The sequence below is a fragment of the Microtus oregoni genome, unplaced genomic scaffold (genome assembly GCF_018167655.1).
Source record: "Microtus oregoni isolate MIOR12 unplaced genomic scaffold, Mior012 000007F_ref0000211, whole genome shotgun sequence".
In the NCBI taxonomy this organism is placed as follows: Eukaryota; Metazoa; Chordata; class Mammalia; order Rodentia; family Cricetidae; genus Microtus; species Microtus oregoni.
The window spans coordinates 50,132,958-50,205,046 of NW_024543066.1; the positions used below are offsets into that span (position 1 = coordinate 50,132,958).

Genomic DNA, 72,089 nt, shown 5'->3' on the forward strand with positions numbered 1-72,089 from the left:
AATACTGCCGACTCAAGCATCTAGCACATCGCAAAGAAGGGAGACACACAAACTCTACTACCAAAAACAATGAGAATAATCGGAGTAAACAACCACTGGTCATTAATATCACTTAATATTAATGGGCTCAATTCACCTATAAAAAGGCAGAGGCTAAGAGATTGGATACGAAAACAGGATCCAACATTCTGCTGTTTGCAAGAAACACATCTCAACCACAAAGACAGGCAGCTACTGAGAGTAAAGGGTTGGGAAAAGCTGTTTCAAGCAAATGGTCCTAAGAAAAAAGCAGGTGTGGCCATACTAATTTCTAACAAAACTGACTTCAAACTAATATCAATCAGAAGAGATTGAGATGGACACTTTATACTCATAACAGGAACAATTCATCAGGATGACGTCTCAATCCTGAATATCTATGACCCTAATATAAAAGCAACCACTTATGTAAAAGAAATATTACTAGAACTCAAGGCAGACATCAAACCACACACACTAGTAGTAGGAGACTTCAACACACCTCTCTCTCCAAGGGACAGGTCAATCAGACAGAAACCTAATAGAGAACTAAGAGAATTAATGGAGGTAATGAAGCAAATGGACTTAACAGACATCTGTAGAACACTCCACCCAAAAAGGAAAGAATATACCTTCTTCTCTGCAGCTCATGGAACCTTCTCAAAAATTGACCACATACTTGGAAACAAAGGAAACCTCCACAGATACCAAAAAATATCAGTGTCTACCTGTGTCTTATCTGATCACCACGGATTAAAGTTAGAAGGCAACAACAATACTACCCAAAGAAAGCCGACAAACACATGGAAACTGAACAGTCAACTACTGAACCACACCTGGGTCAAGGAAGAAATTAAGAAAGAAATTACGGTCTTCCTTGAATTTAATGAAAATAAAGAGACAACATACTCAAAACTATGGGACACGATGAAAGCAGTGCTAAGAGGAAAGTTCATAGCACTAAGTGCCCACTTAAAGAAAACAGAGAATGCATACATTGGGGACTTAACAACACACCTGAAAGCTCTAAAAAAAAAAAAGAAGAAGAAGAAGCAGATGCACCCAGGAGAAGTAGAAGACTGGAAATAATCAAACTGAGGGAGAAAATCAACAAAATAGAAACACAGAAAACAGTCCAAAGAATCAACGAAACAAAAAGTTGGTTCTTGGAGAAAGTCAACAAGATCGACAAACCCCTATCCAAACTAATTAAACAACAGAGAGAGAAATTGAAGAGGACACCAGAAAATGGAAGGACCTCCTTTGCTCTTGGATTGGGAGGATCAACACAGTAAAAATGGCAATTCTACCAAAAGCAATCTATAGATTCAATGCAATCCCCATCAAAATCCCATCAAAATTCTTCACAGATCTGGAGAAGACAATAATCAAATTTATATGGAAAAACAAAAAAACCCAGGATAGCCAAAACAATCTTATACAATGAAGGATTGTCTGGAGGCATTACCATCCCTGACTTCAAACTCTATTACAGAGCTATGGTATTGAAAACAGCTTGGTATTGGCATAAAAACAGAGAAGTCAACCAATGGAATCGAATAGAAGACCCTGACTTTAACCCACAAACCTATGAACACCTGATTTTCGATAAAGGAGCTACAAGTATACAATGGAAAAAAGAGAGCATCTTCAACAAATTGTGCTGGCAAAACTGGATGTCAATCTGTAGAAGAATGAAAATAGATCCATATCTATTGCCATGCACAAAACTCAAGTCCAAATGGATTAAAGACCTCAATATCAGTCTGAACACACTGAACCTGATAGAAGAGAAAGTGGGAAGTGCTCTACAACACATGGGCACAGGAGACCACTTCCTACGTATAACTCCAGCAGCACAGACTTTAAGGGCCTCATTGAATAAATGGGACCTCCTGAGACTGAGAAGCTTCTGTAAAGCAAAGGACACTGTCACTAAGACAAAAAGGCAACCCACTTACTGGGAGAAGATCTTCACCAACCCCGTAACAGACAAAGGTCTGATCTCCAAAATATATAAAGAACTCAAGAAACTAGATCGTAAAAGGCTAATCAACCCAATTATAAAATGGGGCACTGAGATGAACAGAGAATTCTCAACAGAAGAACTTCAATTGGCCAAAAGACACTTAAAGTCATGCTCAACTTCCATAGCAATCAGGGAAATGCAAATCAAGACAACTTTAAGATACCATCTTACACCTGTCAGAATGGCTAAAATAAAACACACCAATGATAGCCTTTGCTGGAGAGGTTGTGGAGAAAGGGGTACATCATCCATTGCTGGTGGGAATGCAAACTTGTGCAACCACTTTGGAAAGCAGTGTAGCGGTTTCTTCAGGAAATTCGGGATCAACCTACCCCTGGACCCAGCAATACCACTCTTGGGCATATACCCAAGAGAAGCCCTATCGTACAACAAAAGTATATGCTCAACTATGTTCATAGCAGCATTGTTTGTAATAGCCAGAACCTGGAAACAACCTAGATGCCCTTCAATGGAAGAATGGATGAAGAAAGTATGGAATATATACATATTAGAGTATTACTCAGCAGTAAAAAGCAAGGACTTCTTGAATTTTGCATACAAATGGATGGAAATAGAAAACACTATCCTGAGTGAGGTCAGCCAGACCCAAAAAGAGGAACATGGGATGTACTCACTCATATTTTGTTTCTAGCCATAAATAAAGGACATTGAGCTTATAATTCCTGATCCTAGAGAAGCTAAATAAGAAGGTGAATCCAAAGACAAACATATAGGTATCCTCCTGAATATTAACCTTCATCAGGCGATGAAAGGAGACAGAGACAGAGACCCACACTGGAGCACCGGACAGAAATCTCAAGGTCCAAATCAGGTCCAGAAGGAGAGGGAGCACGAGCAAGGAACTCAGGATGGCGAGGGGTACACCCACACACTGAGACAATGGGGATGTTCTATGGGGAACTCACCAAGGCCAGCTGGCCTGGGTCTGAAAAAGCATGGGATATAACCGGACTCACTGAACATAGCGGACAATGAGGACTACTGAGAACTCAAGAACAATGGCAATGGGTTTTTGATCCTACTGCATGTACTGGCTTTGGGGGAGCCTAGGCAGTTTGGATGCTCACCTTACTAAACCTGGATGGAGGTGGATGATCCTTGGACTTCCCACAGGTTAGTGAATCCTGGTTGCTCTTTGAGCTGATGAGGGAGGGGGATTTGATTGGGGGAGGGGGAGGGAAATGGGAGGCGGTGGAAGGGAGGAGGTAGAAATCCTTAATAAACAAATAAAATTTAAAAAAAAAAGAATGCCACTCTATAAATTTATCAGAGGTAATCTGAGATAGTCGAGGTAGATGAGTATATTAAAATAATTACAATGAAATCCCTCTTAAGAACTCATTGGACATACCAAACTGAGGAAAGGGTACAACTCCCTCACCAGAATACCATAAAGTAGTGGACACTCTGAATGTTGACAGCAATCACCCACCTTTCCTGTCATCAGATTGCCAATGCATTCAAAGACCAGCAGAAAAGCCCCAACATTCTCTGGGCCTTCAGCTCTGCCCAATCCTCCACTGTTAGCACAGCCCACATCCTGTTTGGATGCTGTCCTTTTGTCCACCTGCTCTCCATCTTGACCCAAGCCTACTACTGTTCTTTCTCCAGACCTGATTTTCTCTTTCATCTTGGTTCCTGACCACATCTTCACTCTCACCCTGTCTCTCTTGTGTCCTGATCTCTAAAGCGAGACCTTAAATGGTGCAGATGCTATACATGTACATGTTCCTACCATCCCACCTGAAGCCTTGAACTCTGCTGTAGCACACATATATGCATAGAGAGAGATTTTCTGGAATAAAAGAACCTGCATTTACCTCAGACAGATTACCAAAGTAGCTGTGACTTTCTAGCAAATTGCTGCAATTGAAACTTCTGTATTGTCAATTTATTGTCATTCAATAAATTGCAACATTATAGAAAGACACCAATAAGATTGTCTATGGTTCTGATATGGCATGCTCATGAAATCATACACGTAGCAACTGCTTCCTAAATGCTTGTTAAATTGAAGTAAGATGATCCCTGGTCATGAGAAACAGCTGCCTATTGTACAAATTGGAGAATGGAACCTGAGGGTGCACCTTTGCTTGCTATCAGGTAGGCAGGGTCAGGAGGCATCAGTAAGAACAAATTATTAACATTAAATATAAAGGGTGAACTCTTGCCTGAGGAAAAGAAAAGATTGCATATTACTTCTTGGTGACTTGGTGAGTTCAGGGTTATTTCTGGACTCTGGTCTTTGTGTTGTTATGCAAACAGAAAAATCCAACTTCCTTTCAAAATACCACAAAGTCATGGAAACACCTTATGCATTTCCCTTGAGTGTGAAGCTGGAATCTGTTCAGAAACAGATGTGAGGCTATAGCAAGACTCTATAGGACAAGGACTCAACATAGGCCCCAAGACAAATTAATTTCATTCCTCCATCTTCACTGGTATAAATCAAAATAATTTACTAAGTGTTTTTCATTTTATTCATTTATTTTATTATACTATCACAATATATTACATGCATTTCTTATACTCATCCCATGCTCATTTAATCATTACCCATTCAGTGGAGAACTACTATGGAATTAAGAAAGATTTTAAGAAAGAATGGCATTCAAGTCTTGAATGATTTCAGTAAACAAGCAAAGGGAAATGAACTCATAATAGATCATATGTGGTACAGCACAGAGGTAGGTGTGATTATAATACAAGGAACATTCTAGCTAAATCAACTCTATCTCAAGACAGTGTTGTAGATTTCCTGGGGAGGGCCATATTCTCCTAGTTGCCATGTTTTTCCACTTGTACCTTTCATTTGTTTTCCAAAGAGACAGCTTTGTTTGTTAATGTCAACCCATGCACATTTCTTCTTTGTTTGAAAATGTTAGTAGCGTCTCTGTAATAAATACAACAAAATCTGGACTCCTGCAACATAGTTTGAGTCAGGCTCATCTCCATCTTCATTTCTCACTGTTTTCCTCTTTGATTATACAGAGCCAGCATCCTTGTCTTAAAAGGCTGACCTTTTCTTTTCCACCCACTGTAGAGGTTTGAATAGGAATGGCCCACATAGGCTCATATATGTGAATGCTGTTACTTGAGAGGATTAGGAGGTGTGATCTTGTTGGAGGAAGTGTGTCACTTGGGTGGACATTGGGGTTTCAGGAGCACAAGTCTGATGTTCTCTCTCTCTCTCTCTCTCTCTCTCTCTCTCTCCTTCCCTCCCTCCCTCCCTCTCTCTCCCTCCCTCCTTTTCTCCCTCTCCCCCCTCCCTTTCTCTCTCTCTCTCTCTCTCCCTCTCTCTCCCTCCCTCCTTTTCTCCCTCTCCCCCCTCCCTTTCTCTCTCTCTCTCTCTCTCTCTCTCTCTCTCTCTCTCTCTCTCTCTCCCACTCTCTGTAGATCTCTCTGTAGATCCAAATGTAGAAACCTCAGATCTTTCTCCAGCACTATATCTGCCTGCATGCTGCCATGATTCCCACCATACTGATACTGGACTAGCCTTCAGAAACTGTAAGCAACCCCAGTAAAATGACTTCTTTTATAAAAACATCTCTCCACAGAAATAGAACACTGACTAAGACAGCCCTGTAACTAGTATCACCATCATTCACCAATTAGACAATGCCATGTGCAGTGGCACATGGAAATACTGCCAAGCCCAAGAAGAATCCTCTGTGCTAAGGCCTAGATAAGATCTGGCATGTAATAACTGCTCAAAAAAAGCATAATATGTCCAGACAGGATCCTCTGGTCATTAAAGCATCACCATGAGCAAGTCAGGAACAAAATTAAGGAAGCTATTACTGTAACAGATGAATGTTAGAGGTCAATTAGATACACAGAGAGTGGTATAGTGAAAATTATTAATATCCACCACACTATCCTAGAACTAAAGAGAAAACCCACCATGTAATGTGTGGACACAGCCTGAAATGGGGCTGTTAGTATTGACCACACCTGACTTCTCAGGATTGACTAATACTGCTGCCTTCTTCAGTAGCATTGCTTGCCAGTCTCCCTGAGAAATAAACCCAAAGTGTAATCTACACCTCAGGAGTTGACAGATCCACTCAATTTAACCGCTTCTACAATCTTCTCATAGCCATAAAAAAACACCTCTGGGAAGACTTTGTTTTAATGCTTTGCAAGAAACAGTGTAGCTGTCCATTTAAAGCCATTACATTCCTCCCATGTCACATTTGAGGAGGGTGACATGAGAGGAAATAGTCCTAACAGTATCGCTCAGCATTGCCATTGCCTGATACTTGTTTCTGAAAGTTCATTTCTTGCAGGAATACATTTTGTTGGTCATCTTAATAATTGTCCACGGAATAGGTAAAAGGTTATGAAACTATTGGAAGGGAAAGGCTTATCTCTGAATAAGTTTTACTCACAACCTTGCAAACTACTAAGTGATTTTTAAAGACAGCTCTCAGCTCTTTGAATTTATGTGACTGTAAAAGGAGTTGTTTAACCTAAATATTATAGGAAGTAATGACCAGTATACTTTTAGAAAACTATCTACTTATTTTTATTTTATGTGTACATTGAGTGACCACATGCATGTCTGTGTACCATATGTATGCCTGGTATTCATGGAGGCCAGAAGAAGGCATCCTAGAACTGGAATTACTGATATTGCTGTCAGCTGAATTTGTGTCCTGCAAAAGCAGGAAATGCTTTTAACAATTGAATCATCTCTCCAGTTCTGATATGCATCCCCCCACACATATTCATACTTCTTTTTGTTGTATTTTCATAACTTCTATTTTTTACATATGATCTGCTAGCCATGTCACCTCAGAAAACAAGGAAGAGGGGATCTTCAGACCTTCATTCTCCCTCCTTGCCTCCAAATCCAACCCCGGTCTTATTCCCAGCTCTTATCAAACTATCTACTGTAGTCTTTTCTTCTTCTCTGCCCCATTTCCTTGAAGACCAAGAAGATCCTGGTAACACAAGAGACCCTTTTGGAACCCCTCAGACACCTTTGCCTTCTTTTTTCTAGCTCACTCTTAAGTATCAGCTCCCAATAAAAGGAAGTACATTCTGCCACAGACCGGCTCAGTGGAGCCACTCAGACCATGGGAGAAGCAGGGTCTTTGTACTCAGGAAGGCACGAGGTCGGCGATGACACAGATACAACACACAAGAGAGTGATTTAAATCTGCTGCGATCTTACTTTAATTCATGTTTTCATTATATAGTATTCAAACCAGCAACAAATCAGAAGGTCATGATCATCAGTTGGCACAGTATGAAGGCTTCTTTTAGTTACATCAGCAATTTCTAAGAAGAGCATATTATCAGGAACAGGTGTTAGACATAAAACATCCTGGGAACGTAAACCTCAGACAAGTGGTTTCATCTTATCTAGAAATAGAAAGTTTCTGTTTCATTGTCGCTTTCATGGCCCTCCTGCAGGCTCCCTTTCTATCCATTTCTTTATCTCATCTAGTGACCAAATATGCCTAACAGCTCTCTGCACCTGCTGAAATAAACTTTTTTGTACCTTTTTATGCAGCAGACATCATGGGGGTTGGGATCTAGCAAGCCAGGATAGCCAAAACAATCCTATACAATAAAAGTACTTCCGGAGGCATTACCATCCCTGATTTCAAACTCTGTTACAGAGCTACAGTAATGAAAACAGCTTGGTATTGGCATAAAAAAAAACAGAGATGTTGACCAATGGAATCGAATCAAAGACGGATACTGATATTAACCCACAAACCTATGAACACCTGATTTTTGACAAAGAAACTAAAATTATACAATGGAAGAAAGAAAGCATCTTTAACAAATGGTGCTGGCATAACTGGTTGTCAACCTGTAAAAGAATGAAAATAGATCCATATCTATCACCATGCAAAAAAACTCAAGTCCAAATGCATTAAAGACCTCAATATAAATCTGAACACACTGAACCTGATAAAAGAGAAAGTGGGAAGTAGTCTGCAATACATGGGCACAGGAGACCACATCCTACATATAACCCCAGTAGCACAAACAATAAGAGCAACAATAAATAAATAAATAAATGGGACCTCCTGAAACTGAAAGCTTCTGTAAAGCAAAGGACACAGTCATTAAGACAAAAGGGCAACCTACTGAATGGGAGATCTTCACCAACCTCACATCAGACAAAGGTCTGATCTCCAAAATATATAAAGAACTCAAGAAACTAAACATTAGAATTCTAAATAACCCAATTAAAAATGGGGTACTCAACTGAACAGAAAATTGTCAACAGAAGAATTTCAAATGGCCAAAAGATACTGAAGGACTTGTTAAACTTTCTTAGCTATTCAGGAAATACAAATCAAAACAACTTTGAGATACCATCTTACACCTGTCAGAATGGCTAAAATCGAAAACACCAATGATGTGAGAGTCTTCTGTTTTGTATTGATTTCATTGGTTAAATAAAGAGACTGCCTTAGCCCCCTAATAGGACAGAAAATTAGGTAAGCAAAGTAGACAGAACAGAATTCTGGGAGAAAGAAGGTGAGTCGAGGAGTCGCCATGATTCTCCCACTCCAGACAGACACAAGTTAAGATCTTCCCTGGTAAGCCACCTCGTGGGCTACACAGATTATTAGAAATGGGTTAGATCAATATGTAAGAGCTAGCCAATAAGAGGCTAGAGCTAATGAGCCAAGCAGTGTTTAAAAGAATACAGTTCCCATGTAATTATTTTGGGGCATAAGCTACCCGTGTGGGCGGCCGGGTGCCAGGAACATAGCCCGCCACTCTTAATACAACACACCAATAATAACCTATGCTGGAGAGGATGTGGAATAAGGGGGACACTCATCCATTGCTGATGGGAATGCAAACTTGTGCAACCACTTTGGAAGTTAGTAGGCAGTTTCTTTGAAAATTGGGGGTCAACCTACCTCAGGATCCAGCAATACCACTCTTGGAAACATACCCAAGAGATGCTCAATCATACTACAAAAGCATTTGTTCAACTATGTTCATAGCAGCATTATTTGTAAAAGCAAGGACCTGGAAACAACCCAGATGCCCCTCAATGGAAGAATGGATAAAGAAAGTGTGGCACGTACAAACACTAGAGTACTACTCAGTGGTAAAAAAAAAACAATGACATCTTGAATTTTGCACGAAAATGGATGGAAATAGTAAACACTATCCTGAGTGAGATAGCCCAGACCCAAAAATACGAATATGGTATGTATTCATTCACTTAGTGGATTCTAGCCATAAACAGAGGACATTGAGCCTAGAGTGCGCCATCCTATGAAAGCTAAGTAATAAGGTAAACCCAAAGAAAAACATATATAGAAGCTCCTAGAAATTGGAAGCAGACAAGATAGCCAGGAAGAAGTTTGGAGCATGGGGGTGGGGTGGAATGGGGGGGAAGGGGAGATGGGGAGAGAGAAGGGAGAAGGGGAGGGTTGGGGAGATCTTGGGGAAGTGGGATGGTTGAGATGGAGGAAGGGTAGATATGAAAACAGGGAAGAAGACATCTTAATTGAGGGAGCCATTTTAGGGTTGGCAAGAGGCTTGGCACTGGAGGGGTTTCCAGGAGTCCACAGGGATGTCCCCAGCTAGGACCCTGGGCAGTGGAGGAGAGGGTGCCTGAACTGACCTTGTACCATAGTCAGACTGATGACTATCTTGAATATCACCATAGAACCTTTGTCTGGCGATAGATGGAGATAGAGACAGAGACCCACATTGGAGCACTGAACTGAGCTCCCAATGTCCAGTTGAAGAGGAGAAGGATGGAGAGAATATGAGCAAGGAACTCAGGACCATGAGGGGTTGGTCCACCCACTGATCTAATGGGAGCTCACCAAAGCCAGCTGGACCGTGACTAAAGGAGCATGGACTAAACTGGACTCTCTGAATGTGGCTGACAATGGGGAAGACTGAGAAGCCAATGATAATGGCACTGGGATTTGTCTCTACTGCATATAGTGGCTTTTGGGGATCCTATTCTATTTGGATGCACACCTTCCTAAGCCTGGATGGAGGGGGGGCGGCCTTGGACTTCCCACAGAACAGGGTACCCTGCCCTTTGTTAGGACTGGAGGAGAAGAGGGGAAAGGGAGAGGAAGTGGGAGGGAAATGGGAGGAGGGGAGGAAGTGGAGATTTTGAATGATATTATTTATAAAGCAATGAAAAACAAATAAAAATTAAGAATACATTTAAAAACACCAAAAAAATCTATTGTGTGAAAAAATATTTCTTCATAAAAAACAATAAAATTACATCATAGCACCATTATTTGTAATAGCCAGAAGCTGGAGACAACCTAGATGTTTGTCAACCAAAAAAAAATTGATAAAGAATATGTGGTACATTTACACACTGGAGTATTACCCAGCAATAAAAAACAATGACATCTTGAAATTATCAGGCAAAAGAATAGAACTAGAAAAAATCATCCTGAGTGAGATAACCCAAAACCAGAAAGACAAACACATTATGTACTCACTTATATGTAGATATTAGCAAAGGGTAACCAGTCTACAAACCACAACCCCAGAGAAGCTAGGTAAGAAAAGAGGACCCTAAGAGGGACTTACATGGAGGGCCCCAGAAAAGGGGAATAGTTAAGATCTCTTGGGTAAATTGGGAAGGAGAGCAAAGGGAGGGGATGGGGTAAGAACATGAGGACTCGAAATGGCCAAACTGGAGGAGCGGCAGAGAGGGAGAGCAAAGAAAGATATCTTGATAGTGGAAACCATTATGGGGGTAAGGAGAAACCAGGTGCTAGAGAACTTCCCAGGAATCCACAGGATGACTCCAACTAAGACTCTTAGCAATAGTGGAGAGGGTGCCTGAACTGGCCTTCCCGTATAATCAGATTAGTGACTACTCTAATTGTCGTCATAGAACCTCCATCCAATAACTAATGGACAGACGCAGATGAGCTGGGCACAGCACCTGAGCTGGGCTCCTGGAGCTTAGCTGAAGAGAGGGAAGAGGGATCATATGAGCAAAAAGGGTCAAGATCATGCAGGGGGGAGGGGACCACAGAGGCAGCTGACCTGAGCTAGTGGGAGCTAACAGACTATGGATTGTCAACTGGGGATCCTACATGGGACCGAACTGAATATGGATGACAGTTATGTGGTTTGATCTGTTGGGGGCTCTGGCGGTGGGACCAGGACTTATCCTGGGTGCATGAACTGGCTTTTTGGAGGCCATTCTCTGTGGTGGGATACCTTATTCAGTCTTGATACAGGAGGAAGGGTCTTGGTCTTGCCTCAACTTTGTATACCAGACATTGTTGACTCCCCACGGGAGGTCCTACTCCTTCTGAGGAGAGAATGGGGAGTGAGATGGGAGGAAGTAAAGATGAGAGAAGGGGAGGATGGGGTAACTGGGGCTGGTATGTAAAATGAAAAAAAAATAATTACATCATTTCCTCTTTCCTCTCCTCCCTTTAAAACCTTCTCAAATCCCCCTCCTTTCTGTCTTTTAAATACGTGGCCTCTGTTTCCATTAATTATAGTTACATGCAAATAATTATATACATATATATCCCCCAAATATAACCTTTTCAGTCTGTATAATGTCTACATTTAATGTATATGTTTTCAGAACTATTTGGTATTAGATAAACATTTGGTGTGTTCTTCCCTAGTAAGGACTATTTCTTCAGCTCCTATTAGTCCTTAGTTTCTGTGGTTCTTTGTGTAGCGAGAAAGACCACAGGGTCTGAGTAGCATTTTTATCCATTGCTGTGCAGCCAGCAATGCCATGAGAAAAAAATCTCTACAGAAGATTTTAGTTGTAAGCTCAAGAGAAGTTATTGGTAGCATGTAGAAGCGTCAGTACTGAAATGGGGTTGGAGGGAGAGTGAGGAAAATGCATAGAAAGCTCTTATTCTTCAAGAGACATGGTCTATAATGAAATTCCTTAGTCAGAGGTAAGTTCTGCAGTAAGCAGAAAAGCTAAAGTCAGCTGGATATCCTCTCCAGTCAGCAGAACTCAACCAACTTGGCCAAAAATATCTCCCATGTAACAGCAGTAGGGGCTGAAAGGGAAGGTCTGCTCCTCACACACACCAGACCTACCACTCCAGGAAAAGATGCTGTAGATGTCAGGCTTCCCAGAGACCTGCCAAAATAGTACCTACAATCACCACTTCTCTACAAACCAGACCCCAGACAACACAGAAACTAAGGCTCCATTCTCCCTGCTCCCACATGACACCACCTGGAGTCTGACAGAGCCAGATGGATCAAAAAACTTCATCTTTCAGTTCTCAGCTGTGTCAGCAATTCACTCCATAGTGCTCTTTTTAAAATGTGTTATATGTGTTCACATGTGTGTGGGTGCCTTTAGAGGCTATAAGAGGGTGAAGAATTCTCTGGAACTGGAGTTACAGGTGCTTGCAAGCCAGCTAATATGGGTGCTGGCAAAAAACTCAGATTCTCTAAAAGAGTAGTATTTGCTTCTAATTGCTGAGCTATCTTTCCAGTTGGCTTAGTTTATTTTTTAACTGGCTATATTCTTTCAGTTGAAGCATTTGCAATATTCATGTAGGGCTTGGATGTGGTGAAGTTGAGTATGTAGCTCATAAAATAGTCCCTCATTCTAGGAGTTGAAGGTACTTAGTATAAACTCTATATTATTCCCTGAGTAGAATATAAAGTTTTAGGGCACCCACAACTGCTGGATATTACAACTATGGCCAGCTAACAACAGGCCAGTTTGACTTAATTAATTAAACAACCAAAGATAGTACAGAAATAAATAACTAAACAAAGCAGTAAAATAACAACATATTTGTAATTCTAACACAATAACATAAAAAATATAAAGAAAAGAAAAAATCTCCACAATCAACAATAACAACAAGAACCCCAATAACAAAATATAACTCCTCCAAAAATTACTAACAGCATATACTGAGAGTGAATTAAGTGAAATCTGAGGGTAGTTATAGTGTTATTTTATTTTTATAATATTGTTCATGGCCCAGTACAAATGATTCCCTTTTTTCACTAAAAAAATATGAATCCTTTGAGAATTTCATATAATGTATTTTAAGCATATTCATCCACAACTCCTCACTCTAACTCCAGTGTCTATACCCCTAAAGAAATAATTGCTTCCCCTCTCCCAAGAAGAACCACTAATTTTTAAAGCTCTTCAACTGGGGGTAGAGGCCTCACAAGTGCCTCCCTCATCCATGGCGGAATGTGGAGGAGCCCATCTTGTGCAGGTAGCCACCACTGTTTGATGTGAGATTCTTCTCTGTATGCTGTGATTACCATTAATGAATAAAGAAACGGCTTTGGACCTATAGGAGGACATATCATAGATAGGCAAGGAAAACTAAACTGAATGCTGGGAGGAAGAAGGCAGAGTCATGGAGAAGTCATGGAGCCTCCACCAGAGACAAATTCGTTGAAACTTTTCTGGTAGGCCACAACCTAGCTGTAATGCACAGATTAATGGAGATGGATTGAATTAAGATGCAACAGTTAGCCAATAAGAAACTAGAGCTAATGGGCCAAGCAGTGATTTAGTTAATATGGTTTCTGTGTGATTATTTTGGGAGTCTGGGCAGCTGGGAACATCTGTTCTGCTCACATATGCAGTGGCCATGTCACTTCCAAAAGATAGTACTTCACCATGTCCTCCTTCTCAGATGTCTCCCACAGTCTCTCTGCCCAGAGATGGGGTGGGCTGCTTTTGTCTTGAGTTATTTTAAGTTTCCTGTGCTAGTTAACTTTTTTGTCAACCAGAGCAAGCCAAGGATATCAGGGAAGAGGAAACTTCAGTTGAGAAAAATGCCTTCATTAGACTAGCCTGTTGGCTAGCCTGTGGAGCAGTTTTTAAGTGATGTGGGAGGTCTTAAGCCACTGTGGGTGGTACCATCCCTGGCTGGGCAGGAGGTCTGGATGTCTAAGAAAGCAAGCTGAGCAAATCATGGAGCACAAGCCAGTAAACAGTGTTCTTCCATGGGCTGTTTCAGCTCCTGCTTCCAGATTCCTGCTTTGAGTTCCTGGCCTGGCCTCCCTGAATGGTAGACAACAATCTGTAAAGTGCAATAATCCCTTTCTTCTGAACTTGCTTTTGGTCATGGTGTTTTATAGCAGTAATAGGAAGCAAACTAGAACATTTCCCTTTTAATTTCTTCTTTGACTTGTTGGTTTTGTAAGAAAAGGAGTCTGATTTCTGCTTATGTGTGAATCTTTCAGTTTTCTTCCTGTTGTTGACATTTTTCATTCCATTGTATGTAGAAAAGATATTTACCATAAATTATTTGTCAGAGGGGTTAGACATAAATGTAACAGGATTTCACCATTTCTTTCTAGCTTTAAAATAGGATCAGTGGATGGAGACATGACTCAGCATTGAAAAGTGATTACTATTCCCACATAAGAAACAAATTCAGTTCCCAGGGCTCACATTGGGCAGCTCACCACTATCTCAAATTCCAGATCCAGGATTCAGTTTCTTCTGACTTCTGCAGGCAAACACATGCATACACACTCACAAACATACGTTCATAAATAAAACTAACTCTTTAAAATAGGAGCAATGAAAACATGTTTATGTAATAATATTCCAACAACATTGTTTAGAAGATTGATTTAGATGATTAAGGAACCAAATTAGCCTTTAATGCTTATGTATACATTTTAATGAATTAAATAAATAAAACTTCTAAACAGTAAGTTTATATGTATTTTGAAATATGGCTCAGTGATCAACAGCACTCATTCCTCTTGACAATTACCCTGGCTCAGTTTCTATCAATTGTCTCTAACTCCAGTGCCATGGGATCCAGTGCCCTGTTCCAGTCTCTGTGAGCACCAGGTATGAATGTGGTATATGCACACATGCAAGCAAACACTAATACACATTAATAGTTTTTGTAAATGTTCAATATGTACAGGCAAGGGAAATACAAAAATCATATAGTTGAAAATAGCTTTATATACCCTAGAGCCTACCAGTATTGAGTTTCTGTGGCACCAAGAAGCTACTGTTGCCAACAGTAAGGAAAACAACCATAAGAACCAGACCAAACCTGATACTGCTAATTTAATCCAATTTTGCACACTAGCTATTCAAAAGAATTCATCAGTTGAGAAAATGTAAAGTATGGTTCAGAGTTTATATTTGTTTTATAGTTACATTTAATTTTTTTAATCCATGACTATGTGCTAAAGGAATCTGGTAGTTAATGGTTCCTTTGGACTGAAAAGACTATTTATATAGTCTGCAGTTCTTCTGCCAGCTATTGTCACTCACACAATAGCAATGGCTTTTCTTGGCCAGGCTAGCCTTTCCAAAAATATAGAGGAAAGAATCTCCAGGAAAGTTGTCTGTGGAGTGATTATTGGATAGATAGCAGTATTATTGATCAGGAAAGCTAAGTTTGTTGTCATTGGTGACATGAATTGCCTTTTGAGAGATTCCACACAGGTGGCTTCTCCTGAATAGAATCACTCATCATGATTCCAACAATACAATTCTTCCACAGAAAGTCAACTCACACCCAGAAAGGAAATGAGAGAACAAACAAACCAGAAGAAACAGTGTGAGGTGAGAAAAACACTAGGGCCCAGGACTGGAAAAGTAGACAACCAAGATCAGAATGACCTTCTTCTCTCAACCAGCCCTCTCTGGAAAGATCCTCACAAGCAACCCTAGAGGATGCTGGACTCATCTCCTGGTCACTTTCTAATCCAGTCCATTGACAATCAGCATTGACCATAGCATTACCCATTGTAAGAAGGCTCTGTCTCAGTGACAATGCGGTATTAGCTGGTGGCTATCCACATCAGGGGAGGCTTGCTATTTTAAGATGCAATCAGTGGAAAGCTCTGGGATAAGGTTGATGATAAAAGGTGCATAGGTTCAAAATCTGGCTATCCTAGACTTGAACTGTTCTGTGAGTGTCAGAAAGCCAGTTAAACCACAGTTCCTTTGTGACAGCATTGATGATTGAGCTGCTACTCCAGATGGCTATGAATGTACCAAAGAAATGTCCTAGCATCAGGCAGCAAGGGTCAAAAACAAGTATCAGTGAACATTGTCACCTCTCATTTCAGGGATACATGTATCAAAATATACCATGTTGGCAATAATGTTCCTAGAGAGGCTCCCTCCCTCCCATAGTGCCTTCCAGAGAAAGCTGCTTAGTGCAGTGGGTAAAAATGCATGGTTTTGTTTCTTGTTAGTACAGTCAACCTCCAAGGCCCTGGGCCAGATGCCTCTGTAGAAGCCCAGTAAAGAACCTAGTTTTTACTAACAGTTACCCAGTTAGAGTTGGGGTCTACTAGCCTTTTGCCTTTACAGGATAATTTCTCTGTCATCTAGGTATTGTACATGCTGTAATGTTCTGGTCATATCTCCCTTCAAGAATAAAAGAATTGGTTTGGTCACCATGTAGAGAATAAGACTGTGGAGTGCTTGGCTCTAATGGGACATACGTAGTGTGCCCTTCCCCTCAAGGCTCAGGGATCTTTAAAGAAGAGGGAGCAGAGCGGCTGACAACATCAAAGAGACTCACTAAGCAGTGCTCTCCAGATACAACAAGGCTGCTGCACATATGAACTCACAGCAGTTAAGACTTGTACAAGCATCAGCCAAACGAAATCCTAGCATAGAAGAGTCAAGGATGGACATGGAACCCTATCACTAGTTGAGAACTTCTGGTATTTGGTAGCTATTGGACGAGGGGGAGTCAATTTTCCTTGACAGTGTGACCCCATCTCTGAAGCCTGACCAATAACAGCACAGACCCTATTCCCAATACTAGCTGGGACTTGATGGGAGTTAAAATTATTCAAAACACATCGTAATTAAATTCTCAAAGATTAATAAAATATTTTAAAATAAAAGAATAAAGATACTTCTATTGCAGTTTCAGAGAGTTCTCTGCTTCCAGGAACTTTGAGAATTCATGAATCTAAACCTAAGAAAAGTGATGAGCGGACTCAGGCTGGGAGTAGAAATGTCTTCTGTATTTCTAAAGATGGCTTCCTCCCTGGTGTGTCTGGATGCAGGTGCTGCTTTTGGTTCATACCTTGCCTGAGTGGGGTGATATGAACAACCATCTACAGTCTGCCCATTAGGCTCACTTTATCTAAAAATGCAAAGTCATAGAGTAATTGGACTTATTTCAGGGTGACTCAGGTGTTGACAGAGATTTCTGTCCCACCCTGTTCTGCAGCCATTCAGTCCCAAAGAAACACACAGAGGTTTACATTAATTATAAACTGATTGGCCCAGTAGCTCAAGCTTGTTATTAACTAATTCTTACATCTTAAATTGGCCCATTATTCTTGTCTATGTTAGCCACGTGGCTTGGTACCTTTATCAGTGAGGCATTCTTGTCTTGCTTCCTCTGTGTCTGGATGATGACTGCAAAACTAAGTCTTTCCTCTTCCCAGAATTCTCCTGTTCTCCTCGCCCTAGCTCTATTTCCTGCCTGGGTACTGGCCAATCAGCTTTTTATTAAAATACAAGTGACAAATCTTTACAAAGTACAAGATCATTATTCCACAGCATTCAGGCCTTAAATGTGTATTGTTGGCCTGATGGTGGTGATGCACACCTTTAATCCCAGCACTTGGGAAGCAGTGGCAGGAGAATCTTAGTGAGTTCGAGGCCAGCCTGGTCTCCAAAGTGAGGTCCAGGACAGCTAGGATTGTTAGACTGTTACACAGAGCAACTCTGAATAATCATGTCATGAAAAAAAAAATCATTTCACTGAACTTGTATGAGTGATGGGCATTTCACTGAACTCAGTGTCACTGTGCCTCTGTTCTTCAAAACAGGCACCTGTATACAAAAGGAAGGGCAAATGTGTGGCACTTCCTAAAAAGTGAGGTCAAAATTCAGAAGACTGTGAGCACTAGATGCTATGGCCGGAGGCATGGAAAGGAGTCACCTCTCTTTGCCTGTCATATGTCACCTGTGCTTTTATCAAGACGTCCCCTCTGGCAGAGGTGATGAGAGGGAGAATGGATTATAAATTGGCCAGATTTGTGAGTTAGGATTTGTGGAGGCTAATTACAAAATCCCAGTGTTCAACTCAAGTTAAAGAGAAATTCAATTTCCAAAACAAAAACAACAACAACAACAACAACAACAAACATAAAGTAGGACTGAATAAATGGTTTAGATAGTTTAGAGCTGCTCCTACAGAGGACCTGGGTTCTGTTCCCAAACCATCTGTAACTCCAGTTCCAGGAGATCCAGTGCCCTCTTTTGACCTCTACACACTTCAGGCACACACAGTGAACAGACATGCATGCAGCCAAAACACCATTCACATAAAAAAATAATATTACAGCAAGAAAACGTAAATAATACATAACAAAACAAAATCCAGGTGATAAAACAGAAAGCACTATTTTGATTGTATGGCATTTCTTATTTAGACACCAATTTGTGGAAAGGCAATATCAGTTATATCAAGAGACCCATTTATGCACCAGTGTTATATCTTTACTTTTGATTTTGGGCTTTACAGATAGAGTTTTCTCATGTCACTTGTGCTGGTCTGTAACTCACTGTATGGACCTGGAACTGGCAATTTCTTTTGCTTTGACTTCCTGAGTGCAGGGATCTTGGGTATGTGCCACTATATCTGACCTTAATGAGAATTTCTATAATGTAGTTCAAAAATACATTATAATTTTTATTTCTTCCAGAATATTAAAAATATTTAAGGACTGGCAAGATACTTCATTCATAGGGTAAAGGCCTGGCTGCCAAGCCTGATAACCTGAGTTCTCACAGGATCACACACGATGGAAGGAGAGAACAAACTAAACTCCTGCAAGCTGTCGGATGACTCCCATATTCATGCTGTGATAAGTGGCCCCTCCTGTAAATAAACAAGCAGGAAAATAAATGAATAAAATTAAGTCTTTGTCCTCAGTTTTTCTTGAATATCCCTCCTGCCATCATTTAGGAATGGATTCCCACAGAGGTTTTGACTACTTTCTGGCCTTCGTTTTGCTTTCTTGAGCCTCTGTTATTAAATCATTTCAAAGGTGCCACTGGATAGGGCTGTAACAACATCCTGATTGTAGTGAGAGCTGTGGGGCTGCATTCTGCCACCCAGCTCCCGCCACCGGCTAGCTTATGCCGAAATAACAACACACAAACTGTATTCATTTAAACACTGCTTGGCCCATTTCTATCTAGCCTCTTCTAGGCTAATTCTCACATATTAATTTAGCCCATTTCTAATCATCTGTGTTGCACCCCAAGGTGTGCTTACTGGGAAGATTCTATCCTACGTCCATCCTGGGTCAGAGCTTCATCACGTGTGTCTGCCCAGGAGAGGGGCATGGCGTCCCTGTCTGAGGCGTCTTACCTCACTTCCTCTTCCTCCCAGCATTCTGTTCTGTTTACTCCACCCACCTATGTTCTAAGCTATGAGCCCAAGCAGTTTGTTTATTACTTAACCAATGAAATCAATAGATTGATATATGACACTCCCACATCACCTGATGCTTTATAATGGATGGAGTTTGCATGATTCTGGAAGCAGTGTCTGTGGGCTTCTAAAAAGCAACTGAGGTATTTAAAACCGGTGTGCTTCATCTTCTTTCCTCTCCGTGGCAGCATTTCTGGGCTGGGAAGCCTTCATCAGCTATGTCTTACATTTAATCAACTCATGGCTTCCTAAATACACAGGGTTAGCAATGGCAAGGACAGGGAACTGTATATTGGGTTTTCCAGGTAGTAGATACAGAGGGATATTGGTATGAAGGATATATACTGCCCATGAAATTAACAATGTGGTAGAGACAGGGACAATGTGGATTTGTGGATGGAGAGATTCACCTATGGTAAAACTTCATGGGAACTTTATAAGAATGACCTTTGAACCTGCAGGAAGGGCTGGGCTTTTATACATTTGCTTCAATGTGGGCCACCCCCAGTGTGCAATGCAAAAAAAAAAAAAAACAAAAAAAAACCTTGCTTATGCCTTTATTTATACCAAAGTATTTAGAAGCATAATAAAACCATTATTTTATATCATTACGTTTGGGATAGTTTTCAACACAACAGCAAAGAAGCCAGATTTTACCAAATCGCTCTGAGACCTCGAGTTACCTGAGTCTAGAGACATAGTTCTAAATTATGCCACATAATGAACTGTATCAGAAGGCGGCTCTGAGGAATCCCCCTATCTAAATCCCAGGCTGCTGGTTGAGAGAACTCATTGGCTCTTAGCTTGTGAGTGATTCAGAAGCAGGGCTTGTCCACCTGGGTCTGTGTTAATCTGGAATCAGAATTTTTTCCAACCAAAGCCAGAACATTTCTCCGATCTGGAGAAGGTTTTGACAGCCAGGCCCATCTAATCTGGGAAGACCCAAGAGAGAGTCAAACTCTAAAGCCAACTTGAGTCAATTACCTTAGTGTTCCCTAAAGCAGGCTTTATTCAGCAGCTTTGGTTTGATTGCTTTTCAGGGAATTTTACACACACACACACACACACACACACACACACACTCAAGGGAGAGCAAATAAGGGGCATTGAAAGTATTCGTTGTGTTGAATAATTAATTGCTTCCTAAAATACAACTGACAGATCTGAACTGAGTTTCACCTGCTCCTGCTGGGACCCTAGAGCAGCAATTCTCCAACTTTCTTTCCTGCCTCCAGCAAAGAGAAATGTCTAGGCAATCGCCCTCTTACAGCCCCTTTGAAAGGAATGCTTAGAAATCACCCAATAAATGCAGAAGCTTTCTTGCAAGTGTTGTTTATTATTTCCGAGTGGTATGTTTTTGTAGCTGTAAAGAGCCAGGTCTCCATAACAGATGACAGAGTGTTAAAGGGATAGTCTTTGATTGCAAAACTCTGAAATTGTTGGGTTCATTAAAGAAGAGGTGCCAAAAGAATCCTTGGGGGGGGGGGGGGAATTCCCTTCTTTTTTTTCTTTAATTTGTTGATTTTTGCTCTAGAATGAAGTAAGTACTTTTCAGGCTCAGAGGAGAGCACCACTTGAAATGCCTCTTGTTTGGAAACAAGCATTTCTCTATGAGACAGGAGCCCAGTTTCCTTGTGAGCTGATGAAAGCCCAGTCTAGCTCCTTGTGGAATAAGTTACCCCGCAGCAATTAGTGATGGATTTAGGACATCAGCTCATTTCTAAACACTAAGCCCAGGTCACTTCTTCAGGGAGCATGTCCAGAAGCTTCTGCTATAGCTCACAACTGTGACTTCTTAGAAGGCTGATCTCAAGTGGAAGAATTTTAATAAGTGCCAGGGTATGAGGAAACTCATTTCCTGCAGAGAGAGAGAGAGTAACCAAAAGCTAGTCTTCACAGTGTTTCCAGCAACAGATGCTGTTGCAGATGCTGTCTGAATGCTGAGGTAGAACTCATACCTTAGCACCTGGGTTGTGCTGAATGATCAGTGTGTCCCTTGGCTTTCTGTTACTGTAACAAAAACCATGACCAAAAGTGACTTGAAGAGAAAAAGACTTCATTTGGCCTGTGTGTCCCAATTACAGTCCATCATTGAGGGAAATCAGGGCAGGAACTCAAGCAGGAAGCTGGAGGCAAGAACTGAAGCCAAGACTGTGAAGGAACACTGCGTACTGGATGGGCTCCATGCTTGTTCAGCCTGGTTTTGCATACACCCCATGATTACCACAGGGGGCTGAGCAACCTCACATCAATTATTAATCAAGAAAATGCCCCAAGATTGGCCTACAGGCCAATATAAAGGAACATTTTATCAACTAATATTTTTTTTCTTTCCAGGTGACTTTAAATTATGCCAAGTTGAAAAAATAATAAAAAAAAACAAAGCAAACAAATAAAAACATGATATCAAGTGACATTTTAGAATGTCACACACTTCTTCCTGTCTTGAGAAACTGTAAACTACCATAATCCTAATCCCCACTTGGTGCCTCATCCACCTCCTTCTCAGGCTGCCTTTGATTCTTCCATACTGATTTAAATACTCAAGTACTCAATAACTATCCCCTAAAAAAAAAAAGAAAAAAGAAAAAAAAAACAATGCTTTGATTTTCATAGCAGTGTGAATTATTGCTGTCTTTGGCAAGCTCAGTTGCTCTGACACTCACTCAGACCAGCAATTCTGTGCCTTGGTGCTCCTGCATATGACTCTGGGGAGGACTTCCATGACCCAGACCACAGCACTTTCTCATCCTTCATTCACCAGAGCCAGGGACTCTTAGTATAAAATCCCAAAAGGGGGCTGAAGAGAAGGCTCAGCAGTTAAGGGCACTTGCTTTCTTCCAGAGTACCTGAGTTCAATTCCCAGAACCCAACATGGCAGCTCACAAGTATCTACAACTCCAGTTAATGGAATCCTATGTCCTTTTCAGACCTCTGAGGGAACACATACAAACACAAATAGAAATCAAATATAAAGCATATTAAGTAGAAGAGTTTGGGTGAATATTATCTAAATACATTGCATGAATTTCTCAAAGAATTAAAAAAGTAAAATTTAAAAATAAGTCAAAATCTAAAAGAGAGAAAGGAAAAACAAAGGCACTAATGGAGGGAATGGTGACAGAGGAGCCCTTTAACAAAGAGCTTCTGGTGTATCTGTTTCCTTGGTTACAGGAAATAGAAAAAGGGAGCATGGAAGGCAAACACCTGCAGCATAAAAAGCTTCCATGAGAGACCAGACAAAGAATACCAGGCTCAGAGAAACTCCCCGAGCACCTACCAATCAAAGTGGGAAACTGAGCTGTTATTCTGATTGTCTAGGGCAAAAAGGACTCTTCTAGCCTAGAAACCCAATTGAAAGGAGTTTCTTTGATTGTCAGTTTCTGTTGAGCTGCGGTGATGATGGCTGTCACCCCTCACACACACACCCTCAAGTGTGACTGTGATGATACACATGAAACTCTTGGCCTTGCAGTAATAAACCATGGCTAGCTAGGAAAACCAGAGATCAGCATGCACAGAAATGCAGATGCCCTGGGGAGCCAAAGATTAACTTTCCTCTCCCTGAGAACCCTGCCTCGGCCTGCTTCCTATCTGGCTGACAATACAGGTTTAACAAGACAAGCAGAAGTGGACCCAGAAGGAGGTGGCCTCTGTGCACCACAGCAGCTCTGCCCATGTCAGTGCTTTCTATTTCATTAGTAGGTACTGGCAGAATGTGTTCTGACTAACCCTATGCTTCTCACTGTAGGTCAGTCCCATTACAATGTGGAAAACATGCATATGGATGCTCACATTCAAGAAAGAATCCCCAAAATATCCATTCATTAGATTAGAGAGGAGGAGAAATAAACCCAATAAAAAGCACACTCCAGCTGTTAGCTGGATGCTATACACTGGCCCCACTTGCTGATCCAGGAAATTCAAGGAGTTGCTATAGTATGTCATGTCACACTACCAGGCAGTCTCTTGAGATGAATTCACCTTTACACAAGGCAGGCAGCTGAGACTGCCTGCTCTCCTGCAGGTTAAAAGGCTTTTCACGTGGAGTAGGGCTCTCTGAGTGTACATTAGCTACAAAAGAATCCCCACACTGATTGCTGCAGCAATCGGATTTCCAGAAATAGATTCACCTTAATCCCTCTTTGTATTTTCCAGAGTTGAAGATGAACTTCCAAGGGACTTGACTTAGCTTTTATTTATTTATTTTTATCCTTCTTTTCACAAGTGATTGACTGCCCTAGTGTTGCTTTCAGATCAGTGTTATTTTGGGCACAACTTCAAGAAAGCCAACCGTATACATGGAGGAGCAGCGGATGGCAGCAAAGTTCAGCTCCTTTCCTGATGAAAAAAGAGACTTCTCGGGGAGTGAAAAGGATGGAAAGAACCCACACAGGCGCCAAGGTCACTGAAAGTTCAAGGATTTGACTACACAAGCTGATGCTGGCAGATGCAGAACATCTCGAAGACTTTAAAGGCAGACTTGCAGATTTTAAAATACTGGCCCCACTGCTCAGCTTGCAGACATCACAACTAATATAGTTAACCACTGCACCTCAAAACTCAAATGTTTAACAATAGAAGTAGTATGAAGCCAGAATACGAAAGCATCACTTATAACAAAGGGTCTTTGTTGATGAATTAACGTTCTCCTGTCAGGGGAGCTGCTTTCCAGTCCTAGCTTATAACCCACTTTCAAAGCTTCCTTTCTCTCCTGCCTCAGGCACCCCTCTTGGTTGCCACAAAGTATGTTGAGCTCCAGACCTCCTGAAAAGCTGATCACCTACTTGCCTCATTATCCTCATGACTCACAAGAGGCAGAACTCCCCTGAGAGTGGCTCATAACTGAACCCATCAGTCCCCTGCCACCACAAGAGGAAAGAGCATCTAATTTAACACCAGTGTTCGAAGGTTGTGATGTAAAATGTGAGCAGCAGAGTTTGGGAACATTAGGTGACACCCACATTTAGAGAACCCCAATCATTATTTTTTCTTCCCACTGGTTCCACGGTGTATTAGAGACACAATACAATTTTAATTTACCCCAGGAACTGAGTAACAAAACACGCTGAAGTCTTATCTTACTGAAATAGATCTGAGTTTTTTTTGAGATCCTTTCCGGGTTTCTAATTCTTCAGTGAGCACGCCCCACATCCCCACCCCAGCATTAGGGTTCAACTGTGCCCTCCTCCAACCCCAAATGCCTAACTTGGATCCAACAAAAGGAAACTTCTTTGTATGTGGAAGAAAAAAAAATAACTACTACAGGAACAACAAAAAACTAGCAACCTTCCCACACATCTATTTCATGGAACTAAATCAACTGAGGTAACTAGATGACTGCTTACTGCAATCAGAGGCCTGGGAGAGCTATTTCTTAACACATTTTCATCGTCATTGTACAAAGCAATGAAAGCATGCCAAGTCTCATGGAAGAAATCTAAAATGAAAATCAACTGAAGTACCCAAATTGAACTCTTGTACTGTAGTCCCCTAACTCAGTCTCCTGAGGAATGCAGAGGAAAGAAACATCTGCCTCACTCGATGATTATTTGTGGCAGAATGGTAGACTAAATATTAAAAGAAGACAATTCTCTTTATGTGAGCCATCTTTGTAAAAACAGAATATGACAGAAAATGATATTATCTGGTCTGGGAAATGGTGTTTGTTGATGACATTTATTGATATTTATTTTCTACTCTTTAATAATTATTCTTTATTCTTGAAAAATTCATACATTAATACAGTGAAATATGATCAGATTATTTCATTCCCCTTCTCCAGCTCCTTTTATATCCCTGTCTATTTGGTCCCTCTCCAATTTTATGTTGCCTTACATAGGGCTCCTATTGCGGTGAACACCATTACCAAAAGAAACTTTGGGAGAAAAAAGTGTATTTCTTCTTACAACTTTCACGTAATAATTCATCACTGAAGGAAGTCAGTACAAAAACCTGTCAGCAGGAGCTAATGCAGAAGTCATGGAGGAGTGCTGCTCACTGGCATGTTTTCAAGGTTTACTCAACTTTCTTTCTTACAGTACCCAGAACAACTTTCACATGGGTGCTGTGTGCCCACGCAGAGCATATCAGTGATCAATCCTGAAAATATTCCATGTGCCAAAGTGGTGGAGGCACTTTCTCAACTGAGGTTCCCTCCTCTAAAATTACTATAGCTGATAGCAACATATATGTCTTCTTCTTCTTCTTCTTCTTCTTCTTCTTCTTCTTCTTCTTCTTCTTCTTCTCCTTTCTCCTCCTCCTCCTACTCTCCCCCTTCTCCTCTTTCTTCACTCAATCCAATTAGTGCTGTTAAGAATGTGAGCCAAATCCTGGGGCAGGGGCAACCTACCAACAGCCAACTTTAAAAGGAATAAAAGGTTCTGCTTCATAGGTCCTGGTGCTTCCACACAGGCATGCTCCAGATATTTCATATGCTCCTACATCTGCACAGTGGCTGGCAGGTAGACTGAGACTTTTGAAGAAGAAGCATACAGTTGTCATTAATTTTCAACACCACTGGGAACCTACCTGCATGATGATGGACAAGGTGCTATACAGCATCCACAAAAAGAAATGGAAGATAGATCTTCCTCATCTTGTATGAGCCCTGCTTGGATATTTCTGGTTTTTTTTTTTAATCTCATATTTTTGGTTGTGAGCCTAGCCTTAAACAGCCTAGCCATCTCTCCAACCCCACTTTTTTTTTTTTAATCTTATAGGCATCTACCTTCCAACAATATGAACATCTACCATGCTCAGCCAGATGACCTGATGATCATGCAATGCTGTAACACCCATTGCCTCCCAGAGAATCACCAGATGAAATACTGTTTCTATCATGGCCTCCCTTGGTCACAGCTTATTGCTGAGGACAGAGATGAGAAGATTATTAGTTATGTCCTGGTCAATTCAATATAATTTAAGAGGTGATATAGATGTTCTCTTTGTGTTTTTTAATGTCATGCGGTTTCATTTGTTTGTTTCTTTTTTGTTTGTTTTTGCATGATGAGGTAAAGGATTACTAGTCTGTGCCACAACTTTAAGTATATATATGTTGGTGTTGACCATTCTATATTGTTTACTAGACCTCATATATTCCCAAACTTTATAAATTCAATATCTATCTATAAAGTTGCCTAGAGTTATATCTTTAAGTATTTGTTTTCATTTTATGACAACTTTAGTTTCTTTTAATTCAAGCATTACAAATATTCTCTCATACACATCCTTTCTGAAAGTCTACATCTAGAGGTGTTTACTCCTCGCTGTCTCCTGGTTTCTCCCTGAGTGTTATCAATTGTAGTCAGAGCTCTCACACACTGTAGAATCTGTTTCTGTGGTTTCCTAGGATCACTGCGAATGTCTATCCTTTTGCACTGAACTACCTGGAGTTTCTAGAATAGAGTCACCCTTGCTTATTTGGTTTAGCCAACCAGAGTACAGATAATTTGCTGAAGGAACTTATGATGAAAAATTGAGAATAAGTTAAAGAAATGGAAAAGAGTGTGGGAAACTCAAAGGTTGATGTGTTTGATTATAGTCCCAGCATGCAGAAGGCTGAAACAAGGGAATCGTGAGTTTACCCGCCTTCTATAAAGTGATACCCTTTTCTCAGAAAAGCAAGACTTTAAAAAAAATATGAACAACAACAACAACAAAATCTAAGTGTTTTTAACAGAAATAAATGCTGAGAACAACTGAGTAAAATGGAAAGAACACTGATGAGTTCAAAGAGAAAAACAGAATAATGAGGTACTGGATCTCAACCTTCCTCAGGGGCACAGGAGCTGTCCCAGGTGCATTCACAAATGGGTGGAGTTCAGTGAGGACTGTAGTACTTATGGAAACATGAGCAGGGCTTGTTATCTGACAAAGAGAAGGGGAATGATGGTGTAGTGAAAGAGAAGATACTGAAAACTGTCATCTTGGAAAAAAAGTGTGCTCCAGAGAAGTATTGCTGGAAGTATGAGGGAACAGAAGTTGCAAGGTTAGTCCCTATGTACTGTTTGGTTAAAAGCATCGCCTAAGCTCCCTAATACCCCTTTATACAAAGAGTCTGGAATAGTTAGTTGGGGTTTCACCCCAACCCCCTGGGATCCATATTGAAACGTTGAGCAGAAAACTCCATTCCAAGTCCCTTCCCCTGGGAGTGTCCACAGTCCAGACTCCACCTCCAAGAAAGCCTGCCAAATGGTGATCCCTCCCAGGGAGGATCAAGACCACACCCACAGGCTATTTAAACTGCCCCTGAGAGAATGAAGATGTGGTCTTCTAGTTTTCTGTCCTGTTGTCTTTTGGTTCTCTGTTCTCCTCTCCGTATTTTGCCAGGGAACCACCTGGGAGTGCTACCATCCATTAAACCTGGGCTCTTTCCTAATTTGGTCTGATCAGGTTTGATTTGGTGCATAGGTTTGCCGGCTAAAGAAAAAAAATACTTAACATGTACTTACCTGCTTTGTATTTTAAATGACTTTTCTTTTCTAACTTAAAAATGTATTTTCTTGCCCTCCTCCCCCAGCTCCTTCTGCAGGGTTGTCTTTCTTATACACGACCCCCCCCCCCAAGCCTGCCATTTCTGCAAGGTCCTTTGCTCAGGAACAGTTTTCTGCTCCTACACTAAGGCTACCCACCCAGAGCGGTGAGTCCCTGCCTACCAGGCAAGCCTCAAGGACCCCCAAAAGGGAGCACGTGCACCTTCAGCTTGTGTGGCAGAGTGTCCTGTGCTCTACTCGTCCCCACCCTGCCCACCAAGTTCCCCCTTTTGTCCGCGGGTCATTTGACTACCAGGCGTCCATGTTTTGGTGCTGAGGAGTTCCATCTGGATGGGATGGTTCCTGCTTCAACACTGAAGAGATACACCCAGAGAGTCAGTCACAGCAAAGAATGGACCAAGACACCAGGCCTCTCCTGGCTCCATTTGAAAGAAGAGATAGGAAGGCGCCAATGCAAGAATTCCTCCAACAACCTGAAAGGCAACATGACATCACCAGAATCCAGGGATCCCGAAATAAGAAGAATTGTACACCCTACTCAAGAAGAATTAGAAGAAATCGACTCAAAAGTGAATTATATGAAAATAATAGAAGACCTTAAACAGGAGGTGAAAAACTGCCATAAACAATTAGAGATTACAAACAAAAAGGTAGAGGAAATGAATAAATCGCTCAAAGATACCCAAGAAAACCAAGAGAAACAAGAAAAAGCAATCAAACAGGTAAGGGAAGTGGTGCAAGACTTGAAGAATGAAATGGAAGTAATGAAGAAAACACAAACCAAGGGAAGGATGGAGATGGAAAATATGGGTAAACGAACAGGAACTACAAAGACAAGTACTAACAACAGATTACAAGACATAGAAGAAAGATTGTCAGACATTGAAGATACCATAGAGAAAATAAACACACTGAACAAAGAAAACAGCAAAACCAACAAATTCTCATCACAAAACATTCAGGAAATATGGGACACAATAAAAGACCAAACCTAAGAATAATTGGGATAGAAGAAGGAGAAGAAGTACAGCTCAATGGTCCAGAAAATATATTTAATAAAATTATAGAAGAAAACTTTCCCAACCTAAAGAAAAGTATTCCAATGAAGGTTCAAGAAGCATACAGAACACCGAAAGACTGGACCAATAAAAAAAAAATCTCCTTGCCATATAATAATCAAAACACAAAATATACAGAATAAAGAAAGAATATTAAGAGCTGCAAAAGAAAAAGGGCAAGTGACTTATAAAGGTAAACCTATCAGACTTACACCTGACTTCTCCATGGAAACCATGAAAGCAAGAAGGTCCTGGATAGATGTACTGCAGAAACTGAGAGACCATGGATGCAAGCCCAGACTACTATACCCAGCCAAGCTTTCGTTCACTATAAATGGAGAAAACAAAATTTTCCAGGATAAAAACAAATTTAAACAATACGTAGCCACAAATCCAGCCTTACAGAAAGTAATAGAAGGAAAATCACAAACCAAGGAGTCCAACAATGACCACAATAACTCAAACATCTAGAGACCCTTCACCAGCACAACTCAAAGAAGGGAAACACACAAACTCTACTACTAAAAAAGTGACCGGAGTTAACAACCATTGGTCATTAATATCACTTAATGTCAATGGACTCAACTCACCTATAGAAGGCACAGGCTAAGAGATTGGATACAAAAACAGGATCCAACATTCTACTGTTTACAAGAAACACATCTCAACCACAAAGACAGGCACCTACTCAGAGTAAAGGGATGGGAAAAGAATTATCAAGCAAATGGACCTAAGAAACAAGCAGGTGTAGCCATACTAATTTCTAACAAAGTTGACTTCAAACGTAAATCAATCAGAAGAGATGGAGAGGGACATTTTATACTCATAACAGGAACAATTCATCAGGATGAAGTCTCAATCCTGAACATCTACGCCCCTAATATAAAAGCACCCACGTACATAAAAGAAACATTACTAAAACTCAAGGTTGCCATCAAACCACACACACTAATAGTAGGAGACTTCAACACTCCTCTCTCACCAATGGACAGGTCAATCAGACAGAAACCTAACAGAGAAATAAGAGAATTAATGGAGGTAATGAATCAAATGGACTTAACAGACATCTATAGAACATTCCACCCAAATAGGAAAGAATATACCTTCTTCTCTGCAGCTCATGGAACCTTCTCGAAAATTGACCACATACTCGGTAACAAAGCAAACTTACACAGTTACAAAAAAATATTCGTAAAAAAAAAATATTCGTAACCTCCTGTGTCTTATCACATCACCATGGATAAAAGTTAGAATTCAACAACAATGCTACCCCCAGAAAGCCTACAAACTCATGGAAACTGAACAGTCAACTACTGAACCACACCTGGATCAAGGAAGAAATAAAGAAAGAAATTAAAGTCTTCCTTGAATTCAATGAAAATAAAGAGACAACCTACTCAAACTTATGGGCCACTATGAAAGCAGTCCTAAGAGGAAAGTTCATAGCACTAAGTGCCCACTTAAAGAAAACAGAGAAAGCACACATTGGAGACTTAACAGTCCACCTGAAAGCTCTAAGAAAAAAAAGAAGCAGACTCACCTAGGGGGAGTAGAAGACTAGAAATAATCAAACTGAGGGTGAAAATCAACAAAATAGAAACACAGAAAACAATACAAAGAATCAATGAAACAAAAAGCTGGTTCCTGGAGAAAATCAACAAGATTGATAAACCCCTATCCAAACTAATCAAACGGCAGAGGGAGAATATGCAAATTAATAACATCAGAAATGAAAAGGGGAACATAACCACAGACACAGAGGAAATTCAGAGAATCATTAGATCTTCCTGCAAAAGCCTATATGCCACAAAACTGGAAAATGTAAAGGAAATGGACACTTTTTTAGATAAATACCATATACCAAAGTTAAACCAGGACCAGGTGAACAATCTAAATAGACCTGTTAGTCGCAAAGAATTAGAAGCTGTTATCAAAAACCTCCATACCAAAAAGGCCCAGGACCAGATGGTTTCAATGCGGAATTCTACCAGAACTTCCAAGAAGAGCTAATACCTATACTCCTTAATGTATTTCACAATATAGAAACAGAAGAGTCATTGTCAAAATTCCTTTTATGAAGCTACAGTCACTCTGATACAAAAACCACACAAAGACTCAACCAAGAAAGAGAATTACAGGCCAATCTCACTCATGAACATCGACGCAAAAATTCTCAACAAAATACTGGCAAACCGTATCCAAGAACACATTAGAAAAATTATCCATTATGATCAAGTAGGCTTCATCCCAGAGATACAGGGCTGGTTCAACATACCAAAATCTATCATTGTAATCCATCATTTAAATAAACTGAAAGAAAAAAAACATATGATCATTTCATTAGATGCTGAAAAAAGCTTTTGACAAAATTCAACATCCCTTTATGATAAAAGTCTTGGAGAGATTAGGGATACAAGGGTTATACCTAAATATAATAAAAGCTATTTACAGCAAACCGACAGCTAATATCAAACTAAACAGAGAGAAACTCAAAGCCATCCCACTAAAATCAGGAACTCGACAAGGCTGTCCACTCTCTCCATACCTCTTCAATATAGTGCTTGAAGTTTTAGCAATAGCAATAAGACAACATAAGGGGATCAAGGGGATTCATATTGGAAAGGAAGAGGTTAAACTTTCATTATTTGCAGATGATATGAGAGTGTACATAAGCGACCCCAAAAACTCCACCAAAGAACTCCTACAGCTGATAAACACCTTTAGTAATGTGGCAGGATACAAGATCAACTCCAAAAACTCAGTCGCCCTCCTATACACAAAGGATATGGAAGCAGAGAGGGAAATCAGAGAAGCATCATCTTTCATGATAGCCACAAACAGCATAAAATACCTTGGGGTAACTCTAACCAAGGAAGTGAAATATCTATATGACAAGAACTTGAAGGCATTGAAGAAAGAAATTGATGAGGATACCAGAAAATGGAAGGACCTCCCTTGCTCTTGGATTGGGAGGATCAACACAGTAAAAATGGCAATTCTATCCATGGCAATTTATAGATTCAATGCAATCCCCATCAAGGTCCCATCAAAATTCTTCACAGATCTTGAGAAGACAATAATCAACTTTATATGGAAAAACAAAAAACCAGGATAGCCAAAACAGTCTTATACAATAAAGGAACTTCTGGAGGCATTACCATCCCTGACTTCAAACTCTATTACAGAGCTACAGTAATAAAAACAGTGTGGTACTGGCATAAAAATAGAGAAGTCGACCAATGGAATCGTATAGAAGACCCGGATTTTAACCCACAAACCTATGAACACCTCATTTTCGATAAAGGAGCTAAAAGTATACAATGGAAGAAAGAAAGCATCTTCAACAAATGGTGCTGGCACAACTGGATGTCAACCTGTAGAAGAATGAAAATAGACCCGTATCTATCACCATGGACAAAACTCAAGTCCAAATGGATCAAAGACCTTACTATCAGTCAGAACACATTGAACCTGATAGAAGAGAAAGTGGGAAGTACCCTACAGCAGATGGGCACAGGAGATCGCTTCCTATGTGTAACCCCAACAGCACAGACATTAAGGGCAACATTGAATAAATGGGACCAACTAAAACTGAGAAGCTTCTGAAAAGCAAAGGACACTATCACCAAGACTAAAAGGCAACCTACTAACTGGGAGAAGATCTTCACCAACCCCGCAACAGACAAAGGTCTGATCTCCAAAATATATAGAGAACTCAGGAAACTAGACTTTAAAATTCTAATTAACCCAATTAAAAAATGGGGCACTGAACTGAACAGAGAATTCTCAACAGAAGAAGTTCAAATGGCCAAAAGACACTTAAAGTCATGCTCAACCTCCTTAGCAATCAGGGAAATGCAAATCAAAACAACTTTGAGATATCATCTTACACCTGTCAGAATGGCTAAAGTCAAAAACACCAAGGATAGCCTTTGCTGGAGAGGTTGTGGATGAAGACCACCCTCATCCATTGCTGGTGGGAATGCAAACTTGTGCAACCAATTTGGAAAGCAGTGTAGCGGTTTCTCAGGAAATTCGGGATCAACCTACCCCTGGACCCTGTAATATCACTCTTGGGAATATACCCAAGAGAGGCCTTATCATACAACAAAAGTATATGCTCTACGATGTTCATAGCAGCATTGTTCGTAATAGCCAGAACCTGGAAACAACCTAGATGCCCTTCAATAGAAGAATGGATGAAGAAAGTGTGGAATATATACACATTAGAGCACTACGCTGCAGTAAAAAACAATGACTTCTCGAATTTTGCATGCAAATGGATGGAAATAGAAAACACTATCCTGAGTGAGGTAACCCAGACCCAAAAAGATGAACATGGGATGTACTCACTCATAATTGGTTTCTAGCCATAAATAAAGGTCAGTGAGTCTATAATTTGATACCCTAAAGAAGCTAAATAAAAAGGTGAACCCAAAGAAAAACATATAGTTGTTATCCTGGGTATGGGAAGTAGACAAGATTGCCGGGCAAAAAATTGGGAACCTTGGGGTGGGGTGGGATGTGGGTAAGGGGAGATGGGGTGAGAAAAGTAAGAAGAGGAGTATTGGGGGAACTTGGGGAAACGGGATGATTGGGAGAAAGGAAGGTTGGATAGAGGAGCAGGGAATCACATAACTTAATTAAGGGAGCCATCTTAGGGTTGGCAAGAGACTTGAACCTAGAGGGGCTCCCAGGTGTCCAGGGTGATGTCCCCAATTAGCTCTTTGTGCAGCTGAGGATAGGGAACCTGAAATGACCCTATCCTATAGCCATACGGATGAATATCTTGCATATCACCATAGAACCTTCATCTGGCGATGGATGGAGATAGAGACAGAGACCCACACTGGAGCACTGAACTGAGCTCCCAATGTCCCAATGAGGAGCAGAAGGAGGGAGAACATGAGCAAAGAAGTCTGGACCACAAGGGGTGCACCCACCTACGGAGACAGTGGGGCTGATCTATTGGGAGCTCACCAAGGCCAGCTGGACTGTGACTGAAAACGCATGGGATAAAACCGAACTCTCTGAATATGGCGGACAATGAGGGCTGCTGAGAAGCCAAGGTCAATGGCACGGGGTTTTGATCCTACTTCATGTTCTGGCTTTGTGGGAGCCTAGCCAGTTTGGATGTTCACCTTCCTAGACCAGGATGGAGGGGGAGGACTTTGGACTTTCCACGAGGCAGGGAACCCTGACTGCTCTTCAGACTGGAGAGGGAGGGGGACAGGAGTGGGGGGAGGGGAGAGGTCTGGGAGGAGGGGGAGGGAAATGGGAGGTTGGGAGGAGGCGGAAATTTTTTTTTTCAATAAAAAAAATGTATTTTCTTTTTTTGTGTGTGTTTGGATGTTTTGCCTCCATGTATGCCTGTGTGCCACAAATGTGCAGTTTTTACAGAGACAAAAAAAAAGACATCAGATCCCCAGGAACTGAGGTTACAGATGCTTACAAGCAACTATGATCACGTAGGGAATGAAACCTCGTTCCTCTGGAAAAGCATCAAGTGCTCTTAACCGCTAAGCCATGTATCTCTCCAGCACTTTCTTTTGTAACTGTTAAAAGATGAAGTGCTTAAATAGGTAACCTACAAAGTAATGCTAATAAAGTTTTGAATGTCAAGAAAGATTTGCTACTGCAGAGGCATGAGATGGGAAGACTACAAGTGAAATCGAGTAACACAGAGACAAAAACAAGATATCGCCGGCTGTGGTGGTGATCGCCTCTAATCCCAGCACTTGGGAGGCAGAGGTAAGCGGATCTCTGGGAGTTTGAGGCCAGCCTGATCTACAAGAGCTAGTTCCCAGACAGGCACCAAAGCTACAGAGAAACCCTGTCTCGAAAAAACAAAACAAAAAAAAAAATCATGGAACATGAACAGATATCATAGAACATGATTTCAGTCACATTTTACATCCATGGTCTTTCCTCATTAAACACTCACTTCAAAGTTGAAGACATATCCACCCAATGAAATGAAATTAAATGTAATGAAAGTAGTGTTGCTATGTGTAGTACAAAGATACTTAGATTTTTCAAGGACTGTGTTTCACTGTACAGTGTTCGATTAATGGCACTTAAACACAGTATCCAAAATCTAATTTTATTTCTATTATTGTGATAAGGTCATGACCAAATGCAGCTTGGGAGGAAAGAGATTATTTGCCTTACACTTCTGGGTAACAGTCCATCACTGAGGGAAGTCATGGCAGGAACTCAAGAAAGTCATGTCCCTGGAGGCAGTAACAGAAGCAGAGGCCAAGGAATAATGCTGCCTATTGGCTTGCTCCCCTCTCCTTGCTCAGCTTACTTCCTGGTTCTTCCCACATCAATCATTAAACAAGAAAATTCCCCACAGGGAATGAAGAGATAGATCAGCAATTAAGAGCACTTGCTCTCCCAGAGAACTAAAATTTGATTTTCAACACCCAAATGGGGGATCACAACTATGTTTACCTCTAGTTCCAGGGGATGAACACCTTTTCTGTCCTTTGTGGATACTAGGCATTCACATTGTGCACAGACATGTGCATATAAAAAGGAACAAAAGAACAAGGAAAATGCCCCACAGATTTGTCTACAGGACAACCTGATAGAGTCATTCTCTCAAATGAAGTATCCTCCTCCTGGACCACTGAGTTCGTGTCAAGTTGACAAAAACTAACCAGTCCAGTTACCATCCATGATCATGATCCTGTGGGACCATCAGCTGACTTAGCATCTTCAACAATGAATTAAATAGCATGCTCTGATTATATAGATTTAATGTTTTCTTAAGGCTTTCTGTCATTTCCCATCAAGCAAGTTATATATGACTTATAAAATAATATGTCTGGATGTGGAGGTGCATACCTGTGATCCCAGCACTCAGAAGTAGAGGTAGTATAAACTCAGGCTCTGCCCAACCTAGGCTGCATAGCAAGGCCCTGCCCCATTCCCTCTATAAATAAAATACCAATATTAATAATGCCATGAATGTTATCTCATGAATAAAATAAGGAATTTCATTGATTAGATTATTCCTTTCTATGTTTAGAAACAAACAACAAAAAGAACTTTGCAATGATAGCTGTGACAATGTTAAAATGTGGCCCCAACTTTTCACATACCTCCCTCAAAAGTAGAGAATTTATTTTCCCACCTTAAGCCTGGGTAAATTTGTGGTTGTCTTGATGGTAACTTATGGCAGACCATCGGTAAGTGTTTAATATCTACATTTACATTTCATTTGAAAGCGTGTATAGTTGTTTTTTATTGGAGAAAAAGATAATCACTACCCTTGGCAGCAACCACGCTCCATTTACTCCTTTTAGAATGTGCAATTAGTCAGATGGCACAACAGCCATCCAGGGGAGAATTTCTTCCCCAGCATGTAAACTTAGATGGGCTATGAAAGTCCATGTTTGCTCCATTTGCTGAAACTCCTGAGTTCTGATAGCTGAGCCAGCGTGTAAGAGCCATGCAAGCTTGACAGCACCATGCAGCAAAGCCTCATGCTGTAATTCTCCTACACTGTGGGCAAAATTATAGGAATTTCATCTTTGATTTTGAAAAAGAATTTTAGAGACAACATTTCTGGAAAACAGATGTAACAATTATTAATATAAGCATCCATAAAGAGATTGTTTTTAGAATGGAATGTTCCAGTAACAAATGAAAGATTACTGTGTTAGTCATGGTTCTTTCGAGGAACAAAACTGATGGAGTGTCCCATCTATATGTTATGAACAGAGCTAGTAGAATGATCCAATGTGCACAAAGGGGATTTATTATGTTGACTTACAAGATTTGGTCCAGTCCAACAATGGCTCACACTGGAGACACAGAGAACATATTAGTTCCTCCTGTCCCAGAAGTCCCAGTCTGGCACTGAAGGCCTGGAGGATTCCTGGAGACATGCTGGCCTTTGCTCTACTTTGGAATCCTGAATAACTAAGTTCTAAACTTAGTAAAGGAATGCCACAGTGAAGGTTGCCAACCAAATAGCCCAACACACAAGAAAGAGTGAAACAAAAAGCAAAGCTTGATTCTTCCATGTCCTTCTATCTAGGCTGCCACCAGAAGGGGTCACCCAAATATAGCATGGGTCTTTTTGCTTCAAATGCTCTGTCCAAGAAATCTATTATGTCATCATTGTTACAAAATACCTGACAAAGGCAACATGGAAGGGCTTGTTTTGGCTTCACCATTGCATGGCACAGCCCAGCATGGAGAAGCCACAAGCTGTAGGCAGCTGTTGTTACTGCATCTACAGTTAGACAGCAGATAGAGGGACTGCTCACTCAGTTCAGGACCTCAGCCCAAAAAATGGTACCACCCACAGTTAAAATTGATCTTCCACCTTCAATTACTTTAACCTACATAATCCTTCATAGGCATGCCTGAAGGTTTGTCTCCTAGATGCCCTTAGATTGCTTACACCACTATTAACTGTCACAGATGGGATGACACTCTTACAGTAATGCTTTTTAAAAATGACTTATTTATGTTCGTTTAGTTTATGTGTATGAGGGTTTTGCTTGCATGTATGTATGTGCACCATATGTAGAAAGTGCCTGAATAGACTAGAAAAGGGAGTCAGTAGGCAGTTGTGAGCCACCATATGGGTGTTAGGAACCAACTCCCTCCAAATGTTTTTAACTGCTAAGCCATCTTTCTAGCCCCACAGTAACACATTTTAGTAGCTATATGCTTTAGAGATAAAATATTGGCAGATGAAATAATATGTCCCTGGGTGGGTATGTTCAGTAGAAGAAAATTTGTCCATGAGCAAATCCCCATATTCCACCTCCTGCACTGCAGAAAACAATTTCACGATTTTTAAAATTATTCTAATGCCATAATTTCAATTATGAGAGGAAGACTGAGAGACTAGAGCAGTAAATCATTCTGATAACTCTAGAAACCATGTAGAGATCATATAATTATTTCTAATTTCCTGTGTATGTGAAAACTTCCATGATAAAACCTAAACATAGAAACTACTCTTGTTATCAATGCAAAACACAATATTTAAAAAAGAAATAGTATAGTATTCCAATTAGTTAAATACAACCATAAATAATGCTGAGAAAAGACATTTTTGATCTTACATGATGTTGCTATGTTGTCAAGGAATAAAAGTCGGTTATAAAATCACATGCATACTTGAACATAGCTTATACATATTATGTGTGATGACATCAACCCAATTTAAACTCTACTATATAACAATAACTATACATGTGATCAATGTATAAAGGAAGAAACATGACTACAACAAAATAGACCAAAATGTTCCTATCTTTTGTTACTGGACTACAGTTAATTATTTTGGTTTTCTTTTGTAATAAAGAAAAAGAGAGCCAATACCTCCTCTCTCTTCCTATCCCATCCAGCTTACATCCAGATCCCCCCACCCCCTGTCTCCCTCCCTCCCTCCCTTCTTTGGCAGCATAGTGCATCTCTGCTCAGCCTGCTCGGGCGCTGGGACCCAACCCTAACCCCCTAACCGGGAGGACAAAGGGGTGGGCGGTAGCTCCTTTGTTCCCATAGACTGCCCGCAGCAAGCAGGGTGGGCCCTTTGTTTGCATTTCAATAGAAAAAAAACTTTATTATATTTACTCTTTTAACCAAACAATGGCATGTACTCATTCATAAGTAGATTCTAGCTATAAAGCAAAGGATAATGAGCCTATAGTTCATGATCCTAGAGAAGCTAAGTGACAAGGAGAGGCTGCTTGTTGGTTCCCTACTGCTTAGCCCTGAAATAATCACACAGAAACTGCATTAATTAAATCACTGCTTGGCCCATTAGCCCTAGCTTCTTATTGGCTAACTCTTATATTAATTTAACCCATTTCTAGTAATCTGTGTATTACCACAAGGCTGTGACTTACAGGCTAAAGTTCCCAACATCTGTCTCCAGAGGCTCCATGGCTTCTCGCTAACTCTGCCATTCTTTCTCCCATGCTATAGGCAAAGCCAGTTTTCTTTATTCATTAACAAATAAAATCAACACATAGACAAAAGAACCTCCCACACCATTTCCCCTTTTCTGTTAAAACAAAAAGGAAGACTTTAACTTTAACACAGGATAATTACATATAACAAAACAGGTATCAAACAATAATTACAGTTACAATATTGGACAAGCAGGATACAAGAAAATAGACTGTCAAATCTTGCCAAGACAGAGTAAGATGGTTTTGAAAAATTTCTTGCCTCTGAAAATGGTCTGTCAGTTACTCTAGGCCTTAGCCAAAGTTGGTTGCTCCAACATTGAAAATGAGACTTTGGGAGATGGCCAAGGTAGCCAGTTGTCTCTGTCATTTGTTGCACGTTTTGGAAGTTGCTTGATTGCACTTCCTGCTTACTCAAGTAATATTATTACCCTTCTCAGATCTTCAATGGGTTGAAGACTAGATAGGTGTAGTTACTTTCCTCTCATGGCTTGGCCAAGTTGTTTATTATACAAGACTTAAACTCATTAGGATAGGATAATTATTGAAACATTTATCACATGTTGATTGATATATTTGTTCTTATTATTTATAATTTTGTATTGGGTTTAGAACTCTCTTATTTAAACAAAAGGAGGAGGTGCTGTAGGAATTCTTATAGCCAGTAGTTTTTAAGTTACCCACCCACTTGGTTAAGTTACCCACCCACTTGGTTAAGTTACCCACCCACTTTGGTGTGGCCGCTTATACTATTTATGCCAATATAAAGTGCATATCCAGCCTCTTTTATGGCTGCATGATTTGGCTACTATTCTCCGTTCCAGCAGAGGACTATGATTTGTGCGTTTACCCCTAAATTAATAACTCTCTATTATCCTCAGTTCTGAGCTAGTGTAGGATTTCTTTTAAGTGCCCTTCTTCAACAAGGTGAACCCTAAGAAAAACATACATAGATCCACCTGGAAAGTCAAAATAAACAAAATCACCTGACAAAATTGGAAATGGGAATGGGGAAAAAACGGGAGGGCAAAAGGAAAAGAGGAGAGGATAAGGAGAGAGGAGAGGAGAAAAGAACTTGAGGGAATGGGATAGGAGAGATGGAAGAAGAACAGAGAAGAGAGAAAGGGAAGAGATTATCTTGATTGAGGGAGCCATTATGGGGCTATCAAGAAACTTGGCTCTAGAGAAATTCTTAGGAATCCACAAGAATGACCCTAGCTAAAACCCTAAGCAATAGAGGAGAGGGGGCCTGAACTGGTCTTGCCCTGTAGCCATAATGATGAATATCTTAAATATCACCATAGAAACTTTATCCAGCAACTGATGAAAACAGAGGCAGAGACCTACATCAAAGCATTAGACTGAGTTCCCAAAGTTCAGTTGAAGATTGGGAGGAGTAAGATTATGAGCAAAGAGGTCAAGACCATGATGGCCACACCCACTGAAACAGTCTACCTAAACTAAGGGTAGCATACCAACACCTGCCGGACTGGAAAGGAACAAACATATGTCCAAATTAGTTGCTCTGATTGTAGTTGACAGTTGTATGGCTGAGGCAGACTGAGGGGCTACTGGTAGTGGCACCAGGATTTATCACTACTGCTTGTACTGACTTTTTGGGAACCCATTCTCTTTGGATGAACACCTTGCTCAGCCTAGATATGGTAGGCATGCCTTGGACTTTTCCCAAAGCAATGTGCCTTACCTTCTCTGAGGAATAGATTGGGGGAGGGGGTAGGTGGAGAGAATGGGAGGAGGGGAGGGAGTGGGAACTGGGAATGGTTTGTAAAATGAAAAAAAAAAAGATTGGTTTTTTTAAAAAATAAAATTAAAAAGTTAAAAACAGGAATATATACTTATGATATATGTTTACTACCTCTCAGAATACAGTGCTTTCAATTGTTTCTACAACCCTGCAAAGGGGCCATTTCACATTAGAACTGTCTATCTCAAATGCTCTTGGAGACAAGGTCATGGCACATTCAGCAGACATTTATCACCTAATAACATTTGTGATTTCAAGTAGAGAAGGAAGGGAACAATTGTACTAATGAATGGGAATAATGATAAGCTGGAAGATTCACTATGATTTATGTAACTTGGGTTTTAAGGTTCACAGATAGATATGACAGAAAGAGCTCAGTATTTTAGAGATGAACTAAACTGAAAATTCAATCAGAAGGAAAAATAGCAGCAAAGCTACCAAGGCAGGCAGGCTTCTGCTCTGGGTCAGTGAAGCATCAACCAGGGTTTTCCAAACCTCCCCATCAAACTAACTCACAAGATGTCTTCATCAGTCCTTGAAAATTGTTAAACAAGTGGGTTCTATCTTTCAGAGATCCCAAATCTTCTGTTAATGGGGAAATGTGTGTCTGTGTACATGAAACTTGTGTTTCAGTAGTCTGTGAGCATCAGAAGATGGATACTACCATCACACACTATATGTACACTAATATCACAGTGACTCTCCTCAACAATTAACATGTATTAATTAATTAGTTAAGCATGTGCTATCTAAAGCCACCAGTTTGGGAAATATTGTTATGAGTCAAATCAAATTAATATAACTTGATTTTTTTCATTGAGAAAATGTTAATTATGTAATATTTACAAAAGGAATGACTTTAGAAAGAAGATATTGAACATTTTAGCCTGAACAATGAATTTATGACTTCTCTCTAAGCTATTTGCTTGTTTGTTGTTTATGTATATGGGCGTGTCTGAAAGGATTTATGCTGATAGGTTACCTACCCCATTTTATTTGAGCAGATTTGATCTTTTCCTTGTGGTTCTTTGCTTTGTGCTTTATAACTGTGTTTGTAGCTTTAAAAATTGTGCTATGCCTTTTAAAAACATTTTATGTCTTTAAAAAGTTTAACATTCAAAACATTGCAAAAGGCTTAAAAATAAAAATATTACAACTTAAAAAGTTTTAATTGGGCACACTTTTAGATGGGAATTGTGTTTTTGATAATCTTTAAAGAGCTTGGAAATAAAATGTTTGATAATTTATCATTTACCACAGAAACAAATTGTTTAGGATGTCTGTTACTGAGAGCACAGTGCCAACCTGAGGCTACTGCCCTGAGTGTAGCTTCGGTCACTGCTCACTAGCAAGAGGAGCTTGCCAGCTGCTCCAATCAATAACTCTGGGAGAGGCTCTGTCATCCCCATGCTCTTCAGTTTGAGATTTTTTTCTATTTTGTTATGCTATTAGGCTAGTTTTCAGCTGTGCCTACCTCTTTTCATAACTGTTACTGAGTCTTCCCCAGTTTCTTCACTAGCGACTTCAAGCAGCCATGCCCATGTCTCCTCTGGTATATTGGACTGAACATTTCTTTTACCCTAAATCAAGTAGGGATGTTATTTATTTATTAATATTTAATTTATATACATATTTTGTTTTTTATTTCTTTATTTTAGAAAATTTGTACTTCATAAGTTGAAACATGGGAGGACCAAGGAGTGTCTCCTACAATTAAATAGTTCAATCAGAGGCTTGAGGTTGCAAGTTTCTGCTTTTCATTTCAAGCATGGTTTTCAAGCTTTGTGATTTTACCTTTTTCTCTTTCTCTTTTTCTTTTTAAAGCAATCTTCTTTTACCTACCAATCTCAGTTCCCTCTCCCTCCCATTCTCCTGCTCCTCCATCCACCCCATCCACTCCTCAGAGAGGGTGAGGCTTCCCATAGGGCATCAACAAAGTCTGTCACATCATTGAGGCAGGACCAAGGCCCAGAAAGACAAACACAGTATGTACTCACTCATAACTGGATATTAGACATAAAGCAAAGGATAAACAGCTTGTAGGCATATCTGCATACAGATATATACATTTTATATGCTCCTGACTATGTTTTCTTAAATAGGAAGATACTTTTACTTCAAACTTTAAATGAAAAGTGTGTTTTTAGCTTTAGTTGTTAGCTAGTCAGCTTAATTAAAGGATTCCCTGAATCAGATTGGCCTGTGAGCAAGTTTTGGGGGAATTGTTCCATTGGGTTATGTGTCTGTTTCTCTGTTGGTACCATGATGTTTTTCTTGCCTCATGTCTGTAAAATAACTTAGTCAAAAGGAACAGTATCTTATTATATCCTTTTTTGGCCCTGTTTTTATTTTTATTTTTTATTTTTGAAAAGAAAACAAGCTATCTTTTTTCATTTTACATACCAGTCCCAGTTCGCACTCCCTTCCCTCTTCCCATTTCCTCCACCTTCTCTCAGTATATTCTTTGTGTTCTGGAGATTGTTTTGTACTGCTCTTGGCCATTAGTGCTTCCATATAAATGTTGAGAGTTTATTATTATTATTGTATCTGTGAATAACAGACCTAGAATTTTGGCTGAGATTGAATTCATATGTATATTGCTTTTGGTAGGATGGCCATTTTCCCAACATTGACTCTCTGATCTGTGAGCATGGGAAGTCTTTCTCTTTCCTAGTGTCTTACTCAACTTCTTTCCTCAATATTTTAAAGTTTTCATAATAGAAATCTTTCAGTTATTTAATTAACGTAATTCCAGGTTTTGTGAGCATATACATGCTTTCACATGTATGCATGTGTACTTGCCCATACACACAAGGGGAAGCAGTTACTGTGAATGGGATGGTTTTCCTGATCTTTTTCAGTGTGATTGTCATTGATATGCAAGATGCTACTGGTTTTTGAGGCTTTTCTTTGTATCCTGCTAGTTTACTGAAGGTGTTTATGAGCTCTAAGAGTTTTGTTGGAGGGGGTGTCTTTCTTGTCTCTAATAGGTAGAACCATGTCATCTAAAAATAAGGGTATTTTGACTTTTCTTGTCCTACTTATATCCCTTTTATTGTCTCATCATTTTGCTCTAGCCAATAATTCATGAACTGGATTGAAAAAAAGCTATGTAGAGTAGATTCCTGGTCTTGCTCCAGATCTTAAAATTTATTAGGCTGTTCTCATTTAGCATTATGTTATCTATATTTGTCATAATAGCCTTTATTATGTTAAGGTATGTTCCTTCCATCCCTAGCCACCCCATTACTCTCATTATGAATGGATGTTGGATTTTTTAATCTAATGAGACAGTCATGTGACATGCCTTTTACACCATTCATGTGACAAGTCTTTCACTCTGTTCATGTAATAAAATGAATTTGTTGATTTACATATGTTAAACCATTTTTCAAAAAGGATCATCTTGATGTTATTGTAAATTTAGTATGCAAGTATAGTATTGTGAACTTTTTATATCTATATTCATTAGTGACATCAGAACAAAGCTAAATATTAACAATAAGAATCAAAGAAAATAATGTCAGTCATAGAAATTGAACAATACACCATTGAATGATAATATATCACTGAGAAAATAAAAATGGAAATTCAAAAGTATTAGAACTGAATGAAAATGAGAACAAAACCTGGTCTTTTTTGAAGTCTGAGACCCATGTTGTCACCAAAGGTTACACAGAAGCCTGGGGTCAGGGCCAAAACCTGTGGCCTTGTTGGTGTCTGGGGGCCATATTGCCCCTAGAGCCATACTGATCTGAGCAGTTTGTGCTTCCACCCAGTGCCACAATGTCATCTGGGCCCTAGCTGCTGCCAAGGGCAATGTCTGGGTGTGGTCCTGCTGCAGCTGGGGTCTGTGGCACTTCAGACGGCCATAAGAACCCTAAGTTCCTTCACTGGCCCTGGGCTGGCCCTGCCCTTTGCTGGACACTGCAGTAAGAGAACTGTCCCCACACCCAACCCCCCACAGACACACTCTGGAGAAATGGCCCTACCTCTCATCACAGGCAAGGGAGATCTGACCCTGGTGGCATGGGCACAGGGGAGCTGGCTCTACCCTTTGTTTGAAGGGGAAAGGCCTCAGTGGCCTGGACTGTCAACTCAACTACTACCCAGGCTGACACTAATATCTACCCCCAATTAGGACCTGCTGGAGTTTTCTTTTTTCAAGACAGCAAGTTTATCTCACTTGTCCTGGCATTTCCTTGCAAATCCTGAGACTTCTCCCTTCTTCCTAGTGTTCCCTTGGTCTTACTCCACTGCCCAATCCCTGGCTACAAACCAGTGCATTCTTTATTAACCAATGAGAGTATACATTTAGACTATACAAATATTGCTCCCCAACACAATGTGAGACATTGAATTCTTTTTTAAATTTAATTTTTTTTTATTGAACTATACATTTTTCTCCACTCCCCTGGCTTCCTCTCCCCTCCTTTTCTATCTTCTTCCATGGTCCCCATGCTCCCAATATACTCAGGAGATCTTTAACTCTTACATATTCCTACTCCCTATATAGATTAGATCTATGTATGTCTCTCTTAGGATCCTCATTTGTGTATAGGTATCTGAGACTGTGATTTGTAGGCTGGTTTTTCTTTGCTTTATATCTAAAGCCACATATGAGTGAGTACATATAACAATTGTATTTCTGGGTCTGGGTTACCTCACTCAATATGATGTTTTCTAGCTCCATCCATTAGCCTCAAATTTCAAGATGTCATTATATTTTTCTGCTGTATAGTACTCCATTGTGTAAATGTGCCACATTGTGTAAATGTAGCTTATCCATTCTTTGGTCAAGGGGCATTTAGGTTGTTTCCAGGTTCTGGCTATGACAAACAATGCTGTTATGAACATAGTTGAGCACATGTCCTTATAGTATGATTGTATACCCAAAAGTGATATTGCTGGGTCTTGAGGTAGGTTGTTTCCTAATTTTCTGAGAAATTGCCATACTTATTTCCAAAGGGGCTGTTCCAGCTTGCACTCCCACCAGCCATGAAGGAATGTTCTCTTTACTCCACAACCTCTCCAGCATAAGCTGTCATCAGTATTTTTGATCTTGGCCATTCTTACAGTTGTAAGATGAAATCTCAGAGTTGGTTTGATTTGCATTTCTCTGATGACTAAGGATGTTGAGCATTTCCTTAAGCATCTTTCAGTCATTTTAGATTCCTCTGTTGAGAGTTCGCTGTTAAGGTCTGTACCCCAATTTTCTATTGGATTATTTGTTCTTTTGATGCCCAAGTTCTTGAGCTCTTTGTATATTTTGGAGATCAGCCTTCAGTCTTATGTGGGGTTGGCGAAGATCTTTTCCCATTCTGTAGGCTGCTATTTTGTCTTGTTTACTATGTCCTTTGCTTTACAAAAGCTTTTCAGTTGCAGGGGGTCCCATTATTTCTTGTTGCTCTAAGAGTCTTTGCTACTGTGGTTATATTTAGGAAGTGGTCTCCTGTGTCAATGCGTTCAAGTGTACTTCCCTCTTCTATGAGGTTCAGTGTGGCTGGTTTTATGGTGAGATTTTTGATCCATTTGGACTTGAGTTTTGTGCATGGTGATAGATATGAAACTATTTTCATTCTTCTACATGTTGATATATAGTCATGCCAGTACCATTTGTTAAATATGCTTTCTTTTTTCCATTTTATACTTTTTGCTTCATTGTCAAAAATCAGGGGTTTATAGGTGTGCAGATTGCTATCTGGTTCTTCGATTCAGTTCCCTTGGTTTTCCTGTCTGTTCTTATGCCAATATGAGGTTGTTTTCAGTACTGTAGCTCTGTAGTAAAGTTTTAAGTCAGGGGTTGTGATGCCTACACAAGCTCCTTTATTGTACAGGATTTGAGGGTGTTGATATTACTTCTTCTTTGAAAATCTTGTAAAATTCTGCTCTGAAATCATTTGGTAATGGGTTTTGTTTTGTTGGGAGACTTTTGATAACTGTTTCTATTTTTTTAGAAGTTATATGTCTATTTAATTTGCCTACGTGGTCTTTAATATAATTTTGGTAAATAATATTTATCCAGAAAGTTGTCCATTTTTTTTGTATTCCAATTTTGTGTAGTACAGGTTTTTGAAATATGACCTCATGGTTCTCTGGATTTCCTCCATGTCATTTGTTATGTTCTCCTTTTCATTTCTGATTTTGTTAATTTGAATATTCTCTGTCTGCCTTTTGGTTAGTTTGGATAAAGTTTTGTCTATTTCGTTGATTTTCTCGAAGAACCAACTCTTTGTCTTGTTGATTTTTCCTGTTGTTTTCTTTGTTTCTACTTTGTTGATTTCAGCTCTCAATTTGATTATTTCCTGCCATCTAATCCTCCTCAGTGAGTTTGCTTCTTTTAGTTCTAGAGTTTTCAAATATTCTGTTAACTCACTCTTGTGGGACTTTTCTAGCTTCTTGATGTAGGCATTTACTGCTATGAACTTTCCTCTTAACACTGCCTTCCTTGTGTCCCATAAATTTGGGTATATTGTGTGGTCATTTTCATTGAATTTAGGAAGTCTTTGACTATTCTTTCATTTCCTTGACCTATTGATAATTCGGGTGAGCATCGTTTAATTTCCACTTGTTTGTGAGCTTTTTGGAGTTAGTGTTGCTGTTGAATTGTAATTTTAAGTGATTATGATCCAATAAGATACATGGGTTTATTCCAATTTTTTTGTATCTGTTGATGTTTGCTTTGTTACTGAGTATGTGGTCAAATTTTGAAAAGGTTCCATGAGGTGCTGAGAAGAAGGTATATACTTTTATGTTTGGCTGGAATGTTCTATAGATGTCTGTTAGGCCCATTTAAATAATAACATCTGTTAGTTTCCTTATTTCTCTGTTAATTTTCTGTCTGACAGACCTGTCCATTGATGAGAGTGGGGTGCTGAAGCCTTCCACTATTAGAGTGTGGGGTTTAATGTGTGATTTAAGCTTTATATGTGTTTCTTTCACATGTGAGGGTGCTCTTGTATTTGGGGCATAGATGTTCAGCATTGAGATTTTCTCTTGATAGATTTTTTTCCTGTGACTAATATGAAATGTCCTTCTTTGTCTCTTTTGATTGATATTAGTTTGAAGTCTATTTTGTGTTGTAATAGGAGTGGTGGGGCTGCGTCCCCAGCACCCCGGCCGCCTCGCTAGCTTATGCCCCGAAATAACAACACACAAATTGTATTCTTTTAAACACTGCTTGGCCCATTTCTATCTAGCCTCTTCTAGGCTAATTCTCACACCTGGACTAGCCCATTTCTAATCATCTGTGTAGCCCACGAGGTGGCTTACCAGGGAGATTTTAGCCTACATCCATCCTGGGTCGGAGCTTCATTGCATGTGCCCCCGAGAGCTGAGCTATACCATCTCTCTGAGGCGTCTGCCCCCGAGAGGAGAGCTGTCGAGTCTGAGCTCACTTCCTCTTCCTCCCAGCATTCTGTTCTGTTTACTCCTCCCACCTATGTTTTAACCTATGAGGCCAAGCAGTTTCTTTATTACTTAACCAATGACCTTCCTCCATCAATTTTGTTGATTATTAGGATAGCTAAATAAGCTTGTTTCTTAGATCTGTCTTTGAGGTTGAGGCATGTTTCTTGTATGCAGCAAAAATATGTGTTCTGTTTTTATATCCAATCTGTTAACCTGTGTCTTTTTATAGGTGAGTTTGAGTCCATTTATATGAAGGGATATTAATTACCAGTGATTGATATCTCCTGTTAATTTCATTTTTGTTGGTGGTGATGTTATTTTGTGTGTTTCTTCCTTCTTTGGAATTTGTTGCTGTGAGATCATCTAATGTCTGTGTTATTGTAGATGTAGCCAACTTCCTTGGGTTGGAATTTTTCTTCTAGTACTTTGTGTAGGGCTGGGTTTGTGGTTAGGTATTGGTTAAATCTGGTTCTGTCATGGAACATCTTGTTTTGTCCTTCTATGGTGATTGACAGTTTTGCTGAGTATAGTAGTCTGGGCTGGCATCCATGGCCTCTTAATGTCTGCACAACCCTTGGCCAGGACCTTCTGTCTTTCATTGTCTCCAATGAGAAGTCAGGTGCAATTCTGATAGGTCTGCCTTTATATGTTACTTGTCCTTTTCCCTTTGCAGCTCTTAATATTCTTTCTTTATTCTGTATGTTTAGTGCTTTAATTATTATGTGGTGTGGGGACATTTTTTTTATCCAGTCTATTTGGTGTTACATAAACTTCTTATATCTTCTTATATATATCTTTCTTATGGTTGGGAATGTTTTCTTCTATGATTTTGTTGATTTTTTTTTTTGTTTTGCCTTTGAGGTGAAATTCTTTTTCTTTTTCTTACCTATTATTCTTAGATTTGGTCTTTTCATGGTATCCTATATTTCCTGGATATTTTGTGTTAAGTTTTTGTTAGATTTAATATTTTCTTTAACTGATGAGTCTATTTCCTCCATTGTATCTTTAGTGCTTGAGATTCTCTCTTCCATCTCTTGTATTCTGCTGTTTATGCTTGCATTTGTGGTTCCTGATCATTTTTTATAATTTCCATTTTTATAATTCCCTCAGTTGGCAATTTTTTATTGTCTGGTTTTCAAGTCTTAAATTGTTTCTTTCACTTGTTTGATTGTTTTTTCTTGGTTTTCTTTATAGATTTGTTGATTTCTTCTAATTTTTTGTTTGTCTTTCCCTCCATTTCTTTGAGAAAAATTTTTATTTCCTTTTTAAGGGCCTCAAACATTCTCTAAAAGTTATTTTTTAGGTCATTTTCTTCTGCTTCATCCATATTTCGTTGTTCAAGTCTTGTTGTTGTAGGGATACTAGGTTTTTTTGGTGGTGTGTTTTTCTTTGTGGTGTTGAGTGTGTTCTTACCTTGTCTACCCAGTTTCTCTTCTGTTTGATGTAGTTGGAGCTGTTGATGTCTCTAGTGAGCAATATTCCAGGTGTCAGTGGATCCAAGGCTCTGATGCTTGCTCCTCATGGTGCAGTCAGGGCCATGTTTCTAGTCACTCCTGGCCTCACTCAGTGTTTCTGGAAGTCGCTCAGTGCTCCTGGGGGTTGTTCTGCAATACCGGGGGTGATTCAGGTCTGTTCCCATGGAGGTTGCTTGCTTAGGGCTGCTTCTGCTTTGGTAACTGTCTTGGACCTGCTCTGGCAGAGGTTGCTGGTTCTGGTCTGCTACTTCAGAGGTTGCTGATTCATGCCCAGTTCTTTGGCTTGGGCCTGCTCCCTCAGGAGTGGCTGCCTTGTTTCTTCTCCTGTGAAGGTTGTTAGCTCAGGCCTGCTCCAGTGGAGGTCCCTGGCTCAGGCCTGTTTCCACAAATATCACTGGCTTGGGCCTGCTCTCTCAGCAATAGGCTGCTCCCATGTACCTGCTGCTGTGGGGGTGATTGCCTCAGGCTGATACATTGAATTCTATTTAGATGTAGAGGAAAGCACAGCAAGACAAAGAGGCCAGCAACTAAGCTTTTATGATTACCCTGATTTTCTCATGCTTACCATGTAACATTGCATACATTCAAATTTTGTCGGTTGGATATGTCACAGTGGACTCAATTATTCCTCCTTATTAAAAAATTACATTTTATAACTTTTCACATTTTAAAATATTTTGTAATTCGTTTTTATTGTATCATATATGAACCTTCCTACCAAGACTAGGGGTTTGTTGTCATCGTTGTTGTGTTAAGAAGGTATTATTGGTGGTTTTGGGGTTCAAACCCAGGACCTAATGAATGCAAAGCAAGCCCTCAACCACCTAGCAATAATCCTAGCATTTCTAACAAGCTGGTTTTCAATTAATTCATATATAAGGATGAAATCATCTTCCATCTTCATGTCCCTGTACAATACATGATATTCAGCAAATGCTTTCTGAATGAGTAAACATAAACTCTAGTAATAAATTAGAATTTAGCTATACCACTATCAGTCCTTAGGAGATGAACTATCACTGAAAGCATCAAGCAGACTAGAAAGGCTCACGAGGGTGGTAGAAGACACCAAATCTGAGACTTGAGAATAAGAGACAGTCAAAGAGACAGCAGATGTATGTGTAGTAGCAAGAGAAAGAAGAATCCACAGGGACAACACAGCTTGGGTCTGGCTGAGAAGAAGCCAATTTAACTTCAAAATACTCCCCACCATCCTTTTCCATTTTCACGACTTATGTGCTCTAGCCCTGGCTGGCTGCCTCAGCCTCCCCTCGGTGGTATCTTTTCTAATTAAATTTTAACTGTGTTGCAGAGCTCTCTAACAAATAATTTGTTTTGATTGACTTGTTCTAGATTGTGTGTCACACTGAGCATTCTCTGCACACATTCTAAGTCTTTGTCTACAATATCAACCATATTTCGAGTAAGTGGAGTGTCCACATAAATATTAAAGCATTTTGACAATATTCCCAAAATAGTTAGGGACAAAATGTGTATGTTTCTATTCAGCCATTAATTAACAAAACATCTAAAGATCACACTAAAACTCTATTTTAAGTTTTAAGTGTTGATAGTTTCTCAGAAAACAAAGGCTCTTTATAAGTACAGTGTCACTTCAGTAAATTAGGTCTCTTGATATTTACTGGATGAAGAGATAAATTAGATCCTTTTCAAAGAGCTGAACTATTTAAAGTTATTAAATGTGCCAGATAGTTAATTATCATAAAGTGATATACAGAAGCAGCATTCCCTGACAAAAGCACCTAATTCATATGAACATTTTTTCTTGTCACATTCTAGCAAATGAGTTTCCCCATAACAAATATTCAATGTTGGTTGACAAGTCAGGCCTACTATTATTACAACAAATTTTTCAACCTTGTAGGAAACATCTGAGTATTTGACTTTTAGTCACAGATATCAACTCAACAAAAATAAATGTTGATTAATCTGAGTTTTGCAACACACAGTGAAGAAATATGTTTTTGTTAATGGAAACAAAATATATAACCTAATTGTGCACTGTAACTTCTCAGTACCTCTGGTGTTCATTTTCAGTATTACCAACATGTATAATTACTGACTTCGATATGATTTTTCTTGAATTAACAATTTGGACTATATCAGATCAATAACATTCTGCAGAGCAAAACCAAGTAGGAGAGTGCAAACTGAACTTAGAGGATGGAATAAAATATATGAAAGAAAGAAAACAATAAAAAGAAACAATGAACAAAAAGTTGGTTCTTTGATAAAATCAACAAGATAGACAAAACTTTATCCAAAATAACCAAAAGGCAGACAGAGAATATTCAAACTAACAAAATCAGAAATGAAAAGGAGGACATAACAACAGACACAGAGGAAATTCAGAGAATCATGAGGTCATATTTCGAAAACCTGTACTCCACAAAATTGAAAAGCTTAAAGGAAATGGACAACTTTCTGAATAAATATTACTTACCAAAATTAAATCAAGACCAGGTAGGCAAATTAAATAGACAATTAACTGCTGAAGTAATGAAAACAGATCCTCCCGCAACCTCGGTGAAACTCTGAAACACAGCATGCTCCAATACTGAGGGGACTTAAGAGGTGAGTAAACAACCACAGGGCCAGATGCCCCACTCTCTAGACCCCTCTCCAGGGGCCCTTCCCCAATTCCCACAGCTTTTCTAGCCAACCAGCAGGGAGTTTCCTGTGGCTAGGCTCTCCCAAAACCCAAACCCATCCACTGGACCCTCCCCGCAAGCTACTAACCACACCTGCCTAAGGGCTTGCTATAATACTGATTGGACCAGGAGCTTGCTTCAACACTGAGGGGATTAAGAGAGAGCACCAAGAAAGCAAACCAGGAGAGAAGACCAAAAGAGCAGGTATATAGAGATTTCAGAGGTTTCTGAGACAGACATTGACAGTACAGGGCAGACAAAGAAAAACTTTCAGATATTTAGACAGCCACAGAGGGGATTAGACCAAGACACAAAGACACTTCTGGCCTTACCTGAAGGAAGAGATGGGAAGGTACCAATGCAAGAATTCCTCCAAAAACCTAAAAAGCAACATGGTAACACCAGAACCCAGTGGTCACACAACAGGAAGACTTGATTATCCTTACCCAGAAGAAGAAGAAGAAAACAACTTTAAACATAATGAAAATTATGGAGACCTTTAAAGAGGAAATGAAAAACTCCTTTAAAAAATGGAAAAGAAGACAAACAAAAAATTGGAAGAAATTAATAAATCCTTCAAAGAAACCCAAGACAACCAAAAAAAAAATCAAACAGGTAAAAAAAACAGTTCAAGACTTGAAGACCAAAATAGAGGTAATGAAGAAAACACAAACTGAGAGAATTTTGGATATAGAAAATCTGGGTAAATGAACAAAAACTACAGAGACAAGTATAACAAATAGAATACAGGAAATAGAAGAAAGATTCTCAGGCACTTAAGATACAATGCAGGAAATAGACTCATTGGTCAATCAAAACATTAAACCCAACAGATTCTTGACACAAAACCTTCAGGAAATCTGGGACTCTATGAAAAGGCCAAACCTAAGAATAACGCTAGTAAAAGAAGAACTCTCAAAGGCCAAGAAAATATATTCAACAAAATTATAGAAGAAAACTTTCCCAACCTAAAGAAGGATATCCCTATGAAGGTACAATAAGCTTACAGAACACCAAATAGACTGGATGAAAAAAAAATGCTATCACCATATAATAATCAAAACATTAAACATACTGAATAAAGGAAGAATACTAAGAGCTGCAAGGGAAAAAAGTCAAGTAACATATAAAGGTAAACCTATAAGAATTACACATGACTTCTCAATGGAAAGCATGAAAGCAAGAAGGGCCTTAAGAGATGTGCTACAGACACTAAGACCATGGAGGAAAGTCCAAACTACTATACCCTGCAAAGCTTTCATTCACCATTGATGGAGAAAACAAGATATTCCATGACAAAAACAGGTTTAAACAATATATATCCACAAACCCAGCCTTACAGAAAGTACTAAAAGGAAAACCCCAACACAAGGAACCTAACTATGCCCACAATAACACAGACATCTGATAACTCCCAACTAACATAACCCAAAGAAGGGAAACACACAAACACTACTACCAAAAAATAACCAGAGTTAACAACCACTGGTCATTAATACCACTTAATAGCAATGGACTCAATTCACCTACAAAAAGACACAGGCTAAAAGAATAGACACAAAACCAAGATCCAGACTTCTACTGTTTACAAGAAACACACTTCAACCTCAAAGACAGACACTACCTCACAGTAAAGGGTTGAGAAAATTTTTTATACTCAAATAAACCTAAGAAATAAGTGAGTGTATAATTAGCTATCCTAATCTCTGACAAAATTGATTTCAAACTAAAATCAATCAGAAGAAATGGAGAAGGACACTATATACTCATAACAGGAACAATTTGTCAAAATGAAGTCTCAATCCTGAATAATTATGTCCCTAATACAAGAGCACCTACATATGTAAAAGAAACATTACTAGAACTTAAATCGCACATCAACCCCCACAAACTAATAGTAGGAGACTTCAACACTCCATTCTCGCCAATGGTCAGGTCAACAGAGAAATAAGAGAAATAACAGATGTAATGAATCAAATGGACTTAACAGATATCTACAGAACATTCCACCCAAACACACACAAAAAAATACCTTCTTCTCAGCACCTCATAAAACCTTCTCTAGGGCTGGAGAGATGGCTCAGTGGTTAAGAGCATTGCCTGCTCTTCCAAAGGTCCTGAGTTCAATTCCTGGCAACCACATGGTGGCTCACAACCATCTGTAATGGGGTCTGGCGCCCTCTTCTGGCCTGCAGACATACACACAGACAGAATATTGTATACATAATAATAAATAAATATATTTTTAAAAAAACCTTCTCTATAATTGAATGCATACTCAGTAACAAAGCAAACCTCCATAGATACAAAAATAAAAAAATGAAGTAACCTCCTGTGTCTTATCAGATCACCAGGGATTAAAATTAGAATTTAACAATAATACTACTCCCAGAAAGCCTACAACTCATGGAAACTGAACAATCAACTACTGAACCACCCTCGGGTCAAGGAAGAAATAAAGAAAGAAATTAAAGTCTTCCTTGAATTCAACAAAAATGAAAGCACAACATATCCAAACCTATGGGACACTACAAAAGTAGTGCTAAGAGGAAAGTTCATAGCACTAAGTGTCCACATAAAGAAAACAGAGAAAACTCACATTAGTGACTTAACAGCACACCTGAAAACTCTAGAACAAAAAGAAGCAGACTCACATAAGAGGAGTAGAAGACAGGAAAGAATCAAATTGAGGACTGAAATCAACAAAATAGAAACAAAGAAAACAATATACAGAATCAATGAAACAAAGATCTGGTTCTTAGAGAAAATCAATAAGATTGACAAGCCCTTATCCAAACCCATCAAAAGGCAGAAAGAGAACATTCAAATTAACAAATTCAGAAATTAAAAGGGGAACATAACAATGGACACTGAGGAAATAAAGAGAATCATTAGGTCATACTACAAATACCTGTATTCCACAAAATGAGAAAATGCAAAAGAAATGGCCACTTTTTAAGATAGATACCATGTACAAAAATTAAATCAAGAACAGTTGAGCAATTTAAAAAGATCTATAAGCCAAAAGGAAATAAAGTCTGTCAATGTAATCCATCATATAAATAAACTGAAAGAAAGAAACCATATGATCATTTCATTAGATGCTGAAAAAACATTTGGCAAAATCCAACACCCCTTCATGATAAAGGTCTTGAGAGATTAGGGATATAATGATCATATCTAAATATAATGGAAGCAATATACAGCAAGCCAACAGCTAACATCAAATTAGATGGAGAGAAACTCAAAGTGACTCCACTAAAATCAGGAACAAGATAAGGCTGTCCACTCTCTCCATATCTCTTCAACACAGTTTTTGAAGTTTTAGCAGTAGCAATAAGACAACTAAAGGAGATCAAGAGAATTCAAATTGGAAAGGAAGAAGTCAAACATTCATTATTTGCAGATGATAAGATAGTATACATAAATAACTCTACCAGGAAACACCTACAGCTGATAAATACCTTCAGTGATGTGGCAAAATACAAGATCAACTCCAAAAAAATCAGTAGCCCTCAATACACAAAGGATAAAAAAGCTGAGTGGGAGAGAAAAAAAGCATCGCCTTTCACAATAGCCAAAATATCATAAAATATCTTGGGGTAACACTAACCAAAGAAGTGAATGACCTATTTGACAAGAACTTTAGTCATGAAGAAATAAATTGAAGAAGATACCAGAAAATGGAAAGATCACCCATACTCTTGGATGGGAAACACCAACATAGTAAATATGGCAATCTTACCAAAAACAATCCATAGATTCAATGCAATCCCCATCAAAATCCCAACAAAATTCTTCACAGACCTTGAGAGCAAAATAATCAAATTCATATGGAAAAACAAAGAACCCAGGATAGCCAAAAACAATCCTGTACAATAAAGGAACTTCCAGAGGCATTACCATCCCTTACATCAAGCTTTGTTACAGAGCTACAGTAATGAAAACAGCTTTTGACTGGCATAAAAGCAGAGATGTTGAACAATGGAATCAAACTGAATACCCAGATATTAATCCACATACCTATGTGGATTACCTATGAACACCTGATTTTTGACAAAAAAGCTAAAATTATATAATGGAAAAAGAAAGCATCTTCATATAATGGTGCTGGCATAACTGAATGCTAACATGTGGAAGAATGAAAATAGATTCATATCTTTCACCATGCACAAAACTCAAATCCAAATGGATTAAAGATCTCAATATAAATCTTACCACACTGAACCTGATAGAAGAGAAAGTGGGAATAGTCTTCAATGCATGGGCATAGGAGACCACTTCCTAAATATAACCTGAGTAGCACAGACACTGAGAGCAACAATCAATAAATTGGACCTCCTGAAACTGAGAAGTTTCTGTAAAGCAAAGAACACAGTCAATAACAAAAAGGCAGCCTACTCAATGGGAAAAGATCTTCATCAACCCCACAAAAAAGGACTGATCTCCAAAATATATAAAGAACTCAAGATATTAGACATTAAAATTCTAAATAACCCAATAAAAATTCTGAACTAAAAAATATTCTCAACTGAAGAATTTCAAATGGCCAAAAGATACTTAAGGAAATGTTCAAATTCTTTAGTTCTCAGGGAAATGCAGATCAAAACAACTCTGAGATACCATCTTATACCTGTCAGAATGGCTAAGATGAAAAACACTAATAATAGCTTATGCTGGGAAGGATGTGGAGTAAGGGGAATACTCATCCATTGATGTTGCCATTGAAAACTTGTACAACCAGTTTAGAAATCAGTATGACTGTTTCTTAGAAAATTGGGAATCAACTTACCTCAGGATCCAGCCATATCACTCTTGGGCATATACCCAAAAGACGCCCAATCATACTTCAAAAACATTTGTTCAACTATGTGCAGCATTATTTGTAATAGCCAGAACCTGGAAACAACTTAGATGCCCCTCAACTGAAGAATGAGTAAAGAAAGTGTGGGACATTTCCATATTACTCAGTGGAAAAAAAAACAATGACATCTTTAATTTTGCATGCAAATGGATGAAATTAGAAAACGCTATTCTGAGTGATATAACCCAGTCCCAAAAAGATGAATATGGTGTGTACTCACTCACGAGTGGATTCTACCTATAAACAAAGAACATTAAGCCATGATCCTAGAGAAACTAAGTAATAAGGTGAACCCAAAAAAACACATATAGACCTACCTGGAAATTTAAAACAGCCAGGATCACCTGACAAATTGAAAGCATGGGAGGAGGAGAAGGTAGAAGGAAGGGTAGAAGTGAAAGAGGAAGGGAGAAGGGGTGGGTTGAGGAGATCTTGAAGGAATGGGATAATTGAGATGGAGAAAGGAGAGATATGAGAGCAAGGAAAGAGATCTCTTGAGCCATTATGTGGTTAACAAGAAACCTGGCTCTAGAACCCAGGATAGCCAAAACAATCCTGTACAATCAAAGAACTTCTAGAGGCATCACAATCACTGACTTCAAACTCTACTACAGAGCGACAGTACTGAAAACAGCCTAGTATTGGCATAAAAATAGACAGGAGGACCAATGGTACCAAATCAAAGTCCCAGATATTAATCCACATACCCATAGACACCTGATTTTTGACAAAGAAACAAAAAATATCAAATGGAAAAAAAGAAAGCATATTTAACAAGTGGTGCTGGTATAACTGGAAACCAACATGTAGAAAAATAAAAATAGAGCCATATCTATTGCCATGCACAAAACTCAAGTCCAAATGGATGAAAACCTCAATATAACGCCAGCCACACTGAACCTCACAGAAGAGAAAGTGTGAAGTACACTTGAACTTATTGGCACAGGAGATCGTTTCCTAAATATAACTCCAGTAGCACAGACACTGAGAAAAACAGTTGATAACTAAGACCTCCTGAAACTGAAAAACTTTTGTAAAGCAAAGGACACTGTCAACAAGCCAAACAGCAGCCTACAGAATGGGAAAATTCTTTACCAACTCCACATCAGACCAATGTTTGATCTCCAAAATATACAAAGAACTCAAGAACTTGGTCATCAAGAGAAAAAATAACCCAATTAAAAATATGGAGTATAGACCTAAAGAGAGAACTCTCAATATAGGAATCTAAAATGGCTAAAAGACACTTAGTCATCAGAGAAATGCAAATCAAAACAACTCTGAGATTCCATCTTACACTTATAAAAATGAGCAAGATCAGAAACACTGACAACATCTTATGCTGGAAAGGTTGTGGGGAAAAGGGAACACTCCTCCATTGCTGGTGGGAGTGAAAGTTGGCACAACCCCTTTGGATATCTGTATGGTGATTTCTCAGAAAATTAGGAAACAACCTTCCTCAAGACCAAGCAATGCCACTTTGGGTATATACCCAAAGGATGCTCAATTTTACCACAAGCACATATGCTCAACTATGTTCATAACAGCATTGCTTGTCATAGCCAAAACCTGGAAACAACCTAAATGTCCTTTGACTGAATAATGGATAAGGAAAATGTGGCACATTTACACAGTGGAGTACTACACAGCAGAGAAAAATAATGACATCTTGAAATTTTTGTATGGATCTAGAAACCATCATATTGAGTGAGATAACCCAGACCCAGAAAGACAAATATCATATGTACTCAGTCATAAGTGGGTTTTAGACATAAAGCAAAAAAAAACAGCCTACAATTCATAATCCCAGAGAACCTAGACAACAATGAGGACCCTGAGAGAGACATACATAAATCTAATCTACATGGAAGTAGAAAAAGACAAGATTTCCTGAATAAATTGGGAGCATGGGGACCATGGTAGAAGGTTGAAGGGGAGGGGAAGGGAAGGGAGAAAAAGAGAGGGGAGCAGAGAAAAATGTATAGTTCAATAAAGTCAATAAAAACAAAACAAAAAATATGAAACAACAAATTGTAGGACAGGTAAAGTTTAAACAAATCAACACATTATTTTTGAGTCTGAGACAACCAGGATAAATAAATGATCAGAATTAATCAAAGAAGAATTCATCCAGCAAGATTCTAATATCAAAGAGTCTATGGAGAAAGGGCCTGCTTTTGGTCCCAGCTGCCCAATTAGCTTACACCTGAAATAATCACACAAAAATTACATTAATTAAATCACTGCCTGGCCCATTAGCTCTAGCCTCTTATTGGCTAACTCTCACATCTTGATTAACCCATTTCTATTAAATCTGTGTATCATCACTTGACTGTGGCTTATTGGCAAGATTCATACCTATGTCTGTCTCAGGGAGGAGATTCATGGCGTCTGCCTGTCCTTCTTTTCAGCATTCAGTTCTGTCTACTCCACCTATCTAAGTGCTGCCCTATCAAAAGGCCAAGGCAGTATCTTTATTCAACCAATGAAAGCAACACATAAACAGAAAAACCTCCTGCACCAAAAGAGTCAGTAGCTGCTCAGCCCTCTGAATCAGGAATATAGTTAAAGAATAGAGTGTTTGCCCAGCATACTCCAGGTCCAGGGTTCAATTTTAGCACAGGGAAAAAAGATACAGACCTTTACAGGCCCCGGAGAATAACTTAGTATTATTATTTTGTTAAATGGACATAGCATCAAACTGTTTTTCCAATTTTTCCTTTCTACCTATAAATTAGTACAATTCTCAGATCTCATCAGAGGAGTATCTGTATGCATTGGACATCAGTTATCTCAGAAGCACACAACTGGTCAAAGCATGGAGAACACGTGACTGTGATGTGCTCAATCACAAATTAAACATCCATATTACACTCATTCCCCAAGGTTCAGGGAACATTGATAAAGATGAAGTGTTATGATTGTCAGAGCTGGGACAGACAGAAACGGTGTCTCCTAGACATGGCAGGGCCGCTGCACTCACAAATTCACAGAAACTTTGTGTACCTGCTATGAGACCTGCACAGTCAAACCTCAGCATTCTAATATGTAGGGTAAGGTATTCACAAGATTCAACCCTAACTCAGCATCTATCACAGCTGATGGCTTCTAGAGGAAGAAGTGTTAGTTTTCTTTAAGGTTGTGATGCCTTGTAGTCCGACCACCTCCTGGCCCCATACCCAGAAGTAAATGGGTAGCACACATTGAGGTGGATGAGATAAATTTTTAAAATCACAAAGTTACAACATAAAGACAATAAACACTATTTCAGTGAATGTTCTCCACTTCCCTGATGGTCTGACCCACATTTATTTTTAGTTCCACTTGCATGAGACACTTCTCAAAGGTGTTTGAATAAGAGAATCAAAAGTCAAGAACTTCCATCAGGTGACTATCAGCAGTCAGACCATCTCAGATCCAGTAAGAACCCATAATTTTCTCCTCTGAGGCTGTTATATTTAAACACAAAAAAATTAAATATATTTTTATCAATTCTGAAGAGCCTCTAGAACACTCAGAACTGCTTCCTTGGACTCCTTCTAAGTGATTTTTTTTTCTTTTGCTCACAGGCCCAAAACTGTTTTTAAAGTTGCTCTAAATTCTATACAGAGAGAGAGAGAGAGAGAGAGAAATTCTCTTTACATTTTACCAGAATTAAATCAGCAATCAGCATAGTACACTGCCTTCTCCAACCATGAGTGTTTCATGTTAACATTGCTCGACAAATCAAAGGGTTACCTGGACCCAGGTAGAGAAAAATGTTACTGGTTTTAAGACTATGACCTTTGGTAAGCATGGTGGTAAGATGCTTATATTGCATGCCCACCCAGCTCTACAGAAGACTGGAACAGTAAGACCATACAAAGAGTTTCAGCCTCGAAGCTGCACTGTGAGACCCTGTCTCTGAAACATGAAGTAAAAACAAATAAATGTAAATTTCTTTATGTTCTGTAGACATCAGCTCCTCCAAAGGGCCCTACATTCGGGGGCAGGGGAATTACTGGATCTTCTGCACTTGACTTTCTGCCTGACAGACTGGATTTCTTTCTAAACTGACCATGTGGTGCAGTCACTCCTTCATGTAAATGCTATTAAAATAATAAGTCTTTTTTATTAAAATTATGATACAGATTTAATGATATCAAAGGTGACTACTTTAATATTAAAAAGAAGTAAGCATGTTTTTCATAATAAAAAATTAAGTGTTCACCAAGGATGTTTCTACTGTAGAGTAGCAAGGCATTTTTTTTCTGGCTTTTGTGTGTTGTGCTAGAATTTTGAGAACATATTTCACAATATAGAGTTCTCCTTTTCACCCTTTGTGCTATATATCGATCCTCCACCCCACTCATCCCTTCTGGCCCCTATAGACAGGGTTCAAGATATTCCTGTGTAAGGATGCATTCCTCATCGACTTTCCAGGAGAATTAAAACTTCCTTTACTCTATTCCCATGTTGTCAGTCCAGAGAGCACCTAACTTTTGAAGGAACCATGTGAACTCTGATGCAGATTTTTTTTTCTTGCATGTGTGAACAAATTTTCTTTTGTGTGGTGTCCTGTTACAAATGACAGCAGTTTATATCACTGAGATGGGTCAAGGATGAAGGGCACTTGCTGTTCTTGAAGACCAAATTTCAGTTCCCAGGCCACACATCTGGTAGGACACAACTGCTTGTAACTCCAGTGCCCTCTTCTAGACTCCACGGGTACAGCACTCACGTGCAGACCCCATCCTCACACATACCCATAATTAAAAAGAAAACAAACCTTTTTTTAAGAAGAAAGGAAATTTACATCTCTGGTAGTTTGGCCTTTTGCTATTCAGGGTGAACTTGAGACTACGCTTGGGAACTTGCTGGAAATACATTATTTCTAGATTCCCTCTAAGTCCTCTTAAAAACAAACTGCACTGCTTGTTCTTCTTGAAGATCCACTTTCTATTCCCAGCATCACATGGCCACTCACAGCAGTCTAAAATTCCAGTTCCAGAGTATTCTCTTCCCTAGTCTGGTTTTTGTGGGCATTGCACACATGAAGTGCACAGACTTACATGAACGCGAAACACCCACTCACATAAAAAAAAAAAAACAAGAATTTTTTTTTTAAAAAAATCATACCAAAATTTCAATAATAGGCTGTAATTAAGGATGGGATTCCTATTTACAGTAAGTATTAAGAAGTTCTTACTAACATTAGCCTATCAGATCCAACAACATGCAAAAACAGTTAATAACTCTGCCAGGTGCCACCACCACCTACATTTTATACCAGTGTGTGTCCTACTCACCACCAGTACTAATAAATGATTATGTACATTCTTAAGGTTTCTGCCTACAGAAGTGCAATGTTTATAATAAATGTATCCTTGAGCAGAGATTAATATGGTAAGGATACTACAAAAATTGATTTTTTTACAAGCTAATATTTTCTACATTTAGCATAGTATTTTCATGTGGACAGTAGTATATTAATCTCTTGGGAGTTCATTTTTCCATTAACAAACTGGAATAGACATAGACAATTTAATGAGTTGTTGTGGAAATTAAATATAATGTGCTCTGCATCTCAAGAATCCTTTTTTTGTCTTTTATTGTCTTTTATTAATCATATATTTTTATACATGCACATAATATATTTTGGTCATATTCAACATCACCCTCTTGCCCTCCACTTCCCCTTCACCTAACCAACTAATCCCTCTTCTGCTTCTATGTCTTTTTTATACATCAATGCATTTCATTAGAGTTATCACAGTAGTAGAAAGAAAATGTCTCTCCCTCCTCTATCATTTCATGCAACAAGGTCTCCCTATGCATTGCCTACACTATGTGTAGCAATGTGCTGTGTAGCCCGAATGACCTTTAATTAATGAGCCTCTGTTCTCCCATGTGCTAGGAATATAAATGTGTACTACCACACCTGGCTATCTTTTTTGTTGTTGTTTTTCTTAGACAAGTCTGAAACATTCATTTCCATGTACTCCTTTCTCAAGTTACATATTTACTATTAATTGATGAAAGTAATTGTACATTTTATGTGCTACCATGTGACATTTCAATATATATGCAGAATATGTAATTATTAGATTACAATAAGTGACATACCTAATATCTCAGACATTTCATTTATTTGTGTTGTGCACATTCAAAGTCCTAACAGCAATTAATTGTTGTCTGTGGCAGTTTTAATGTAATTGCCCCCATAAGCTCCAAGGGAGTAGTATTATTAGAATTATTGTTGGAGTAGATATAGCCTTGTTGGAGGAAATATGTCACAGTGGGAGTAGGCTTTCAGGTCTTCTTTTCTCAAGCTTCACACAGTGTGACAGTAAAACCACTTCCCGTTGCCTGCAGGTCAAGGTTGAGAATTCTCAGCTACTTCTGCAGCACCATATCTGCCTGCATGCCACCATATTGCACCTGATGATAATGAACTAACCATGTGAAACTGTAAAGCACCCCAATTCAATGTTTTCCTTCATAAGAGTTGCTGTGGCCATGGTATCTATTCACAGCTAGAAACCCTAAGACTTTGTAAGACATTATTACCCTACCATTCTACATAACAGGTGGACATTGTTTCTTCCATCTAAATTTATTCCTGAACCTGCTAACCAGTCCCTCTCTGTTTCTCCCATATAGCCCGTTCCAAGGCTATAATAACCATTATTCTATTTTTTACTTCTGCGAGAGCAACATTTTAGCTTCCACATACTGTGGGAATATGCAACATTTCCTTTTTTAAAAAAAAGTTTCTCTTTCCTACTAGAGATGATTCTCTTCTAGAACCTGCAGCAGGTTGACATGTCTGTGTCTGTAGTTCTCAGCTTCTGATAGATCCACTCACATGATAAAAAGCAAGCAAGAATTGCTGCAGAATGCCGATGGAATGCTCTCAAACCCACAGGGGGGAGTTGGATAAGAGTCAAATGGGGTCCCCACTCTTGCATCTCATTACAAAAGAGGAGGTGAAGTAGCTTTGCAAAAATAAATAGAAATTTTCAAAAATAACTGAAAGCAACATGCGCCTAAACTCTTGCAGGACCCATTGTGGAATTGTGTACTTGTAAAGGGAAGAAGAAAGCTAAGCCCACAAAAAGGACACAGCCGAGTGGATGAAAGGCTGGAGGAGCATCACTGGCCAGAAGCATCAACAAAGCCTTGCTGCCAAGAGAACTCACAACATGAGGCAAGGATGTTAAAATCAGCATCTATCATCAATTAGAGAGCATGGAAAAATAAGAAGGGAAGTAGTTTACTAGAGTCTTGTCCTAATAGGGTAGTGATTCTCAAATTTGGTTGTATATTATAATAACATTGGGGAAAATTATTTAAATTAGTTGGCAGGCCAAACCACAAATCTATTAGTTAAGAGTCTCTATAAACTGAAGCAATGGAGCTCTGCAGGTTTGACAGGAGACCCCAGCATAGAAGTAAGGCTACAGGTTACAGTTATGGAAGACAAGAGAGCAAGAATGGTGCAGGAACTCCAATTTAGAACACAGTTCACAGGAGATACCAGGGAAGCAGGTGGTGGTAGAAACGAACAACCTCCAGCAATCTATCAGAATGTATAAACTGCTAATGAATTAGAAGAGATGAGGTGTAGGTAAAGAACCAAGGGTGATTGATTATGGTGTGTGTGTGTGTGTGTGTGTGTGTGTGTGTGTGTGTGTGTGTGTGTGATATGACTAGTCTTATAAAGAGATGTATATAGGAAAATTAGGTTGAGATGGATAGAGAACAAAATACAGTATTGTAACTAAAAACTTTAAGCATGTAATTGGATTCAGAAAATAACTGAACTGAAGACACAAATTTGAGTATCTTCTGAATGTTGAAATTTTGAGCTTAGAGAATAGATGAAAATGTAAGAAGAAAAAGAAAAATAATTATTTGCCAAGCCTAGAAAAGACATAGAATATTAAACAAATCTGTGTGGGTTTTTCTCCCAAGTAATGAACCAGGCCAGACACCTTGCTTCCCAGACTTTATCCATAGAAATTCTGGTCAAGAAACCTCTCCTTGGCAAGGCACCATCTCCTGTTGTACACCCACAGGCAGGCATACCAGGCTGCGGTAGATAGTTCCAACCATGGCCACACAGCAGCCCCTGGGCAAACCCAGAGAGACACAAACAAAACAAAAGGTATGACTGTGGGAAGGTGACAAGTAGACCAGATAGGGGGAGCAGGGAAGAGAGAGATAAGAGAGTGAGGGCAAGAGCAATGGGAATGCCTTATTTACAATATGAAGCTGTTAAAGAGCAAACTTGATTTTTTTAAAAAACGTACAGAGTTTTCAAAAATTAAATTAAAATACCATGTTTCAAATAATCTCGGGGTGTTGGTAAAGGAAACATGTTTATCCGGTAATGCATCAAAATTTTTTAGATCTTGAGGAAACAGGTCATCAAAATGGAGGTCACAGTGAGGGAAGAGAGGATGTGAACTAAGCCAGGTTTCTTAGAGAAGGAACAACATCTGACAGGGTAAATAATGACATTCTGAGCACACTGAGTTCTTGTATCAGCCATTCTGGGCCAGATAATTAAACACTTTCAAGAATCTATCTGCTTTTTTCTAGGAGCTTGTACCAACTTCTTACATCCTGTCGGTGTCAGGAGGGATGGTGAAGCAGCAGACAGGAACTCTACAGTGGTGCAGTAATTACAGTAGAAGACACAATGATTACTTATAATTGCAGACTTCTCTGGAGTTCTGGAGTCTGACCCATTCTAAGATAGAGAAATTGTAAACACTGAGCAAGAAGACATATTTAAAGGTTACCTGTCAGAAGAAGGGAGGATAATCTTCATCTTTTTTTTATAATTTCATGAAAGGAATTTAAAAAAAAAAAGCAACGAGTAGCATCTGAATCAATAAACATTTAAATTCAGAATGAATGTAAAAATTTGTTTAAAATTGAATTGCAGGAGCACACAAGCAACTTCTAGTAGAGTGCAGTAACATAAAGCATGGTCTCTAGCTGGCTGCAGTGGTACACACCTGTGATCCCGGCAGCCGGCTGCAGTGGTACACACCTGTGATCCCGGCAGCCGGCTGCAGTGGTACACACCTGTGATCCCGGCAGCCGGCTGCAGTGGTACACACCTGTGGTCCCGGCAGCCGGCTGCAGTGGTACACACCTGTGATCCTGGCAGCTGGCTGCAGTGGTACACACCTGTAACGTTGGCAGCTGACTGTAGGGGCACATACCTATAATTCTGGCAGCTGGCTGCAGTGGTACACACCTGTGATCCTGGCAGCTGGCTGCAGTGGTACGCACCTTTGATTCCGGCAGCTGGCTGCAGTGGTACACACCTGTGATCCTGGCAGCTGGCTGCAGTGGTACGCACCTTTGATTCCGGCAGCTGGCTGCAGTGGTACACACCTGTAACATTGGCAGCTGGCTGCAGTGGTACACACCTGTAACCCTGGCAGCTGACTGTAGGGGCACATATCTGTAATCCTGACAGATGGCTGCAGTAGTACACACCTGTAATCCTGGCATACCAGGAGCTAGGGCAAGAGGATCTCAAGTTTAAGGTTGCTGTGGACTACATAGGAAAACTTTATCTCAAAGAAACAAACAATGTTTGCTGGACATTAATGTGGGATTCTACTCTGTATACCATTGGTTAATAAAGAAGCTGCTTTGGCCTATGACAGGGCAGAGCAGAGCTAGGCAGGAAAAACTGAACTGAATTCTGAGAGAAAGAAGGCGGAGTCAGTGAGACACCATGTACCCGCCGAGGAGAAAGATGCTGCCCACCAGATAAACTTTGCTGGTAGGCTACAACCCCGTGGTGATGCAGAGATTAATGGAGATGGGTTTATTTAAGATATAAGAGTGAGATAGAAATAGGCATAAGCTAATAGATAAATCAGTGTTTTAATTAATATAATTTCTGGTAACCATTTCAGGTCTGGGCAGCCAGGAATGATTGAGCAGCATCCTACTTCAGGGCATGGTGACACACACTTTCAATCTCCACAAAGACAGGGTGGTCTTTGTGAGTTTGAGGTCAGTCAAGTCTATATAGAAAGTTCCAGGTTAATCGGGTAAATACAAGTCAAAATGATTCTGAAATACCATTTTACGCCTATCAGAATTGTTAAAATAAAAAACATGATGTCAGCTTATGCTGGAGAGGATGTGGAGTAAGGGCGACACTCCTCCATTGCTGGTGGGAGTGCAAACTTGTACAGCCACTTTGGAAATCTATATGGCAGCTTCTCAGAAAATTGGGGAACCAATCTACCTCAAGACCCAACAATACCATTCTTGGGCATATACCCAAAGGATGCTCGACTATGTTCATAGCAGCATATTTGTAATAGTCAGAACCTGGAAACAATGTAGATGCCAATCAACCAAAGAATGATAAGGAAAATATGGTCCATTTTCACAATGGAGTACCACTCATCAGTGAAAAACAATGACATCTTGAAATTTGCAGGCAAATGGATGGAACTAGAAAAAAACATCCTGAGTGAGGTAACCTGTTGAAGGAGCTCCGGGTTGCATTCCTGCCGCCCAGCTCTGGGCCGCCTGGCTAGCTTATACCCCGAAATAACAACACACAAACTATATTCATTTAAACACTGCCTGGCCCATTTCTATTAATGTGTGTAGCACCGAGGTGCACTTACCGGGAAGATTCTAGCCTATGTCCATCCTGGGTGGGAGCTTCATCGCGTCTGCCTGGGAGAGGGGAGCATGGCGTCTGAGCTCACTTCCTCTTCCTCCCAGCATTCTGTTCTGTCTACTCCACCCACCTATGTTCTAACCTACCAGGGCCAAGCAGTTTCTTTATTAATTAACCAATGACCTTCCTCCATCAGTAACCCAGAAGCAGAAAGACAAACACAGTATGTATTCACTCATAAGTTGATATTAAATGTAAAGCAAAGGATAACCAACCTACAGTCCACAATACCAGAGAAACTAGGTGGAAAGGGGGCCCTAAGTAGTTAAGATCTCCTGGGTAAACTGGAACAGGAGTAGAAGGAAGGGGATGTGTGTGGGAACATGAGAAATCAAAAAGACCAAGTTGGGGGAGGGACAGAGGAAGAGAGCAATGAAAAATATATCTTGATAGAGGAAGACAATATGGGGTTAGGGAGAAACCTGGCATCAGAGAAATTCTCAGGAATCCACTAGCAATAGTGGAGAGGGTGTCTGAAAGGGTCTTCCCCTTTAATCAGATCAGTGACTACCCTAAATGTCATCATAGAACCTGCATCCAATAACTGACTGACAGAAACCGATGCAGTGACCCACAGCCAAGCACTGAGCTGAGTCCCTGGAGTTCAGTTGAAGAGAGGGAGGAGGGACCATATAAGCAAGGGTGAACAAGAGCCTTATAGGGAACCAACAGAGAGAGCTGACTTGAGTTAGTGGGAGCTCACGGACTGTGGACTGACAGATGAGGAACCTGCATGGGGCTGGACTAAGCCCTCTGAATGTGGGTGACAGTTATGTAGCTTGATCTGTTTGACTGGCAGTGGCACCAGGACCTATCCTGGGTGTATGACCTGGCCTTTTGGAGCCCATTCGCTATGGTGGATATCTTTCTTAGGCTTGATACGGAGGTGAAGGGAGTAGGGACTTGGTCCTGCCTCAAGTAGGTATGTCAGACCTTATTGACTCTCCAAGGAATGCCTTATCCCATCTGAGGAGTGGACGGGGGATAGGAAGGGGGAGGGGGAACTGGAATTGGTATATAAAATGAAATTTATTAATAAAAATATGAAGTTCTAGGCTAGCCAAAGTTACATAATGAGACCTTGTCTCAAAAACACACACAAAGTATTTTTTCAAAGAAATTTCATTCTAAATAATCTGCTAATATGAACAGACATTAACAGAAAAAAAAATATGGTAAAAAAAAAAATAAGGGACTGACTTAGTTAGAGTTTCTATTGCTGTGACAAAATACCATGACCAAAAAGCAAGTTGGGAAGAAAGAGTTTATTTGACTTACACTTCCAGATCATAGCCCGTCATTGGAGGGAGAATGGAAACTCAAGCAGGTCTGAAACCTGGAGTCAGGAGCTAATGCAGAGGCTATGGAGGGGAGCTGCTTGCTGGCTTGCTGCTCATGGCCTGTTCAGTGTGTTTTCTTATAGAACCCAGAACCACCATCTCCAGGGATGGCACCACTCACATTGAGCTGGGACCTCCGCATTGATTGAGAAATGCCTTACAGCTGGATCTCACTGAGGCATTTGCTGAACTGTGATGACTCTGACTTGTGTCAAGTTGACATACAAAACCAGCCAGTAAGGAGGCAAAGAGATAATTCAGGAGGTAAAGATGCTTGCTGCCAAGCCTGGGGACCTGAGTTCAGTCCTGAAATTCACGTAGTAGAAAAAGAGAACTGACTCACACAGGTTGTCCTACACACACACACACACACACACACACACACACACACACACTAATGAATAAGTACATATTAGAAAGGTTAAAGAAGGAAATAATATCTAGTGTATTTATTTTATAGAGAACATCTTTCCATATTAACATATCCTCAAGGAACAATTCACTCCACCCAGAGACCTTTGACCTCTCCGCATTCTCACCTTCCTTGAAAATATCGTTAAACCACAGCATTTGTGCTGATGTGTGTACCTCCTGAGTTTCCACCTACATCCTGTGAGTCACTTTCTATTTATGTCCTCACTAACTTTCTCATCACCTCTGAACCATCTCCTCCTCATTGCCTCCAATTAATAACTATTATTATTATTAAGTTATTATGTTAACTAATCTTGTCCCTTTGCTTAGAATGAAAAGTGACTAGGAAATAAATGAGGACTTATCTCTATGAGGATGTTTCTAGAGAGGAATACTCAAGTACAGAGTCTTTTCCCTAGTTGCAGGAGAAACAAAGAAAGGAAAAGCCCGGAGTTCAAACATACTCCCTTCTGCCCCCGTCCACCTCTGCTGCATACTGCTACTGCCCCAATATGCTACCTTTCCACAAGTCCAGAACTATGGGTCTATGGACTAAAACATTTGAAACCATGAGCCAAAATAAACCCTTCCACTCTGGGCAATAGTGGTGTACATCAGGACACCAGCACTCAGGAGGCAGAGGAAGGCAGATCTCTGTGAGTTCACAGCCAACATAGTTTACAAAGTGAGTTCCAGCCAGTCAAGGCCACATAGAGAAATCTTGTCTCAGAAATAAACCACTTCCTTTAGCTGTGTATGTCAGAGATCCAGTGACATCATTAAGAAAAGATAACTAGCATGCTGCCACCCTGCACTTTGTCCCCAATTCTTCATCTCACCGCTAGCATCCCCACATAAATCTGTGGTTTCTTGCCATCACACAAGTATAATAACCCTCAGAAGTGTACTTTCCATGAGGCTATGAAATTGGTCTTTGGAGCCACAACATTTGCATGGACATGAATCCAATGCCCAATTTATAACACATAGCATTTATATGCCTACTTTGTTCTCAATCTTGAGCTCTGATTCTGAGGCCAAATTCCAACATTTTGGGACCACAGACTCAGTCCCACAATAGCCTTCTCAAACTTCCTGAGCAGGAACATCAGTGAGCCTCCTGTGGTCACTGTTTACATGTTGACCATAGGTCTAGCACATTAAATTCTCAACCTTGTTCAAACTTTTTTTGTTTCTACCTACACAGATATTCTTCTAGATTTTGAGTACACATATTAATCTGTTATTTCACAAATGGATATTAACTCACAGTTTCTTGTGGCTACAAGCCCATGATAATATGCAAGATCTTTCTCTCCACTAAAACAAAATTTCATAGGTTTAATAGGCAGATTTTGCTCTCTGTATTTATACTCCCTCCAAAAAAATAGCTTCTAAACTACAATAGGGCCTTCAGAAAAAACTTGATAAATACACTCTGATTCATCTTAATTAGGACCGTAGCCTGCATTTCTGTCACTGATGTAGATTTTCATGACTGCAATCTTCCCAGGTAACAACTAACTGCTGGTACTTCATGTTCACTTGAGCTATCAGTGCATTGTTTTGATTTAAAATGAAATTTTTAGGCACTGTACGAGAAAAATCAGACATCTAAAATTTAAGTAACTGAAGCATCTGAAAGGTAGTATCTGTTCCCTGCTTTCACTTCTACAGTTCCAAAGCATGAGCAGAAAGACCGTCCAGGGATCTGATGTCTAAGAGACCATGTAGATAAGATTCTGAGATCCAAGCGGCAATGGAGAGATGAGTCAGCAGTTAAGAGTGCTTGTTCTTGCAGAGAACCAGGGCTCAATTCTCAGCACCCATATGGTGCCTCACAGCCATCTGTAGCTACACAGTTCCAAGGAATCTTATGCCCTTTTTTAGCTTCCTCAGACACCAAGCATGTATGTAGTTCACAGACATACACATTTGCAAAACACTCCTACACATAAAATAAAATTACTAACTCTTCAAAAACTGTTTTTAATACCCAATTGAAGTGCCCTTCAAGAGCAGCATCATGAGCACCCACAGAAAGCTCTGCAGTTCTAAGAACTATTGAGCTCTGTAACAATGAAGTGGAAGATGGCAAGCACCAAAACCCCATCAAAGTAGCAGTTCTTGCTTTCAGTGCCCTGGAGAGACACTGAGATTGTAGGGAACCTGAGCATCTTTGGAAGCAACTTGAAGAAAATTTTGGCTTGAATCAGCCAAAAATGTGGAAAACAAGACAGAAAAAAATTAGCATTGCAGGCAAAATGACAAGAATGTGCAGTGTGGTGTCTCATCTGTAAAAAAGAAATCCTAGAAAGAAGCTGTGACTACAAGGCCTGATTGTCAGATCAAAGGTCAATGCTGTAAAGAATTTAGAATTACAACCTCCAGATACAACTGATTTTGGGCCATGTTTAGCCCTCTTAATAATCTCCTCCATATGTGACCTAACATTCTTGTAAATATTAGGTAAATCCTTC

General features: G+C 39.6%; 1 pseudogene; it reads left to right on the plus strand.

Annotated features, from left to right (window-relative positions):
- Window positions 1-23,765: 23,765 nt before the first annotated feature.
- LOC121450310 lies at window positions 23,766-26,071 on the plus strand (annotated as a pseudogene).
- The last annotated feature ends 46,018 nt before the right edge of the window (window positions 26,072-72,089 follow it).